This window comes from Cornus florida, unplaced genomic scaffold, assembly GCF_030987335.1.
Source record: "Cornus florida cultivar Cherokee Brave unplaced genomic scaffold, ASM3098733v1 CherokeeBrave_3.0.0_Hap2_Chr04, whole genome shotgun sequence".
NCBI classification, from domain to species: Eukaryota; Viridiplantae; Streptophyta; class Magnoliopsida; order Cornales; family Cornaceae; genus Cornus; species Cornus florida.
In genome coordinates this window covers 3,612,653-3,674,457 of record NW_026775574.1, presented here as the reverse complement: position 1 = coordinate 3,674,457, position 61,805 = coordinate 3,612,653, and the positions used below count along the sequence as shown (strand labels likewise).

Genomic DNA, 61,805 nt, shown 5'->3' with positions numbered 1-61,805 from the left:
CAAAGGTTTGGCCCAGAACTTCAAAATTTTCTTTGTTCTCCTTAGTTTCTCTTTTCTTTCTTTTTCAGAACAAGAAATAGAAAGAACTCTATTTTTATGTCTGTTCTTGTCAATTTTAGAGGTTTCATTTTTTCCGGTGGTTCTCTCTGTTTTGTTATTTTTTGAACCAAAAAGTAAACATCTCTACTAAATTGCTTAAACAATTAGGCAACTAAATTGTTTAGGCTATACTTTAATTCTTATCTGCTTGTCTGTTATGCCATACTTTTATATGGAGGAAAAAAAAAATTTGATTTCAAGTGGTTGTTACGAGTAGGGATGGCAAGTTATAACACGAGCACGACACGAGTTGAAAGGGTTTGAGTTTGGGTTTGGCATAAATGGGTTTGGGTCATAAAATAGTTGTGCACGATTAACTCGTTTACCTAACCGTATCGGGTTAGGGTTGAGGGGTTCAACCTGTGTAACCCGTTTATGATTTATTTAACTCAATATTTAACTCAATATGTTATAATCGTGGATATGACATATATAGTATATTATTAGTTTAAATTCAACTACGGTGGATAGTTGAGTCATTTTAACATCTATGTCTTATGATTTTTCTTTTTTATTTTGAATATTTGAGTTAATTATGACATTTTTTTTTCTTCTGATTAAATATTAAATATCTCATTTTAATAAACATATCATTAAACGGGTTAACATATTTATATGTTTAATAAACGGGTTGGATTAATATGGAGAATTCTTGACACGATTATTTAATGGGTTGAGTTTGTGTTTACCTATTTAGTATAATATCCTTACATCGATACGAATACGACCCATGAACACGAATTGCCACCACCCCTACTTATGGGTTTTAGTATTTTTTTAATATTTACTTAGTTTTGTTAGAATGTCTTATGTTTATATTGAAGATATTTGATTTGAAAAGTTGTTTCGAGTTATTTTTCTTATACCATGTGGTTTTAAAGAATCTTACTATCTTCGATTCCGATCCTACAATCCCGATCCATTTATAAGATCTTGATCAAATTATACAATCTAATCATACGATCCCGATCCAATATATGATTCCAATCGTGTGTACTCTTTATCGATCCTATATACAATCTGATTTTAACAACCTTGATAATAAATGGCCTTGCTAAAACTATATTTATTTTGGCCTCTAAAAGTTATTGGATTTGTTGCTAATTGGTATTACTACTCAGACAAGAAAATAGAGATGAATGCATTTGCACGGATCCCAACATTGGCTCCACATCGAGAGCATCCATACAAATTTGCTTGAACTCGGGAATATAGTTTTAACTTTGGCCTTAAAAGTTCCTCTCAAGCACACAATCACACCGCAAAAAGTTATATTAATCTTGCAACTGGTATGATATGGAGATTGTAGAGTAGTTACAATATTAAAGTTTAGTAAGACTACAGATTTAATGGGAATGGCCGTAAAGGGTGCTATATTAAAATACCGGCCTTGTCTAATACTAGGTTGTGTATACATAGGGTTTTATAGCTAACCTTCTCTATACTGTTTTTTTATTTTCTCAAAATATGCCATGTTTAGGAGCTTCAAATTAACTATTTTTTTCTTTCTAATTTCAAATTTCAAATTCAAAGAATCAATTCGGTGCTGCTATAAGCTCCGAAAAGCTCGTCAAACACTCACCAACACAAGCTCGTCGTTCCTCTTCCGGTTACTGTTGCCCTTCAGGGAGAGATATTTAGGGAAAGATTCAAGGTGGGAGAAAATTAGGGCGCGAGCCAAAATAAAAAATAAAAGGGGTTTGTATAAGAATATGAATGCTTTTGGATCTCTTGTACTACTGCTAAAGAAAAAATTAGCCTAAATCCAACTCGAGTCAAAAAGGGTACCCTATGTCAATTCCAAGAGACAATAGTGCAACCTGCAGCGCCACGATGGATCGTAGCGTGGTCAAGGTGATCAAATGTGTGCGCAACCAATGGATCCTAGCGTGGTCAAGGTGATCAAATGTGTGTGCAACGTACGTACTCAAGTGTACAATTTAGAGAAGGAAATAACAATGCGTACAAATAAAATAGCTTTATTGCCTAACTTAATACACAACATACATATTTTTACACAATTTCACCAACACATTCATTTCAATTTTGTACTGTTGCCTTCTTCTTTCCATGTTCACCATTACATGGACCCCACGCCAAACAGGAGTAATTTACAAAAATAAAAATTTGTATGTACGCATATAATTCGTGTATCGTTAACGAATTTACTAAATAAATGCAAAGAATACATTAGACATGTAGGTTTTCATGAAATTGAGAAGCTATACGACTTTGTGGCACTAAAAGCCTGATGTCGTAATCCAGTAATTGTTTGGTTAAGTATGAAATAAATGCAAAGCCAGAACTTCACAAATAAATATATAGTTACTTCAATAATCGAATACAACAGCATATCCAATTCCATTCAAAACATATAGGCTTAATAGTTGCCGACCCTATTAACACGGAACGGTCAAAGACTCATAGCACGCAACGAAACTAATGTGGCTCTTAATTAAGAAGAAAAAATGGCTATGTTATTAGAGAGAAGACATAGACTTTACAGTTTTTTTATAAGTTATTTTATAGGTTTCGTCAGATAGACTTGACCTGAACATCAATGTACATCTTTATCAAATACTGAATATATATATATATATATATATATATATATATATATGTTACCTAAAAAAAAAATTGTAAAATAATAAATGCAAAATTAGAAGTCCTGTCTTCAATTTCAAACCTTTTTAATTTCAATAAACATGCTTTTATCCCTACTAAAAAAACATATAAAATAAAATAAAACAAACCATATTTCCTTAATTGTACATCACAACATATCCAATTCAAGTCAAACATATATACATTTCACATTTGAGTCTCAATATGATCAACGAGCATTTAGAAACAATTAAATAATTGAGCAGATAAAGAAGGCACTAATTCTAAAAAAATGCATCAATAATTAAACTATATTAGCTGGCCAGCAATAGACTTGCAAAATGTATCAATAATAATGTAAGTCATAAGGAATGATAAATTACTTTGAATTCACAAATTTGAATGTGCTAAATTTACATTCACAAGTAAGAAATAGCTTTTTCCCTTATTGAAATGCATTTTTCAAAGTCCTTCAAATAAAATAAATTTTGGAATAAAAAAGCTCTTCCAAACAGACAGGTCCCAAATAATTAAGCTAGCAATAGACTTGAATAGTTGCAGACCCCATTATCGCAAAAACGGTCATAGCACGCAATGGAATTATTAATGTTGCTCTTAATTAAGTAGAAAAAATGGCCGTTCGTGACTTGACTCATAAGACTTCACAAGTCAATGTCAAATTGTTGCGAACCATCATCTTGTGAAACTGCATTTCTATGCTTGCTTGCAAGAAGCAATGGAAACACAAGTTAGATGTGTTGTTGTGATATTGTTCATATTTGCTCTTTTTTTCATAGCATTGGGAGTTGGTGTTGGGTTGCAAATCAGTGGAGATGATAATCAATCAAATGTAAGCTGCACAGAGGTTGAGCTTAAAGGTCTCCTCAAGTTGAGGGAATCTCTCATTGATCATTCAAATCGTTTGTCGTCGTGGGTTGGAGAATATTGTTGTACGTGGACGGGAGTGGGCTGCAGCAAGAGGACACGCAGAGTCGTCAAGCTTGATCTACACAATCCAATTCCGTACGATGAATATTTATACTACAGTGACAGCAATTATATGAAAAAATATGATGGAGCCAGTTTGCAAGGTGAGATAAGTCCTTCTATTCTCAATCTGAGGCATTTGCATTACATCGACTTGAGCTTTAATAATTTTTGGGGGCACATTTTGTCTGCTGATGGTAGCTTTAATGCTTATTCATTCCTAGGCTCCCTTAAGAACCTAAGATATCTTGACCTCTCTCATTCACATTTCGAGGGGCAAATTCCCCCTCAATTTGGAAACCTCTCCAACTTGCAACATCTCAATCTTGGCTTCAACAATTTACGAGGTCCAATTCCTGATACTCTTGGAAGCCTGTTATCTCTCACTTTTCTTGATCTCTCGTTGACTAGTTTTGACTCCCCAATTATGCGTAGTTGGTTCTGTAAAATGAGCAGCCTTGTTCATTTGAGACTCTCTGGTGTAAGTTACGGAGGTCCAATTCTTCCTTGCCTTTGGAACTTGACTTCTCTCACAGTCCTTGATCTCTCTAGTAATAGTTTTGAAGGTTCAGTCCCAAGTGGGATAGGCAATCTTACACAACTTACTGTCCTTGACCTCTCTCACAACAAGTTAGAAGGTGAAATACCAAACACCATAAGGAATCTCTGCAGCTTGAGCAGTTTCCATTTGTTTTATAATGAGTTCACCGGAGAGGTACCATTTTTTCAGGGAAATACATCTACTTGCCTCCAAAAAAGTTTAAAGGAGTTAGATCTTGAATTAAATAAGTTTAGTGGTTTTCTGCCAAATCAGTTGGGAGAGTTTAGGATGCTAGAGGTGTTTGTTATATCTGAGAATTTATTTAGTGGTCCAATCCCAGCATCAATTGGAATACTCTCATCATTAAAAGTTTTATATGCATCTGATAATCAGTTGAATGGGAGTATTCCTTCGAGTCTTGGACAACTTTCAAGGCTAGAGTCGTTAGATGTCTCTAACAATTCTTTGGATGGTATCGTTTCAGAACTTCACTTTGCCAAACTCACAAGGTTAGTATGGTTGGACATGTCCTCAAACTTGTTAATTATGAATGTGAGCATCCAATGGGTTCCTCCTTTTCAACTCCAATATATTCTTATGTCTTCCTGCAAATTGGGACCCCAATTTCCTACATGGCTTCAAACCCAGAAACATGTTGAATGGTTGCTAATTTCCAATGCATATATCTCAGATACCATCCCCGACTGGTTTGAGAATGTGTATTCTCGTATCAACCACTTAGATATATCTCACAACCAGATTTGTGGAAAGTTGCCCAAGTTTCAAGAATCTAATGCTACCCATGGGCGGTATCTATATTTGAATTCCAACAAGTTTGAGGGCCCCTTAACCCCATTTCTGTCAGATGTCATGTCATTAGATTTGTCCGACAACTTACTTTCAGGAAATTTTCCTCTCGTTGATGATAATATTCATATCACATTTAGAGTTCTTCGTGTCTCAAATAACAATTTGACTGGTGATATTCCAAAGTACATATGCAAGATGATGGCTCTGCTACTACTTGATCTCTCAACAAATAAAATATCAGGAACACTCCCTTGGTGCATGGGGGACTTGGATCAATTGGTAGTGCTTGATCTGAGAAATAACTATCTTGGTGGTCATATTCCAAATTCTTTGGGTTCTCTACAATATCTTTCTTCTTTACATTTGCGCAACAACATGTTTCACGGGAACATCCCTTTGACTTTGCAGAAATTGACATCTTTGAGAATTCTCGATCTAGGTGATAATGAATTAAATGATATTATCCCATCATGGATTGAAGAAATGTCTAATCTACGATTTCTCATTCTTCGATCGAATAGGTTCCACGGTTATATTTCTCCACAGCTCTGCCACATCTCTGCTCTTCAAGTGTTAGACCTGTCACATAACTATATAACTGGAAGTATTCCTCGCTGCTTTGCCAACTTCACTGCCATGGTCGCGAATCTCAATGCGACAGATATAGATGATGGGTTTTCACAATACACAGAGAGCATTTTAAATTACATTAAAGGAGTTGAACTTAAATACACTAGCACACTCCGATTTCTCACATCTATAGATGTTTCAAACAATCACATAGTTGGAGAGATTCCTGAAGAGTTGATGGATCTTATTGGGTTGCGGAGTTTCAACGCATCCAAAAATCATCTAAATGGAAGCATCCCAGAGAAGATTGGAAATATGAAAGCTTTGGAATCACTTGATTTGTCAAGAAACAAACTTTCTGGTTCCATTCCTCCAAGCTTGTCCGCTGTGAACTTTTTAAGCTACTTGAACTTGTCATTCAATAACTTGTCAGGGCGAATACCAACAGGAAATCAACTCCAAACACTCAATGATCCATCCATCTATATGGGTAACAATCAGCTTTGTGGACCGCAAATCTTCAAGAGCTGCCCTAGTGATACTTCGTCTGATGATCATCATCATGATCAACATGTTCCTGAGTCGGAAGAACGTCTGGCATTCTATACTGCCATTGGACCGGGTTTCTTGGTTGGCTTCTTGACAATTTGTGGCATTTTGCATTTCAAAAAGTCTTGGAGGTATGCGTGGTTTCAGTTTGTGGAGAATACTTGCGACAACCTACTGGTGGCAGTTGCAGTGAAGGCAACTTGGATGCGGAGAAAGTTCCACAAAGATGAAATGGGAGGATAATTTCCTCTCTAAAATGGTTAGTCTCTCTCTCTCTCTCTCTACAAACACATATACAGACACACACCCACACGCATACATGTCTATATATATATATATATATTTATCACATGAATACACCCATGCACATATCTAGTTTAAACAATGAACTATATATTTCAGCTCCTATAAATGACTACTTTGGGTATTTGATTTTTGCTTCTTTGGTTTTTGTCTATGTGAAACTTTTGAGATATTCTCTTATTGCAAATTGAAAATGGGAATTTACTATAGTAATATTCTTAAGCATAGTGCTTGACCTATGCATGGTTTTCTCAATTATAATCAGAGCATCGAGAATATATAACCAATTACCATTCATTCTTAGCATAATATGATAATAACGAATAATTTAATTATTTATTCTTTATGTCAGTTTTAATGTTTTTTATTTTTTATTTTTATTTTTAAATGAAGCTACCCAAGGAAGTAGTATATATGAACTAAAAGACATCAAATGTGTTTTCGTATGTCATAAAGAAGAATCATATAGATGACCTTAATTAAGTAATTTTATTGCATTTTAATGTACATAAAAAATCAATATTACATCTACTTACATTTTCTGCCATATAATTGTCCATAGTTCTCTTCATCATAGGGGCTCAAATTCATTTTTTTTCTCCTTTTCCTTTTTGCCACAAGGTTTTAAATTCAATTGAAGCAAATGAGATTCAGGTGGAAGCAGACAGAGTGAGCAGTGGGTTTTCGTAAATGGTCGATGGAAAAGGATCACTACTGCAATAAAGTTCAGAAAAATAAATTAGACAATGATATATATTATATATTTTTGGTAATTTGTAATAATGTTAGTGTGATAATTGTGTGCCTCTCCTAAAACATATATCGTCTTGATTCAATATCTATATATATATCTATATTCTGCGAATTATTAGACTCCTTGCAGGCTTGCACTTGTATATACATATACACATGTATATGTATGTATATTTATGTACAAGATAGCTATGGTACATGATAGATCCATGTCAGTTTCCAAGTCCATCCAGGATTATTATATTGTGGAAAGCCTGAGAATTTAGCAAAAGTCTCAAACCATGCATGGTGGATATATTTTATATTTGCTTAAATCAAGGCTTGAACTTAAAACCTCAACAATGAATTATTAGATGCCATTTTGGTTGTTTTTCTTTACCTTGACATCTACCTATTCTTTCACGAATTTAACTTTTCATTGAAGATTTTGTTATATAAGTTTTATACATGCTACCAAATATATACTATTTTGTATATCTTTATAAATCTAGTTTAATCGTTCTCATGTGATCATTTAGAAGAATTAATCTTATTATTTTCTGTTTACCCTATATCATTAGAAACTTTCCTCACATTATCTTTAAAAACGGAAAATATGCACTTTGTCGAAGTGGATTGTGTTGTTTGCTTCATTTAATAGATTTAAAGGACATCGCCTCTATTGTGCTTGTCTAAAATTCTTCATTTGAGTAAAAAAAGAATGGCAACAACAATAAAAGGATAGATACCCAAATTACTTGTAAGAGACGACATCGATGCAGTCGTAGTACTATAGGCACAAGCTATGAGAATGATGGGGAGTGAAGCTTCACCAAAGTTAAACATGTTGGCCAACTACGAGCACAGGCTCCTTTTTCAAATCACTTCATTTTCAAGCATAGAGCTTTATAAGCTTCCATCATTCGGAACCTTGAAGATGACACAACCTCAATGCCCAATGCATACGAATTCCTCAACTACAAAGCATTGATGTGCAGAGAATAATCATAAACAACAACAACTATAAATGAATAGGGCACAATCATGAGAACTATATGATCTTTATATGATTACAAGAATATTGACAAACCTGAACCAATGACAATCAAACTAGCTGCAGATTACAAATATAGACTGTAAAATGAGAGGCAACATAAGGGAATGCCAACAAGCTACCTATACAACAATACAACCACTGCTACTCCAATAAATTCTGCCAAAAAAAGGTTAGCTCAACTTTAAATATCCTCCATTTTCTTTCTTTGCTGATTGTAAGTAGAGGGATAAAGGACAGTCTAAGTCAGAAGCATGCCAATTCGTCCACAAGTTTTCCTTCCTCGACTTTTTTACTTTCTTGACAAACTCAGTGAAGAATATTCGGTCATCAGCATGCTAGTTACAATCTTATACTCAACCACAAAAGTGTAAAAGAAGGAATAGATGGGAGGAACAAAAAGAACCAAAGTATTCCAACAACTCAATCAGTCTAACCTATATGTAATTTTTAATTCACGACAACTCATTTGTCTTACGTGCATATTGTTAAAAAAGTACATTTTGATTTGCCTCCACATATTTTTCTCTCCATTTTTTTTAATGAATAACGGTTTTTTTTTTTTTTTTTTTTAATGTGGATTATTTTGCTAATTTCGCATAAAAGACAAAGGACGTGAAGGAAAAGGAAGTATGTGACCTATCTTTTTCTATATCATTATCATTATTTTTCAAAAAGTATTATATTTTAGAGCAAAAACAACTTTTGATTCCCAAATATGTCTTAAAAAATTATCATTTTAGAAAACTTTGTTGGCATAAAGGAATTGGAAGTTTTTGGTTTATATAATGATACATCTTCTGATAACATAAGAACAGTGTTGGATTTGTTGGGTCCATTAAATGATAAGCTAAATTATCATTTTTGCTAAATTATCTCAATTTAGCTAAAATGAACAGTGTTGGATAATATAACGATACGTCTTCTGGTAAATGAACACTGTCCATTAAATGAACAGTGTTGGATTTGTTGGGTCCATTAAAATGATAAGCTAAATTATCATTTTAGAAAACTTTGTATAGCATAAAGGAATTGGAAGTCTTTGGTTTATATAATGATACATCTTCTGGTAAAATAAGAACAGTTTTTGGTTTATATAATGATACATCTTCTGGTAAAATACACAGACCCCACATCGGCATTTACAACACTCTCCCTTGGGTCCATTAAATGGCCTTGCTAAAACCTTGAGAATAAATGGCATTGCTAAAACTATTTTAATTTTGGTCTTGCTAAAAGTTGTTGAATTTGTTGCTAATTTGCTATGACTCCTCAAACATAAATATTTATTTTGGGACAGAGTGAGTATTTAATACACAGACCCCACGTAAGCATTTACAACACTCTTCCTTGGGTCCATTTAAATGGCATTGCTAAAACTATTTTAATTTTGGCCTTGCTAAAAGTTGTTGGATTTGTTGCTAATTGCTATGACTCCTCAGACAAAAACATACAGATGAGTGCATTTGTGGGGATCTCGACATTGGCTCCACATCGAGAACATCCATACAAATTTGCTTGAACTCAGGAATATAGTTTATTTTGGCCTTGCATGTTGGTTCCACTCAAGCACACAATTACACTGCAAAAAGTTCTATTGATCGTGCAACTGGTCACATATCACAGATATGGAGATTGTAGAGTAGTCACAATATTAAAATTTACTCAGACGGGAATGACCCAGAAGGGTACTAAATTAAAATTCTGGCCCTATTTAATCTATCCGGGTAACACTCTGAGCTAAGATTCCATTTGGTATGCGTTTTGTTTCTACTATTTTTATTTTTGGGCTGCTACAGTGTCGATTTTGGTAACAAAAGTATATTTGATGTGGCCTTGTTTTATTTTATAGAGTGCTAAAACACTTCGTGAACAGTGGTTCAAAATCAAAACACTAAAAAATTGTTTTTTCTTGTTTGGACAACTGTTCATAGCTCAAAAATATAACAGTAGCACAACATCGGCCCAAACATTTCACAGCAAAACATCGTTTCCAAACGCGCTTCCGATTTTTTTCCAAAACACTCCTACAACAAAAATAATGTTTTTGTTTTAGCCAAAACCAAAACGCCTAAAATAAAGTGCATGCCAAACGGGCCCTAAGAGACTAAGTTGTGTATACACAGAGTTTTATAACTAACCAGATTCTTTATATGTTTTTCTATTTTATCAAAATATGTTATGTTTGGGAGTCCCGAATTGACCGTCTGAATTTGAAATTAGTTAAAACTTTCAACTAATTTTTATTTATTATTATTTTTTTAAATTTCAAATTCAGAGAATCAATTTGGTGTTGCCAAATGCAATTTGGAAATGTAAACGCTCAACGAGGAGTTACGGAATGCAATTGAGTGTATGATGAAAGGTGTTCGCTCTTTATTTTGTTCACATTTTATGGCGTAAATATCATTGCCCTATGGCCAAATGGGCACTTTTCGAAATGGGAAGGAAAAAAAAAAAACTCTTTGAAATTATCTTTGCTATTTAGATAGTAATGAGAAATGTACTTTATGAGCTCTAAACACGGAAAAACTAATTGAATTAAGGTGGTGAAACATTTACCAAACCATTCAGACAACTCAGTTAGTCTAACTTATATGTGATTTTTAATTCATGACAGATCATTTGTCTCACGTGCATATGATTAAATAAATACATTTTGATTAGCCTCTACAGAAATTTCGGATCTGCTTAATTTGTAATTATGAAAATAGTTACAAAACATTTAAAAACTAAAGAACAATTTTTAAAGAATTATAAAAGATTATTATCTGAATATAGACATTTTTATAAAAGTTTTCAAAAAACAGTTTTTAAAAAACTAAACCAAGCAATAATTTTTTTAATTCAGTTTTTACTCTTTTAAGAATAAAAAATTATTTTCATAATTACAAATCAAGTATGTCCTTCTTTTTATTTTTTTATTGTGTAAATGTTTTTTCCTCTCCATATTTTATGTGGAGTATTCTGATAATATGCATCAAAAGACAAAGGACAAGAAGGGAAAGGACGTATGGCCAGTCATTTTCTATTTCATTATCATTATTTTTCAAAAGTACTATATTTTAGAGGAAAAATAACTTTTGAGTCCTAAATATGTCTTAAATAATAATTTTTTAGAAAACTTCTTACGACATAAAGGACTTGGAAGTCTTTGGTGTATATAACGATACATCTTCTGGTAAAATAAGAAAAATGTGTGTGTGATTGTGGGCAAACAACACATAGGGAATGTAAGGAAAAAGAAGTCACCGGATAAATGAATGTTGATCCGTCAATGGTGAGTTCACCAAACCCTAAAGAGATGAAGAAAAGAAGAATCAATTTGTTAGTATTTTCGTGAAACATAATAGATCCTCAAGGTATAAGATGAAAGAAGTGTAGATATGTGTCACACCCCAAATTTTAACACAAAAACTACTTGTTCTGCATATAAAATTTAAAGTATAACTTCCACCCATTCTCAACATACATTCATTATAAAATAGAACTATAATGAATCTCCATCATCCAATTTGTAAACACGTGTGTCTGACAAACATATACAAATAATGAATAGAGGTAAAATTCCCTCTAACATAAAAAAAAATCCAACAACCACTCAGTCAACTAAATAAGGTTTCACAAATCACCAACTTTATTACAATGATCATAATAAAGGAAAACCAAGTAAAAATGAATAAATATGCAACGAGTTAAAATCCGTCCCCGTCATGTGTCTCCATCACGTTCCTACTCTACGAGCACCTGAAATGTGATAATAGGGTGAGCTCACAAGCTCAGCAGGAAATGCTAAACACAATCATCGTTCAGCAAGCTAACCTTACCTTGTATTCCCATATATATAAGCAACTCAATACATGCATTAGTTAACGATGCATAATCCAGTTAATTATAAACTCAATAAATAACCATCATTTATTTTTAATAAACATATGAGTCCTGACTCCCATCTAATAAAGTGGTGTGAATCGCATAGTCCCTGACTACCGAAAATACACGTGTGGATGGATTGTACGTCTACTCCCCAGATGATCCCTGATCACGTCCACACAATAAGGGCTCATTAGACCCATGACCATAATAAAAAGGTAATGCACTCCCAATTAGGCAGGTCCCTAACCATATCCATAAAGTTATCATAGGGTCAATCCCTGACTACCCCTCCTACTAATCCAACTTCTTCATTAAATAAATCTCTAAACATACAGAATTAATAAAGATCATTAATATTCAATAATTCCAACTGATAACCTCATACTTCAGACTAACCCTTAATCATTTAGTAATTAAACTAATTAAAAAGGCATGCAGTAATCAATTACTGAACTAATTAAAAGGAATGCAGCAATCGACCAATTAATGCAATCATAACTGAAAATCCCACTTTCCTTATGACATCTATCTAAGCTTACTGATGAAGGGTTCATAATTACAACACAGGAAAAATATATATATATAGATCACAAAGCTCATACATGGGTTAAGAGATTATACTACTGATACATAACTACCAACATATCCATCTCTTTAGTAAATCAATTATTTAATCCAAGCTAAGACATTTTTAATTTATGTTATTTAATATTAAAATATATGTGTGTGTGTGTATATATATATATATATATGAATTAAATATTTAATTCAAGTGCTTGCTGGTACATAAAAGGTTTTCAGGTCTTATATATACAAATAAAATTTTAAGAATTGAAATTGCATTAGTCCAATTCCATTTATTAAATACCTTAACCAATTAATTAAGCAAGAGTCCTTTAAATTAATACTACTCACCAAGCCAAAACTTATAATAAATGAATATATCTTGATGCATATAGCAACACATTTCCATCCAAGAAAACATGGATACCCGCACCTATATATATATATAGTCTGTATACAAGTGATCATAAGCTATTATAAATCAAGTCACAAATAATGGTTCCCATTATTCATTGGCAGTAATTTCATAATCCAGTACCAATTCAACACATGTAAATACTTACTATCAATATTTAATTAATCAGAATAATCTATACTAGACAACAAATATCTCAAGTGCTCAAATCCAATGCAGGGTTTACATTTATTAGAACCTACATGAACATATATATAGATACACCACAATTACATCTACAATTTCGTATTGCATTTTATTTATTTATTTATTATTATTATTTTAAATATCAAACAGTGAATTAACACTCACCTAATAATCTGCTCATCAATTTCACACACATCCACTGATCATAGATTTTAGTCAAATAATTGGCTAAAATTCGCTAGAACATGCTAGATTAATTCTTTAAGAAATTTTTTATAAATCAAGTTGTAAACATATATAAAAATATCCGACTACTGACTTTCTTCCCATAAACTGTAGGCAGGTATGCAACGTCAGATTTCACTTACTCGCATAACCCTCTTATCTTTTCTCTCTTTCGATTTAAAAAAAAAATATCGTAATTTGATATACCGAGTAAGATAAACTTATAAAGAGTAACAATAACCGGTAGGTAAAATAATTTAGGATCCTTTTTCAAAATTTCAAACTTTTTTTTAAAAGGAAACCCATTATTACTAATATTTCTCAAAAAGTCAACTAGATAATAAAAAAAATATATTCCTAATAAAAAAAAAAAAAATACGGGTATTACAATATGAGAGATTTTTTACTAATCGTGGTGGAACTTTGTTGGAAAAAAACGGTTCTATGTCCATGAATTTCAAGAGCTCATTGGATGAAACCTTCTCCTTTTCTCCAATGAGAAGATCCTATCGCCCCAAACCGATCAAGATGCAAAGGCGGATCCATGGGTTGGCTCAAATCCACAAAAAAAAAAAAAAAAAAAAAAAAAAAAAAAAAAAAAAAAATTCAATTACTATAATCAATTTTAGCCTAGTCAAAAAAGATTAAAAAAATAAATTATTATTAATATTAATACATCCAAATATTAAACTCACCCCCTTAACAATTCGTAGATAAATTTTCAAAGTTCCTCTTCCGGTTACTTTGCCCTTGGGAGAGAGATATTGAGAGAAAGAATCATGGTTGGAGAAAATTAGCCACTTTTATTTATTTATTTTATCAAAATCAATTCAAACATAAAGAAACAATCAATTTACCAACTTAACAAGGCACGTATGAGATAACACAATTTACAAGTCCACAATAACCGCGATCAAAATCAAATCATATTCACATAGATATAAAAAATAATCTCTGTATTTTTTAAATTATCTTTTGGTAAGTATATATATAGAATTAGATATTCATTGTCACCTATTCTATTTCAAATCTCAACTCACCACCGAACCGACCTTAGAGAATCAGTCATGGGGATTGTTGGAAATCTCAGCTCCGACCAACTCCAGTCCTTCAACTCTCAGGGTAACCCACATCAAAACCCTAGTTTTCTCAGTATATAAAGATTGTATCTTTCTTCAAAACCCTCTCTGTTTTATTTTTATTTATTTATTTATTATTATTATTTTTTTTCGTATTTGTGTATTCTTGTTCACATGAGAAGTTTAATGTCACAGGATATTTAGTTATTGAATCATTTTCGAGCTCAGAAGAAATCGACGCCATGAGGAAGAGAATGGACCAATTGCTTGATGGGTTTGATTGCTCATCCACCGCCTCAATTTTCTCTACTAAGAACCAGGTTTTTATCGTGTCTTGATTTCAAAACTAATGAAAAATTATGCTTAGAGTGGATTTAATTTCATTGACTTTTTTTTTAATCCATAGCAACAATCGACAGACAATTACTTCTATGAGAGTGCTGAGAAGATTTCATTTTTCTTTGAAGGTATTAATTTATAATCGTGTTGTCAATTCTGCATATCTGTATCCATCACTGTCTTTGGTTTGTTAGATTTTGTTGATAAAGTCTCTAATATTTGTTGATGCCTTTATTATCTATTGTTTGTTTCTAGGAAGAGGATGTGGTAGTGGTGATTCGGAATAAAGTTCCATTTTTTATTTTAGATTCACTTGAAAATTCTGAATTTACGGTGGTCTAGGAACTATAAAATCATGGCATTGTTTACTTTTTGATTCAACAGTGAAAGTTGAAAATTTTATAATAGAGGTTCAGCATGTTGAGGTTGGAGAGTCAAGTTTCCTTGGGTATTACAATGCGAAACCTTTTATATCTTGGCATCAGTGTTTAAGCCTCTCGGGTCATGGTTTTAAATTTAATGTTGTTAATTTTGATTCATTTATTTCTGGTGAATATTTTTGTATAGACTACTTTTAGACTCTGTCTGGATAGAATTTTTAAAGTACTTACTTTTATTTTAAAATTTTAAAATTACACTTACCTTTTGCTCCTGAAAGAAAAGTAAGTTCTTCCAAAATCCAATCAGACTTACAGTATAGTATAATACCTTAGAATTTGAAAAAAAAAAAAAAAAAAAAAAATCCCCAATTTTTACTTTCTTTTGATTTCTTGTTGCTTTTCTGAAGTTTGGAATTAGATCACTGTACTGATGTTTGGTGCTTTTGAACAGAGAAAGCATTTGGCGACGATGGTGCCTTAAAGCAAGCAAAGCAATTATCCATTAACAAAGTTGGACATGGTATGCTGAGTCTACCTTTTTGTTTTGATAGGATGAAGTATTTGATATGTTGTCGATTCTATCAGTCGTTCAGAAATTTGATTTATTTGATATGTTGTTAGATTCCAGTTGCTACACTGAAATTTATTAAGCTTTTCTGATTGAATTGTGTGGTCCTTTTGTGCAGCGCTGCATGAGATTGATCCAGTATTTAAAACTTTTACTTGCTCAGAGAAACTAACAGGTTTACTGTCGTCGTTACATTACAAGAGGCCTGTAATCATTCAGTCAATGTACATATTTAAGGTGCTTCTCAGTCTCATTGATGATTTTTGAGCTTTGTTTTTCTCATAATGTCATTATGCAATCTTTTTATGCTCATGGGGGATATTTTCACCGTAGTATCGAGTACCACAGTTGTCAGGCTTCTTCTGGAGCTTGCTTGGTTGTGTGGGTTTGAGCTATGGTATCACCAAATTAACCAAACCCTCTCTTTACTTATCAAAAAAAAAATGTTGGAAATTTTCACCTTAGCCATAGAAATGCACCACCTAGTTACAACTTTAGTGCAAAGCTTTGCATTGCATGGCTTGAGCATGTCCCCTTATCTGGTAAACGTAATTCCAAACTTGATGCTTATTGCTTTTACTTCTGACTTAAACTATTGCAGAAGATCTGTATATCCACCTTCAAAACAAAAAAAATGCACTGGGCAGATTTCTTTTCACTTCTGTGTTGTTTGTGAATTTGTAATTGGTATATATATATATATATATATAATTTCACTGGCAAGAAAATCACACACATTTGTCCCTACGGGGACTTGAACCCTCACCTCCCCTTTAGAAGGTAGAGGAGATACCACTAGGGATATATTAAACAGTGAGCTTATTATGTTATTTTTTTCGTAAGTCAACATTTTATTTAGCCAGCACAAGCAGCCAGCAAACAAGAGGAAAATTCCTCAGTAAGAGATTCAAGGAATTATACATCAGCCAAATGAACAACAAACAAGGCAAAACAATGAACCACTAACAAACAGCCAGTAAGAAGTAAACAAGTAACAGCAAATAATTCAGCAGTAAATACATGAAAGGAGTTAATTAACAAGCCTGTAACGCAAAGGTTTCTGAACCCCACAGAAGAGATCTGGATGTCAAAATTCCCTCTATATGTCCACCCAGTTCAGGTACAATGCAACCACATACCCATAAAGCCACAAAAACTTGAGTTTATGGCAATGGAACTTTTTTTTAAGTGTGTTAATAAATTTTGTGTTATACGGTGTGTTTTGAGCTATTTGAGGTGTATCTCGCTCTCCAAATTGTGTAATATACTATTGTCAGATAAACTACATGGACTTGGTTTTGAATTTGGGTCTGGGCTATGTGTTAGATGAACCAGCAGACTCAATAAATATAGAGGAAAACACAATTTATTATAAGAGTCTATTTAAGTCAGACCATTCAGCAAACCAGAAATGACAAAGGTAGAAGGTTGCCATTTAATCATCAGGTCAACAAGAATTGAATAATCACGTAATATATATATTAAGTAGTAGTTGTAGTAGTAGCAATACTAGTTCTGTTGATGCAATTTGACTTCAGATCTTCCTTTTATCGGACGGTGAAAGTAACAATAACTGCAATCTTCTGTTAAAGATCCTATTGTTTGATTACAGAATCATATATTTAATAGATAGAGATGGCCTTTAGTTGGTCTATTTGCTCTTCTATAGAAGTAAAAAATACTTTATGTGTCCCTACTGCAACTTTTCAGCAGACTATGGTTAGTCTATTTATTTATTTATTATTATTTTTTTCCCTGACCTGCAACATGTCCATGTGTTAAATTTGGACTTCTCATTAGTGTGCAACTAGAGCACAATTTTTTTAAAGGTGTAATTTGAAGGAACTGCATCCGTGTCGGATATGACACTTCTTGGCTCTCATAGAAATGGGCTTAACAACTATTTTTGAAATAATTTTTACGATTTGTGATACTGTGCCAAACGATTCGTGATGCTGGGCCAACACTTTTTGGACACTTCCCAACAAATGACAAATACTTTTTAACAGGAGCTGCATTTGACACACATGGAAAGCTACACCAAATTGTCGAAAAAAGAAAGTCAATTTGACTTTATTCACTTGGCTGCCATTGGTCAAGCATGCAGCAGATTGTTTTTAACATATAAAAGAAGAAAATTGCAAAGTAAAATAAGATTTTACTCCAACTATTAGCTTGTATCTCCTGTCACCCCAAAGAGGAGGTGCTAGACTCACTAACCAGTTGGGAAACAGGTGCATGTGTATTACTTATCAAATTTGATTTTTCAATCTGTACCATCGTTAAGAAATTTAGATGAAAATTTTGTATATGTCTTTATACTATTCATCAGTTTGGTTTGTGCATATGCAAGTCATATCCTGTTTGGTTTATACTATTCATCAGTTTTCAAAAGTACATAATACACACCCTTGCGTTTTACATTGTACAGATTCTGTGTATGAAGTAATTTATAAAGATTTCATTTCAGCAACCAGGTATTGGGGGTGAGGTAGTGCCGCACCAGGATAACTCGTTTCTTTATACTGAACCAACAACTTGCACCGGGTTGTGGCTTGCTTTAGAAGATGCAACAGTAATAAATGGTTGCATCTGGGCCATTCCTGGATCTCAAAAGGGTAACTCTCCTCCTTTTGTATGGTTTGTGTTTCTTTCCCGTCAAGCATCAAAAGGCCTATCTAATAATATACGCATGTAATTTCTTTGTATTTGTGTTCTCCTCAGATGGTCTTGTGAGAAGGTTCATTAGAGATGAGAATGGGGTTCACTTCGATAAGCCCTCCCCATCCTATGACCAAAAAGATTTTGTGCCTATTGAAGTGAAAGCTGGCTCGTTGGTTGTCATTCATGGTGATCTTATTCATCAGAGGTCAGTTAATTGAAGAACATTCCCTATTTTTAGTGTCTCAAAGTTCACTATTTTTTTATTTTAATTGAAAAACATTCCCTATTTTTCCTTTTCTATGCTTGGCCTTCAGTTATGAGAACCAGTCATCAAAATCAAGGCATGCCTACAGCTTGCATGTGGTGGATACTGATGGCTGCAAATGGGCTCAAGATAATTGGTGAGTAAATAAGGGATTTTCCATGTTTTATTTTTTTCTTGTTTATAGGTGTCTTTTCCAACTTCTATATTTTCCTTGACAGGCTGACTGCTAAGTAGAGTTGATATACTTCGTCTATAGCAAACTGATTCCTCCAAAAGCCCTGTTATATATGTATATGTAGATGTTTGGAAATGATTTCTTTTTTATATTATACACACACTACATGCTTCAATGGGCAATAAGTATAAGTATTTTCCCTCTTTTTCTCTCCCATTCCCCCCAATCCAAACAATGAAAAAAAGAAAAGGAAAATAAACTTATTACAACGCCTTGTATGCCCGGTTTCTGCTGGGAGTTGTTTCTTTGATATATTGCATTGTTTTTTCATGAAGAACATGGCATTTGTATTCAGGGATGATGAGGAATGATAATGCATTTTCTCTCTTTTATTTATTTATTATTTTATAATATATGCGATTTTACTATGGCTTAGCAAAGTAGTGGTATCCATTGCAAATTTTCCCCGTGGCTCATCTGTTTGTACTTCTATTGAGATGATCTTTCTTTCATATTAACTTGCAAGGGCAACTGTTAATGGCTTTCTTATAGCTTGATATTAGTTGGGGTAGATCTCAAATTGAGAACCAATTATTTTAACCTTTTGGTGGAACTTTCGGAAGTGGAAACTGTATTCAGGTTTCATATCATTCTAAAATGAAGGATTTAACATTAATGCTTTTCCCTTGAACTATCTGGAGCAAAACTTCATATGCTTTTGGCTGTCACCTGCACCAATGAACTTTAGTTATTCTATGCATTCATTATTCTTCTTGGGGGTGAGGAGAGATGTTGGGAGATTCTTAGCGAAAAATACTTGAATGATAACATAGATACAATTGAATGTTATTGCCTTAAATAATCAGAGTCATTTTTAGCATTCAGAATAGTGTTACAACTGACTTGTTATTTTCTATTAGGACTTGTCAAATAGTATCGTGTATGTTATGATTGTATTGTTTCTTTATTTCTTTTTTTGATGAGTAATATTCTTTAGAATGAAATAGTGAAATCATTCTGCTACACTACAATTGTTAGAAAAAGGAAAAGTAAACTGTTTGAGCGGAGCCAGTTGAACCTATCTGGCCAGGTTATTAAGATGGGATATATATGTATAATTGCAACAGGTTATTCAAGGTATTGACTATTGTTCTTTTGAATCTTCTTTCAGGATCAGAAGAAAAGTATCTCCTGAGCCCCTTTACGTTTCTTGATCTGCCAGATGATCCATTTATGGTCAACTACATGAAGCTCTGATGTATGCATCTGAAGCGAAAATCTCAACACGGTTGTATCCTTCCAGGGTACGTGTATCAAAGAATTTGTGCTTCCTACAAAATAAATAAAAGAACATGTGTATTTAGTTGGTTCAGGATTATGATGTTCTCTCAGTTCTGCCCTTATGGGTATTGTTAACTGCTTTTGCTTGTGTTTTATCCAGTATAACAATCCTGTAAATTTATATAATTAAAAACTATGTCATTTAACTTCTGTTATCACTTTTTTGCAGAATATTTTATTTCTATTCTGTTTAGCTATTATTTAGCATCAGGCTTGTAGAATAATCCTTTTTCCTTTTGAGCTTGGGAAGGACAAATACCCTTATATCTATGTAAAATACGCTTATATCCATGTAAGTTCTCTTAGTTCCTTAAGAGGGGTGGATCAGGTTGATAACTTCGATTCCAATGTAGGTTACGAGTTCATCAATGGTAGGGAATGCTGGTGGAGAGAACTCTACAGTTCATTCAGATGTTGGCCATTTGGGGTACTTATGGGATAAGTTTGCTTTAAATAAGAGAGATTCATTAACTCTCACTGTAAATTCCTTTTTTTTAGTTTATTATTATTATGTTCTAGAAATTCAATCGAGTTTGAGTCCATATATGGTCGGTGGTAAGTATGGTATAGATTAAAACTGGGGCTGTTCATTTTTTAGCTTCAAAAACTCAACATTATAGGCTAATAACGAAAATATTATTGATACATAGAGCCAAATAAGTTGTCATGCACACTCTCTCTTACTCATATACTTATTTTCTCTCCTCAATTATTTGTGTTTTTGGGTTGGAAAAAGTGACAGTAAAAACTTGAGGGTGGGTTGGTGGTAAATGAAGGATGGGTGTAAAAGAGGAATCGGTACAATGAAGGTATGGTTTTGAGGACGAAACCAGCTGGGATTGAATCATTATTGGTTGAGTTGCAAGTATAAGGAAGGGTGGTTATCATCTTATTGGGGCAAAGCAGGGGAGTGAGGAAGGACAGAGTCAGGCAACCTCTTTTAGGCTAAAATTGAAGGCACTGAACTGGAGGAAGGCTGCTTGAGATTCTCTCTAAGATCACCCGGTCGGTTCCTCGGCAATATGCGCTTCTCTCTCTCTCTCTCTATATATATATATATCTATATATGTATATATATAGATATATATATAGAGCATGCTTTTTGGTCTATACTGCACACCAGATCCAGTGTTGAAAGCCCGCGAGAAAAAAGTTTCAGTTGCAAATAATAGGCAATCCTCTCTCTCTCTCTCTCTCTCTCTTTCACACACTATTTCTTACACTCTCTCTTTCACACACACATACACGCACATATACATTAGAATAGGCGGTTCCCATGCACGACTTTTCTGCAATGTTGAGATATGGTTTCTACTTTGAGGTCAAGGTGAAAACAAAAAAGCAACTGAAAAAGAGGGAGCTGCTTTTTAATTACTGCTATCTTTCTGAATGTTAATTGTTTGGTTGGAAAGTAGAATTCAATTTTCAAGGTAGTAGCAGTGCAAAGCGGTAAAACATAGTAAAATGGAGAAAAGCATTTTGAGGTAAAATGACAACTTCAAGAAATGGTGAATTGTGTATAGGGTTGTGTTCTTTTAGCTGCTCTATAAAAGTTTGTAACCTCCTTTTCGGGTAAGTTGTTTGTGTGTATTATATTTGATTGGAGAACATGTACATGACTCATTTTGGCATTACTGTAGCTTGAAATAAACACTTTATTTTATGTCCCTGTCAAAAAAAGTGAGAAATTATTTATTGCAATTGTGGTGCGCTACAAACACTCCACCAAAGTATATATACCGGCCTTTTGATTTTATTGTATATCCATTTTGCTTTGGTCAACGTCATCGTTGTAACTGTTGCAATGAATATTTCTCCAAAAAAATATTGTCTAGAATATCAACTATTATAAATATTATTTTTTCATGGATAGACTTTTTCTATGAATTCTAACTTTCACTTGTAAAAAGCTCCACATTTGTGTTTTTACTAAAAACTCTTTAACAGACCAAAATCTCTACAACTAAAAAGAAACTTTTTGTTTTGCTACCAAACATAATTAAAAGCTTGTTTCAAAATTAAATTTGCTGTTACTTCTACCAACTACCATGCTAATCAGAGTCCAATTAAATGCTTGGAAGAATTGAATGTAATTTAATGAGGGGTTTGTGGATCATATTCATCAAAATTCCAAAAATCTCTTCCTCACTTCTACATCACTAAAAATGCAAATCAGAGGGCACTTCGCATTGTCCTCTCTGATGCACCAATTGGTAATTGATGATATATTAGTTGAAGAAATCACAGTTCCTATTTCTGCAGCTAACAGAGTTTGCATGCTGACAAGTCCTATTGTTTTGAAGCTGATGATATTACTGATGAGACTCACTCTGCTCACATTAAAACAATTAGAGTTGTCTAACTGGGACTCACTCTTCTCACATCAAAACAATCAGAGTTGTCTAACTATCAGTCACTCTTCTCACATCAAAACAATCAGAATTGTCTAACCGTCAGATACTCCAATCATGACTCTTCTAACAATGTTACTGATGTAACTCACTATGCTCACATCGTAACAATCAAAATTAAAAAAGCAAAGTCAGAGGGCACTTCACATTGTCCTCTATGATGCACCAATTGGTAATTGACGATATTTTAATTGAAGAAATCACAGTTCTTATTTCTGGAGCTATGTTCAATTTGCACGCTAACAAGTCCAATTGTTTTGACGTTGATGATGTTACTGATGAGACTCTGCTCTGCTCACATCAAAACAATTAGAATTATCTACCTGATCTCTAACAATGTTACTGATAGGACTCACTTTGCTCACATCAAAACAATCAAAATTATCCATCTGTCAAATACTCCGATCATGACTCTGGTTGTAATTTAATGCAACATTCTCCCACCATCACACACAACTACATGTCATTAGCCTATTGTAGCACCATGCATGCTATAAGCAGTAAAAACACGAACTCTTCGAATTTCCAACAAGAGTTTCACATGAAATTAACCCCCAACTTCTTTATAAACCCCAAACACAGACAATTTTTTTTCTTCAATTTTTCAGAGGAAGGAACTCGAAATACTGATTCGGAATGATGTCGGCATTAATGGTTGCAATGGGCACTTCATGAGTAGTGTCGTTGCCCACATTAAGGAGATCAGAATTGTCACTACTCCTCATAGGAAAGAGCTCAAGTGTACTTTGAGATTCTCTCCTAATATTGTTGTTCTGAGTCAACACAGTGCTGAATTCTTGAGTAGTGTTGAAGAGCTTAGGAGGAGGGTCTATTGACCCTAAAGCTTCTGGTAGAGTAGTTTTTGTTGTGGTTATGGTGTTTAAGAGGTAGGTGGGAGAGAGCTCCATCATCTGCCACCTTTCATTCTTTGCTACTGTGCTGCTGCTGCTTTGGCTGATCTGCTGTAATTCTCTCTCCTCAAATAGAGTCCACCCATTTGCCCTACTCTCTGCTCCTACTGCTCTACTGTGCATTGATACACATTCCTAAACGATAAAAAAGGTGATTGCAGAGTTCATTAATTTACAATATATATTGTATTAAAAAAGTTCACAACTTTCATAACAACAGCCCCAACAGAATGTAAGTAATGCAACTTTTTTAAGCTTCTCTTTTTCCATCATGCAATAACTTCTTTTGCTCTTTGTATGTATGTGTGTACATATACATACATACATACATATATATATATATATATATACATATATTTCTATCTGAATTGGAAAATGACATAGGACCAAAAGAAAATAAAAAATTCGAAGCCTACATATATTCCGACAGTCAGACTAACTCCATTGTTTTATATAAGTGGAGGCTGATATCATGATGACATCATTAGGAGTGGTGTAGTTCCGCTCATATGAATACAGTCGGACTAACTTCAGTGTTTTATACAAGTGGAGGGTAATATCACGATGACATCATTGGGAGTGGTGTAATTCCGCTCACATGAAAACAGTCGAACTAACTTCACTGTTTTATATAAGTAGAGGATGACATCATGATGACATTATTGGGAGTGGTGTAACTCCGCTCACATGAAAACAGTTGAGTTGTTTGTTGACATTTAGCTTACAAAATTTAGCTCATAATATATATTTTATTATGTTATAGATATCTTTTGTAAACTAATTAAGTTGAAGTTAATTATCCAAAAAGTAATAAAAAATAAAAAATATAAGTTGAAGTTGCAAGCTGAAGAAGGAAAACATAAAGGCAGCATGCATACAGATACAGACCTCTGTTGCAGTGTAGTTTGGAGGGGTTGCCCAATTCTTTGTCTGTCCAAATTCAGAAACTGTCCTACTCAACTCTGAAGACACATAAAGGAAAACATAAAGTATATATCAAGCAGATTAATTTCTCTCTAATTATTCTAATACTCTTTTAATGTCATAAATCAACATTAATTAGAATTGTGTTGTGATAATAACATGTGGTGTATGTTGTTATCTATGTACCTGATTCTTTTCCATCTAGGCTTTCAAGGCCATATATGAATTGTTGTTGAGGCCCTGTAGACTCTATTATACGACGACGTTTCTGTCGTTCTCTTGCTTTGTGATTCTGAAACCAGTAAAACACATTCTTGCCTTCAATCTTACCGAAGAAGCGAAGCTTTGCAGCAATTTGCTGGATCTGTTCAGGGGTCGGTGTTCGTATTCCCCATCGATACATTTCGTCGAGGGCATGTAGCTGCTCTGGAGTTGGATTCCAACGTGAACTCACTAAGGAATCTGTCATGTTAATATTATTGTCTATCTTACTTTGATCATGACTTGTAGAAGCTACAGCAACAACAAACTTATCAGAAAAAGGAAAAAAATAAAATAAAAAAGGATATATAGAACAGAAAATAGAAGAAATTAATACAGTTGAAATAGGAGAATAAGAGAGAAAAAAATAAAATATACCCAGTTGAAGATTTAATGCAAAGAGATTGGCTCTGTAGATGCAACTGCAATAAGGGTTTGATATTGCAGATTGTGTAGTAGTTTCTTTGGGACTGGCATTAGAAGGCGGCTTTGGAATTAGAGGCCGAAGTTTCCGAGTCTTGAGTGAATCAGACATGTTGTTGAACTCACTATAACCTACCATGCATATAATATATATATATATATATATCCTAATATCCACAATGTAGACTACTAGCAACAATAGTGAGCACTGTGAATGAAAGTTGAATTTCTAAAATGAGAGAAGAAGAAAAGGTTTTACTTTGCAAAGTTGAACCGAGCTTGATAAGCTAGTGCTTGAGTTTTAGAGATGGAGAAAGATGCAACCTAAGAGAGAGAGAGAGAGAGAGAGAGAGAGAGGTTGTTCTGGTTTGAAATAGAAGAAACCAAAAGGAATAAGGAAGACAGTAGGTTGACCAAGCTATAAAATTTTTTGGGATACAGAGAGAGAGAGAGAGAGAGAGAGAGGACATGACAAAACGAAGCTAAGGAGAGGTGGGGAACGTGGAATTATGGGAGGTGAAATAAAAGCGACTTGACGATGGTATATTGAGTAGAAGAGAAACTCATAAAGTTTCATACAATGCCCACCACCCCCCACCCACACACACGCGCGCGCGGACACAACAACTGTTTATATCCTATTGATACAAGAATCCAAGACTCGGACACGTTTAACTAAATTTATGTGAATAAGGAATAATCCCCACTCACATAAATCAATAATTAAGCTCTTTCACTACAATTTACATCGATCATTAAGCTCTTTCACTATTATTTACAATACGCTTTTCTGCCAAAATTAGAACAGAACCAAAGGAAGCACAATTCACAAATTGTACTTACAGCTCAAACTCTGGATTATTTTTCAAGCCATCATCGACTTGTGCCAAGCTTGTTGGATGATATGTTTTTAATTCAAGTTTATCACCACTGGGTGTTGTACAAAGTGGCTAATAATTTGTTCATACAGAATCCAAGACAACAAACGTTGTCACTAATTTATAGCACATATTCCATCTCCTCCACCAAATTGCACCACCACCACTACCAACAACTGTGACAAACTTATAAACATCACCCCATTTGAAGTAGAAGAGACTGAAGAATAAAAGGAAAAAAAAGAAAAAAAGAAAAAAAGAAAAAAAAGGGAGAAACCCAATATGGGTTCAACCATTGAAGTGGCAGAAGCAGATCCAAGATGACATCCCTCCTTTTCTTCTTTACACTTGGTCCGGTTACAGGAAAAGAAGGATGATAATTACTCCCATGTTGGTCTTCTGGGCTGGAGGATCTTTGGTTGTATTTGTATTTAAAGAATAAATCTGGAATGCTAAACTACTCGAGAAGCTTGTTACAGGTACCAACACCAACTGCTGCGGCAAGATGCCAACCAGCATGAAGGAATGGAGTTTGGGGGTACATATCATCGGCAATGAAAAGTATACCCCCTAATAGTGATGAAATCTTGTGCACATTGTGGGCTATCCTCAGTTCTGGATCTTGTAATGCTCTTTTTGCGAAGGCTACCTGGAAGGAAACAATAGAATCAGAAATCAATCCAGTTTATGAATAGCATGAATCCAATAAATGAAACTGGCATCACCGTCTCAATTGATATATCAGGACTGGAGAATGGTTAACCAGGAACTACAACTCAATCAGATATAAATGATATAGGTAAATGGTAAAATGGAGACCACATGTCCTACGTGGTTGGCATTATATATCATCGAATGAAGGTTCTGCTGACAAAATGGAGGCTGCATGCCCATCCTCATTGAATGTCGTCAATAGTCATGCTTTCGTTGGTAATGTAAAGGCATGCCCATATATACAGTGTGTTGCCGGTTATATTTATCTCTATGTATTTGTCTTTTTGACCATGTATTGTAAGTCATGCTTCATCAGTACACCTCAATCACAGCAAACTTGGACATTTCAATCATATGGGTAGTGAGGCTCACAGCACCTGCATAATTAGGCCCTAGGCAAGTTATGTGCACTTGGCTTAATAGCATAGTCATTGTTAAGGAGTTGATTTTGTGTCAAATGCCATCTCTATAGGTCTAAAAACTGCATTAAACAGGCTGAGAAGTGGGCAGCTCAAAGGAGTGCTAAGAAAATATACCACCAAAGACCTAGCTTAGTAGTATTTCCTCCCCCCGCATGGGAAGTTGATGGGTCAAGTTGCCATTGGGAAAATAGTGTGTCTGCGAGTGTGTTGGGTGTGTGCTCTTATCTATCAAAGAGTAAAGGGGGTTAAAAAAATATGCAGGCCAAGGTAGCAAGCAACTGCAAGAAATTATATTCAAGGAAGTTGCAGGAATTAGTGCTCCAAGGTAGGCATCACTCAAATTTCACAGGATTCAAATGAAATGGGCCACTGGATAAAGAAAAACGACTGAAAGAACATCACCGCATGCATACCAGTGTGCAGGAGTACCAGTTCAAACAAAGGACAAATGGCTATGAAGCCAGCCAGATGTTGAAAAATACAGCAAGTATAAATGAAAAGAACAATTCAATGATTGAGATCTAATACAGAAACTTTAGTGCTGCATGTTGCTTCTACCATGTGAAAGAAATACCTACTGTCGTTTTCCAAAGCTCCCCGGTTATTTATTTAATTTTTTTCCCCAACAATAAAGCTATTTTAGTTCAGATCATAAAGAACACATGGGAAGACCATGATAGTTATTGTAGGTATCAAATAATCAGAAAAGCACACAATGCTGGAAAAGGATAAGCAAGCATAAAAATGTCACAAAACCTTTAAGCAACAGATGAATAATAAACAGTCAAGAAATTTAATTCTTCATGAATTCAATGTCAAGGGCAGTAAATGTGCCCACCAAAATGGACTTATAATTGAAAGAGTTTTAGATGATCAACACAGAAATAAATTTCATAGAAATCATTAGTGAGTATAAGTTCCAAATGGAGCTGCCATGACAGCAGTAAAAAGATGCCTGAACGTATTTAGACATTTTACAATTGTTATGTGTGAAAACTTTGTGTATTGGTAGCAATAAGCTGACATTGCACCAGAGTTTCATGTGTGGTCGTATTTAAAGTTTTAAACATAATTGGAGGATGGACAGCTAGAAATTAATAGAGAAATCTTTACATAGAAATAATCACTTCTTTTTTTTTTTAGGCAAATACTCACACACACACACCCTCATAGGTAAAGATGCAGATGTCTACCTCCATTATCCCAGTGTGAACAGCTGAAACCATCAGAGGCTGGACAGGTAGAAACAAAGCAGACGCTGCCATTAGCAATTTTGGATTCTCATCCCTGAGTGCCCTTGAGAGACACTGCAAAAACAAAATCATTTATATATTTCACTGGGCTAACAAAAAACCACTGGACCAACCAACAGGCCAGTGGCCTAGCGGTACCAGATCCCTACTTTCCAAAGGGAGGTCAGAGGCTCGAGTCTCAGTGAAAACATTTGTGTGTGAGTACCCAACTAAGAAAGAAAGAAAGAAAGAAAGAAAAGAAAAAAAAAAAAAAAAAACTGGACCAAATGTAACTAGTACCACAAATCATTCAATATCAAAGAAGGAATACCCACAGAATAATAAAATATATAGAGATATTTTCAAAGCATGATACTTCAAAATTGTTAAAACAGTCACCACAAACAAAGTCATTATTTCCAAATTTCGAGCAACTTATTGTCTACGATATACATAGTTATGAAAAAGTCATTGTCCAAGTGATATGAAGGTTTCAGGTTATGGTTATGATACTTGGGTGTGTGTTGGGCTCTAGATAGAAGAGCCAATCTTTATAACTTGAAATATTCCCTGTCATGCTTCTACATGGATAGTAATAATTAGGTACCTCAAATGGCCTCACCCCCCTAATGATTTGAAATACATCATACGCATGAAGACTAATATTTCAGTAACAAGTTAAGAATATCATTGGAGAAGTCACCCTAAATCCCATGAAGGGAGCTAATGATAATCAGTATATTGGACCCACACCCCCAAGCTATTCTTCTAAGATACAACACAAAGGCAACAATTGTCCTTTTAATATTAGAATTAGTGAAAGAAAGGTAGTATCATCTATCAACAAATTGAAGCTAGATTTCAGAATTGCAAGAGAATTGAATGCTAGAGTATTAACTTTAACAACAGAATAAGTAGTACAGACATCTCATCCAGGAAGCCATATCCATGTTTGTAACCAGTACTACTTAGACACTCCTAGACTCGTATACAACAAATCTTAAAATGTCCACATGCCCTGCATTCCTCAGACATTCCCTGAAATGGGTTTGGCATGCTTCACATTAGGATATATTGAAAAAACCAACATGATGCACCCCCCAAGAAAATAAATGTTTACATTACAACTGTAAAAAGAGTGAACCATTATAATGAATAGAGAAGAGGGAGATGATCAAGAAAGGGAAGGGAAGGAGGAAAAGATGATCACTGTATGCACATACTTGCACATGGATTTGCATGCACACATGTACATTCCACATTCTCTGCACCCTACATTTTAATAATTTACCATGTAGTAGGTACTTGTATTGTGTCAGTTTTTTGTCTCTTCTCCAAGTCTATGCAACATACAAGAGAGTAATCATTCAGAAATACTTTACGTGGTTTATTACGCACTACTGAATTTGTTCTGATAAAATTACTGAATCAATTGATAAATTCATTACAGTAATATATTTATCTGCATTTTATTAACTATTAAATGTTTGAATATACCACTGTTGCTGTAGCTATTGCTGTATAGTCAGCCCATCTCAAATATTTCCTCAGGTTTCCTCTAGAAGAATGATACAAACTGGAGGCAATTCCTACTCCAATTAATGAATTAGCATAGATCTTACAGTTCAGATTCTTCCTGCACCATGAGCAAAGCAAAAAATCAGACATATTGAAGAGCAAGATAATTTTGGTGGTTCTCATGCTAACTATTGAGGATATCTTGCCTTGGGGCCTGGACTCCGAGAGCAATAAAAGGAAGTGAAGTAAGCACATTAGCAACTGTTTCTGCAATATTCTTATCACCTAACCAGAAGGGTATGAAAAATTATTAGCAAATATCTACCAGGTGGACATAGCAAATCAGACAAACCTAAGAAGTCCTCGTCATAATACCATGCAGACAACATTGGATGGGCCTCAGACATGTAGGTCTTTGCTGCCATACTCTCCTGAGGAAACATGTAAAGACAGTGTTAGTGTGAATGTACATCTCAATTGAAGATTTTTTTACTAGAAGCGAAGCTTCAGAATTTCAAGATAAAGTCACAGGGCTCTGACTCTTCTGAGTATATGAACCAATCATCCGAAAAGAACAAGCCTGCATTTTTTAACAGAATATTTCCTCATCACTTACTGCACTGTTAGATGCCGATCAGCTCCAACAGCTGAATTTTCACAAGTTGCCTGATGGAAGTCCCCGTGTTGATTTATCTTTTCCGTCGCAAATGGTGAATGAGGAACAAGTTGTACCCCATGCACACCCTCTAGGGCTCTACTAGGGTTCAAAGCACTCTGGGGACTCATAAGCTAAGTGGCAATCAGTTGAATTCAACTGATTGCCAGACCTTGTAGAGGTAGCAAGCGAACTTAGTGTTCAATCACTGCACCAATAAGAAACATCAAATGTTCATCTTTTCTTTCTGAAGAATGGTAAAATATAATAAGTCTATACAGACAAAGGTAAAACAAGGGGAATATAGACAAAAGCTTCACTATACTATAATCTGAAAAACAAATAATAATAAAAAAATAATATTTATCAAAAAAAAAAATAATAATAATAAAATATAGTTAAGTTGTCTAAATATTTGTAATGTTTAATACCATTGTTCTGTGATTAAGAGTTTCCTTCAAACCCTTTGGATATAATCAGACTACTCCAATACCTAAGGGTACACAATCTCAAACTCAGCCGAAGGCAATTACTCGAAAATTTATGAATTCAAATTTCATGATACTCAGAATCAATTGGGGAAGTTCCCAAACTCCTAGCATTACAATTACAACTTTCAATCAAACAATGAAAAAAAAAAAAAGGTTCTGCAATGCTGGTTAGGGTATTAGTGTCAAACACCTTATCGGCATAACCAAATTTGATGACTGCGACCAAATTTATAAAAAAAAGTTAACTCTTTTTACATGATCTGTTATTCAAATTCTTCATAATTCCCAATGAATACACAATGCAACAGATAAATCTAAAGTGGGTCTTGAGTCACGAGCAAAAACAACAACATTATGTAAATATAATCAAAATAAACAGAATCAAATTATCAAGAATGGGTTTTTCTGGACATTAATATCTTGCTTGAAGGAAGAAAGAGAGAGAGAGAGAGAACCTGAGAATGGAATGAAGAGATCTCTACCTCAGCTCGGTGGAGTCGTATGAGAAGTGGTAATATATATATAGTTGTAGTATATATGAACTATGAAGGTTGTTTGAGTCGTCCAAAATCCAAATAATGCAATACTCGAACCCAAAAAAAAAAGGAAAGAAAAAGACAGAGAGAGAAAGAGAGACAGGAAGAGGAGAGATGCGAATTAGTCCACGAATCTTCCCTGAGTAAGTATCCGCATATTCGCGCTGTCACATTGGCACACGCTGGTAAAAGAGTGGAAAATTAAACGCCGTAGACAATACAAACTCGTGGACTGCCTAGCTTGGATCTTTATTTTCTTTTTTCACTTGAGAAGTGTTAATTACTGTCGTGGAAGCGTCTTTCCTTTTGCATACGGGTTACTTTTAAATGCATTAAATTTTTTAAATAAATATATTTTTTAAATAAATATATTTTTTATCTTCTCTTTTAATCAAAATACCTTTTTAAATTATTTAATCTTTCTTTTTATCTTCTCTTTTAATTAATTCATATATATATATATATATAATAACTAATATTCCGTGAATGGATTCTAAAAAAAGAAAGAAAAAAAAAATTAGGTAGGATAATTCATCCACAAGAGATGGAGTCTAAAAAAAAAAAAAAAAAAAAAAAACGCAAGAAAAGAAAAATACAAAATTTGTTATATATATATATTTTGTTTTACAACTATACTCGGTGAATGAATCATTTCCTTCTCTTTTCTTTATTTCTTTCTTTTTTAAAAAAAAAAAAAATCCATTTATGGTACAAGAATAGTTGTAAAAATAAAAAATAAAAACAAAAAGAAAAACACACATACATATATATATATATATATATATATGAAAAAACAAAAAAGGAAAGAAAAAACAAAAAGAAAAAAATTCATTCAGTGAAGGATAATTGTAAGAAGAAATATATAATATGTATGGATTTTTTTCTCACTCTTTCTTTTTACCTTTCTTTTCATTATTTTTGGATTGTAACGACCCTCAAATGATAACAACTATATAAAAAAAAAATTCGGCATGGCCTATACTAAAAAGGATCCTACGACAACATGCTTAAACACATAAAAATGCAATGGCCTCACTTGGACCTTCAAAATTTATCTAACCTGTCCCAACACATAATGCAAATAATATAAAACATTCCAACAACAACATCAACAAATTCCTCAAAATAGCCCATCATCATCATTCCATTCATCCAGAACAAAGGAGTATCTGTTTTATACATAGTTCCATGCTCACATACTAGAATACAAGGTAAAGAAGTGGCGAATGACGTTCCACCACAGGCCTAGTGTGATACCCCTCGGATCCGAGACACAGGTTGATCAGGCCTAGGGCCAAACCCGAGGGATATCAAACAATTAATATGTTATAATGAACACAGATTACTAAATGAAATAAGAATTAAAAATTTTAATAGCTGAAAGAAAACTAAAAGACAATCCTTAAAAGTTAAATACTTAAAATTTGAATAAACCAATTCCAAAACCTCCAATGGTACAACTCAGGAATCCATCTTTAGTAGACCCCTAATAATAATCCAAACAGTAATAAAAATAACTGATAAGACATCCAGAAGTAAGCTACGAAGAGAAATCCTACATCGTCGATGGAGTGAATAGAAACCTCTGCTCAGTACGAACACGCCTAAGTCTGGAACTGACGTGTACCTGAAAAATAGAAATGGGTCAGTCCCACGCGCAACTACAACCCAAACAGAGGCGCGATACGCATGTACATCCTAACCAGTCCAACAATAACTAAATAGTGCGCAGATATATATATATATATATATATATATATATATATATATATATATAATCACACTAAAGAACTCTCACTGGCCTACAGGCCGGTCTCAACCTGAGTAGAGGTAACATGCCTGACCTAAACAGGGTACACCTCCAACCATCGTATCCAACTATGCATCCCCATGTATATACGCTCCCTAACCAACGACTCTGAGACTCAGGCTCACATCGTGGCACCATAAAATATATAATTAAATTCCATTCCAAAATCCATAGTAGTGTCGTTCAACTATATGTTGCCTTGACATTACAAATAAAATAGGATTAACTTTTAGTTAATCCATTCCTTAATCCAGAGTAGGTAGGACTTAGCATTTTTTTTTTTTGAGCTAATCCCCCTAGTATGACACCGTCCCATACCGGTGCATACAATCCATCCATCCAGTGTTGATAATGTATAAGACAGTAAACATTTTAATATCAACTAATCAACCAATCCATAACAAGTATACACCATCCATCCAATTATTGGTAATATCATTGACATTAACACATATAAATATCAACCTATCCAAACATAGGCATAACAAGATTCTATAATTTGCATGCTTGTTTCAGTTCAGCCAGTATTTAATTCTCTAACAAATCTAAATATCCGAGAATATTTGAACCATTTTGTAATTTACAATAAGCATAGTAATAATTAGAACAGAATTAACATGCTTACTAATAACCACCCCGCAACATCCCATAAGTTGATATAAATAATTCTTTGAAAAATATCAACTAGTTTAACCTTAAGCATTAACCGAATTTATATTAATTAACATGCTTAATCTCAGATCATTGTTACATGATTTAAAACATAAAAATTCTAAGTTAAAACTGCTAATTCAAAGCTAAGCAATTCTGATCATCCCCATCAAAATAAACCTGAAACCTTCCTTAATAAGTTTCAGACTGTATTCCTGTTTCAGCTTCTTATGATAATTTATGAATTTTCATACCTTTTGTAAATTTACCAAGAGTTTAAACATCACTAATTTCCCTTAGAACCACTTCCACTACATTCTGGAAACTTCAAACATCCATGTACAGTAGTCTAGGTTCGCAAAAAACAAAATAAAATAATAATAAAAAAAATTGAAAAATCTGGAGGAGCCGGCTCCACACAAAGTGGAGCCACCTCCAAATAATGGTGGAGCCGCCTCCACTAAATCCTAGAGCTGCCTCGACTTTATGTGGAGCCTGCTCTGCGTTTTGGTGACCCAGTTCCTCCTCTGTGCGTCGTCTCCTTGCATTCCGGCAGTATTTGACCACTTTGTTCCTCTAAACCAACTGCACAACTGATTAAAACTAAGCTCCAATGTGCTCTAAAGTTATTTAAATTCATTCTTTGTTAATCAAAATTCATCCAAAACAAGAACAAGCAAAACAGTTTACAGACGGAAGAAAAAAAAACACAGGCATGAAAATATACTGTTTTGAAACAACTAATAGTGCAACCATATTAATTTAACATTATTACTTCCTGGAACTAAATTAGTGATGCAAAGAACACGAAACCTAAGTGATTGAGTTAGATATAAAACTTGCCTTACACCGACGGTTCTTCCCAAGCTCTCCGGTGAACCTCTGTGTGTTTTCTCTCCCTCTCTGTTCCTCTATGCCTCCATAGAAAACCTACGGTTTTTTTTTTTATTTTATTTCTCCTTCAACCCTAAACCACCGTATAAGCCTATTTATAACCTTAACTTTAAACCCTAATCCATGTATAATACGGTCCATAGACAAACCTAAGTTATACACTGTCGGCTGCCTATGAAAACTATAAACCCCACAAACTATAGTCACGTTATAACCTACTGAAACTAATTAAATATAATTTAACGAATCCAATTAAATTTAATTTCACTTAAAACAATCCTAAAATAAAACAATTAATTAAACAAAACAATTAAACAAATTAACTCAATTAAATTCAAGTAAATTAAACAAGTAACCAAATAAATTTAAAACAATTACAATAATTTAAAACAAATAAGTAAACAAATGCAGCTTAAAATATTTAAAATAAGTAAATCAAACCAAAGGAAAAACAATAGCAATTTTAAACAATAATTAAATACCAGGACTATCATTTTAAAATTAGGGTTATTACACCTAGTATGGATTAGATGACCATTTTGTTATTTTTGTATCTAAGTCCCACTATTTTTTGTAAAACTTAGCATATTGTTTTCTGCACTGAGACTTATGAACTTTTGTTATTGTAATTTTGTTTCATGGACTGTAAGTTGATGTAATTGGGTGAGCATAAAGCTCAGTAGGTGGTGCCTAAGATACACCTCTTCTGAGCCCATGGATCCAAACATTGAATAGAAATATAAAAAATGGGATCATGCTATACCGGGAGAAAAATAATCACAATATCACATTTATAAACCAAGTTATGAATGGATATGCCGTATAATGGGTGCAATATCATGCGATGTCACTCCCCATTTTCCAAAACCATTTCCATCATCATTTCCAAACCGTTAGTGAAACCCGTCCCACGGTGACCCTCTAGCTACACGAGACGAGGATTGGCTACTGTCCCTGACTCATGGTAACCCCGTGACGTTATTTGGGGCCTAGATAGCTCAACCACACTAAAGAGAATTTTTCTAGTCCCCTCTAGGCTTCATTAACACCACGACCCTTTTGTAACCCCTAGGCGACCAGGTTTTTCATAAAACCATATTAAAAAACTTCTTCCCGAAAACCCCATTTCATTTTTTTTCTCAAAACATTATTCCCATTTCTTCCCAATGAGGTGCATGAATGCATCATGCCAACATTTATCATTTTACACAAGTTCAAAATTATACCATATAGTATGTTTTACAAATAATTCTAATAAAACATGACATACCTTCATTCAACCATAATTTAACATGTTAAGCATATAAAACATGGAATTAATTTCATGTTAAGCATGCATCATCATAATTCATTAATTAACTTCTATTTTCACAATCTCACGTACAACAATTAAACAACTTTTACAAGAGTTTCCACAAAATAGGTATGCTAGAGTACAACACATACTAGAAAATTCACAAAAGAACAAGGATGCATGAATTAAACACCCCTACCTTTTAATTGAAGCAAAGCCCCAAAATTTCCAAAATAAAGCCCTAATTTCGAAATCCAAAGGTTAAGCTAAATGGCGTTTGGCTCCTATCAAATCGATGACCTCGACGAGCTCTTTGACTTTGCTTCACAAGATTCTAACAAATTCCAAAGGAATAAGGCTAGATCAAGCTTAAAATGTGGAGGAAAAGAAAAAAAAAAACTAAATTGCTGAGAGAGAGATATATATTCTATAAAGAGAAGAGAGAGAAGCAGAAAATGGGTCTGCAATCTCATTAACCACATAATGCTTTAAAGTAAAGTGGGCCCCACAGCTAAAGTAAAAAAAAAATCTTTTAATATATATATATATATATATATATATATAACATATCATAAATATTTACAGTCTCCCCAACTTTAAAAGATTTCGTCCCCGAAATCAAGCCATACCTGAGGGAGAAAACAACTCTGGATACTTGGAGCGAACCTCCTGTTCGAGCTCCTAAGTAGCCTCTTTCACGCTGTGATGCTTCCATAGAACCTTTACCAATGATATCATCTTGTTCCTCAACACCTTGTTCTGTGTGTCAAAGATCTGAACTGGTCCCTCCTCGTAGGAAACATCCTCATCAATGTCCACATCAACCCAACTCAAAATGTGAGATAGATCCGGCTCATACTTCCGTAGCATCGACACATGGAAAACTTTGTGGAACCTGTCTAACTGTGGTGGTAAAGCAAACCTGTAGGTAACTTCTCCTACCCTGTCCAAGATCTCAAAAGGTACAATGAATAGTGGCAATAACTTACCACTTTTTCCGAACCTCATCAACCCTTTTCGTGGAGAAACCCGTAGAAAAACGTGGTCTCCCACCTCAAAGGATAACGGTCGTCGCCATCTATCCGCATAGCTCTTCTGTCGACTCTGAGCTGTAAGCAATATCTGCCTGATTAACTTAATCTTCTCGGTAGTCTCAAGTACTATGTCGGGTCCTAAGGTGGCTGTCTGGCCCACCTCAGTCCGACAAATAGGAGACCTACATGGCCTACCATATAACGCCTCAAATGGAACCATCTAAATACTCGCCTGATAACTATTGTTATAGGCAAACTCAATAAGCGGTAGATGATCCTCCCAACTACTTCCCAAATCAAGTACACATGCCCGAAGCATATCCTCCAAGATCTAGATGGCTCCGACTGGCCGTCCATCTGTGGATGAAATACCGTACTAAGGTGCAACGATGAACCAAACACTGCCTGAAGTCCTTCCTAGAACCTCGAAGTAAACTTAGCATCACTATCTGAAACAATAGCCACTGGAACTCTATACAACCTTACAATCTCTTTCACATAAAGAACACCAAGTGCCTCTGCATCATCTGTTGCCTTAATAGGCAAAAAGTGAGTTGTCCTGGTCAATCTATCAATAGTGACCCATACGGCTTCATTTCCCTTCCTTGATTTAGGAAGACCTGTTACAAAATCCATAGCAATCTGCTCCCATTTCCACTACGCTACAGGTAATGGTTACAACAAATCGGCTGGTCTCTGATACTCGGCCTTCACCTGTTAACAGGTAAGGCATATAGCCATAAATTGTGCAACATCTTTCTTCATTTCATTCCACCAATACTGACGTCTTAAATTGTGATACATCTTAGTATTACCCGGATGAATAACAAAGCGGGAAATGTGAAACTCCTGTAGAACATCCTCCCGACAAACTATGGAAAAAACCAACAAGCCTTTGTACCGTAGACCTCCATCTGCATGTAAAGTCCAATCTTTCATTTTCTCACCACCAGAAATAAGAGTTTGAATAACATCTAAATCCAGATCTTGCCTCTATGACTCAATCACTCGTCCGACAAGAATGGGCTGAGCCACGAGACTAAACAAGAATGCTGCCTCACTGTCAACATCATCATCAAAGCAAGACAATCCGATCTCTGCTAAGTCTTCAAGCATCTTCCACTTTCGAATGGCTAAACCAGCTAAAGTCCCTCAAGATTTTAGGCTTAAGGCATTAGCTACAACATTTGCCTTGCCCAGATGATACTGCAAGTTAAAGTTGTAATCTTCCAAGAACTCAACCCATCGCCTCTGTCTGTTGTTCAAGTCCTTTTGGGAGAAAATGGTACTTGAGACTTTTATGATCCGAAAACACCTCAAATCTCTCACCATACAAGTAATGTCTTCAACACTTCAAAGCAAATACGACTGCCGCTAACTCTAAATCATGAGTAGGGTAGTTAAGCTCATGAGTCTTCAACTGTCGAGACCCATAAGCCACTACTCTACAATCCTGCATTAACACACAACTCAAACCATTACGTGAAACATCATAATAAATCACATAACCCAAGTCACGCTCGGGTATCACCAACACTGGAGCTGTAGTTAATCTTGTCTTCAACTCCTGAAAGGAAGATTCACAGGCTTCATTCCATGTAAATTTGATCCCTTTCCGGGTCAAGCGAGTCATAGGCGCTGCCAAGCGAGAAAAATCCTTCACAAATCTTCAGTAGTAACCTGCTAAACTAAGAAAACTACGGATCTCAAACATATTCTTGGGTTGCTCCCAATTCAGAGCTGCCTTTTATCTTTGATGGATCAATCGATACTCCACCTTCCGAAACAACATGCCTTAAAAACTTCACTTCTTGTAGCCAAAACTCACATTTCTCATATTTGGCATACAATTGGTGCTCTCGCAAAATCTACAATACAATACTCAAATGGATCTTATGCTCTTCCCAAGTCCGTGAATACACAAGAATGTCATCCACGAAAACTACCTCAAACTGGTTCAAGTAATCGTGAAACACGCAGTTCATCAATTCTATGAATGCCGCTGGCGCATTAGTCAAGCCAAATGGCATAACAAGGAACTCATAATGTCCACACCGTGTATGAAATGCTGTCTTTGGGATATCTTCATCACTAACCCGCAACTGATAGTAGCTTGACCTCAAGTCAATCTTCAAAAAACAACTGGCTCCTCTTAACTGATCAAACAAATCATCTATCCTTAGCAAATGATACTTATTCTTGATGCTGGCATGATTTAACTTCCGGTAATCAATGCACAACCTCAAAGAACCATTTTTTTTTCTTAGCAAATAAGACAAGTGTGCCCCACGGTGACACATTCGGTCGGATGAAACCTTTCATCCTCAAATCATCGAGCTGCCTCTTCAATTCTTCCAACTTTATTGGTGCCATACGATACGGTGTCATAGAAATCAGCGCGATACCGGGCATCAAATCAATAGTAAACTCCACTTCTCGATGTGGAGGCAACTCTGTCAAGTCCTCTGGAAAAACATCCAAGAAATCACGAACAACTGCCGGATAAATCCTCTTCCACAACATCGTCTTTTTCGGCTAAAAGACTAGCCAAGAAGTAATCACCACAACTCCGTCCATGAATTCCATACAATGATAAAGGTTGGGAATCACTTCGATCTCCCATGAAAAATAAGCAATCTCTCTCGGAAGTGCAAACTGTAACTCTTCCTCTGAAACAATCGATCGTAATACGAAATGAAACTAACTAATCCATCCCGAGAATAACATCAAAGTTAGTCATTTCCAGTAGGATAAGGTCAAACACAAAAATCCGCCCGGCTATCACGAATGAGCAATCCCTTATAATTCTACTCAAAGACACAGAAACCCCAACTGGCGTATCAACACATAACGCCCGATCCATGAAACTAATCTCTAACCCTGATGCAAGTACAAATGATGATAATATGAAGGAATGAGATGCACTAGAGTCAAACAAAATACGGGCCTAAGAACCAAATACTGAAAGATACATCAGAGAACTGATGGTCCAGAATATGCATCAGCCTGTGCAAGTGCAAAGACACGTCCCTGTGGTGTCTGTGCCTGATAACTGCCAACCTGAACACCTGACTGCTGCACTGACATAGTAGGAGTATCCCTCCTAGCTGGTCGTGAACCCTGAGAAGACATGGTAGGCTATGGTGGTAGCGGTGGTCTGAAACCTGACTGAACTGTAGCCTACTGTGACTGCCTCTGCTGTGACCCTCTGCCACTACCGGCACCTGCTCCCTAATTCGGACAATCCCAAATCATATAGCCTTGCTGGCCACACCCATAACAAGCTTTAGACGAGTTCATAGGACATTTGGACTTGTAATGTCCAGACTGCTGACACTGATAACAAATAACCCCCCTCTTATCTGACCCAACTGGCATAGGAGTAGTAAGATTGGATTGTGCAGACTGCTGCCCTTGAAACTGAGACGAACTACCCTTGTTCTTCTTCCATGACTGCCCTTCTGAAGATGGTCCTGCATTTCTCTTTTGCTTCCACTGTTCCTTTCCTGCATTTCTATCTTTAGCTTCCACCTCTAGCATCAATGCTCTTTCCACTGCCTCCGAATAAACGTTGATGTATTGTGCCGTTATCAATGGCCACATTTTGTAATCAAGATCGGAAACAAACTTTCGAGTCTTATCAACCTCATTTCTTACTAACTTAGGAGCAAAGCGAGAAAGAAAAGTGAACTTGTTCTCATATTCCGTCACTGACATATTGCCTTGGATAAGGCTATTAAACTGTTCCCTTAGCTCCCACCTCTTGGTAACTGGAAAATACTTCTCAGAAAACAGTTCTTTGAACATCCCCCAATTTATTTCTTCTATCTTGTCCTGATTAGTGACTGACTTCCACTAAAACTTAGCATCCTTTGAAAACTTGTAAGTGGTTAGGATGATTTTCAAGTGATTATCCGTCACATCCATAGAAGTCAAATGGGTTTTTATTTGATCCATGTAGTCGTCCGCTGCCATTAGATCTGCACCCCTCTCAAACATTACTGGCATCAACTTAGAAAACCTTGTAATAATCTTGAGACGTTTCTGTGCTGGCGTCTCCTCTACCTTAACTACCAGTTGTGGTACCGGTTTCGGAAGAGTAGTAATTGCAGCCCTCAAGGTACTCTGTAACAAACACTTCAGTGCTAGCTCAGCTGAGCCTTCACCCGTTTCAATAGGTGCTTCAACATTGTCCCTTAGTGTGGAGACACCTCTAGGGAAAATCAAGTCCCTAAGAAGTGTATCATCTTCAACCTGCTCCGCTGGATTGGAGCTAGAACTTTCACAACATTGCCCCTTGTTGGCCTAGGGCCAATTCCCCTTGGTTCCTTTCCCAGTGGCATCATGCTATAAAACAAGATTACGGTTCAATAACGATAACACTAAGGTCCAACTGTGAGTAACTCAACACAAAAAGAATACTGCACAAACACTTAGCATGCAAGACTATGCAATGAACACATTAATATAAACATATAAGTACATAAGTAAGTAAACAATTAAGTATTCTTTTTCACATAGCAAAACACTTTAACAAATAGTCACATAGCAATGTAAACGACTCCCCAAACAATCCTGGGTAGGCCTCTCTCCGTTGTCCTAATGGTTTTTGAATCACTGCTCTGATACCAAATTTGTAACAAACCCAAAATGATAACAACTATATATAAAAAAAAAATTCGGCATGACCTCTGCTAAAAAGGGTCCTACGACAACCTGCTTAAATGCATAAAAATACAATGGCCTCACTTGGACCTTCAAAATTTATCTAACCTGTCCCAATACACAATGCAAATAAAATAAAACATTCACACAACAACATCAACAACCTCCTCAATATAACCCATCATCATCATCCCATCCATCCAGAACAAAGGAGTACCTGTCTTATACATAGTTCCATGCTCAAAACTAGAATTTTACTCCAATTACATCAACTTACAATCTATGAAGCAAAATTATAATAACAAGAGTTCATAAGTCTCAGTACAGAATACAATATGCTAAGTTTTACAAAAAATAGTGGGACTAAGATACAAAAATAACAAAATGGTCATCTAATCCATACTAGGCCTGTAGTGGAACGTCATCCGCCACTTCTTTTTCGTGTGCTAAAAAAAAATATTAAATAATAGGGTGAGCATAAAGCTCGGAAGGTGGTGCTTAAGACACACCTCTTCTGACCCTGTGAATCCAAACATTGAATAGAAATATAGAAAACGAGATAATACTATGCCGGGAGAAAAATAACCACAATATCACATTTATAAACCAAGTCATGAATGGATATACCGTACAATGGATGCAATGTCATACGATATCGTTCCCCATTTTTCAAAACCATTTCCATCATCATTTTCAAACTGTTAGTGAAACTCGTCCCACGGTGACCTCCTGGCGACACGAGAGGAGGATTTGCTACTGTCCTTGACCCATGGTAATCCCGTGGGGTCATTTTGGGCCCAAATAGCTCAACCGCACTAAGGAAAATTTTCCTAGTCTCCTCTAGGCCTCACTAACACCACGGCCCTTCGGTAACCCCTAGACGACCGGGTTTGTCATAAAACTATATTCGAAAACTTCTTCCCGAAAACCCCGTTTCATTTTTTTTCTTAAAATATCATTCTCATTTCTTCCCAATGAGGTGCATGAATGCATCATGCCAACATTTATCATTTTACACAAGTTCAAAATTATATTACATAGCATGATTTACAAATAATTCCAATAAAACATGACATGCCTTCATTCAACCATAATTTAACATGTTAAGCATATAAAACATGAAATTAATTTCATGTTAAGCATGCATCATTATAATTCATCAATTAACTTCTACTTTCACAATCTCACATACGACACTTAAAACAATTTTTACAAGAGTTTTCACAAAATAGGCATGCTAGAGTACAACACATACTATAAAATTCACAAAAGTACAAGGATGCATGAATTAAACACCTCTACCTCTTAATTGAAGCAAGGTCCCAAAATTCTCAAAATCAAGCCCTAATTTCGAAATCCAAAGGTTGGGCTAAATGGCGCTTGGCTCCTATCAAATCGACGGTCTCGACGAGTTCTTCGACTTTGCTTCACAAGGCTCTAACAAATTCTAAAGGAATAAGGCTAGATCAAGCCTAAAATGTGGAGGAAAAGAAAAAAACTAAATTACCTAGAAAGAGATATATATTCTATAGAGAGAAGCAGAAAATGGGTCTGCAATCCCATTAACCACATAATGCCTTAAAGTTCAGTGGGCCCCACAGCTAAAGTAAAAAAAAAAAATCTTTTAATATATATATATATATACATGAATTTTTTTCTAACTTTTTCTTTCTTCTTCTCCTTCTTTTTTTTTGTTTTAATCATCCATCTCTTGTGAATGGATTATCCTATCTATATATATATATTTTCCCTTTTTCAAAATCCATTCATATGACACTAGTATTTTAGTATACAATAGTTATTTTAGTATATATATAAAATATATATATTAAAAGAGGAGAGAAGAAGAAAAGTTAGATAATTTAAAAGGGTGTTTTTGTCTAAAAAATTAATATTTGTAGAGTCTCATGAAAATGGAAACTCAAGTAATTAATCCATTTAAAACTAATCAAACCTAACAACAACAGTCATTTCACATTGACTTGCCTGCGATTAGCACTCCTCTTTTCATTTTACTGTTAGAAAAGGTGTCTAAAATTATTACCAGACATGTCCTTTTTGATTTTAATTGGATTGCTTTAGGTCTCTATTTGTTTCTAAAATTATCTTCTTTTTCTGCTTCCTTTTTTTTTTTTTTTTTTTTTTCTTTTCTCTGTTACTCCTTAAATTCCCATTAACTTCCTTAAAAAAAAAAAAAAATTTCATTCTTTAATAAATTTTATTTATTTATTTTTCAAAATTATCATTTTTATTCCCTTTTTTTTCCCACTTCTTAAAAAAATTTCTTTTTTTTTTTTTTTTCCTTAAAATTCTTCTTTTTTCACATACGTAAAATATATGTAGTATGTAATATATATATATATTTTTCTCTTCTTCTTACTGAAATTTATTAGGGTGTTGCATGGAATTGGTGAAATTTAAAAAAAAATCTGATTTGATTTTCTTAGTTGTTATTTATTTATTTATTTATCAAATTTTACCAATTTCAAAGATCCAAGAACATGCCACTAAACACACCCAGTGTAATTTATGAAGTCAGTTCTTTCAAAATACAATAGCCTATAATTATATTCTTTTGTAATATTTTAATTTTTATATTGGTCAAGTATTTATATTTAATTAGAGTATTTATTGATTTAGCATATTATTTTACAATGATATATATATTTTTTACATTGTCCCTGAATTCAATTCTTGGCTCTGCCCGTGGCTACCCGAACAATATTTATTTGCAAGTCAAAATTTTGCTTTTTTTAGTTGGTTGCAAAAGGTTAACATAGGAAAGACAAAATTTTGACTTGCAAATAAATATTATTCGAGTAGCCAAGGGAGCCGAGAATTGAATTCAGGGACAGTGTAAAAATATATATATATCATTGTAAAATAATATGCTAAATCAATGAATACTCTACTTAAATATAAATACTTGACCAATAATATATTAACCTATATTAATTTTATTTATATTTAAATAGAGTATTCATTGATTTAGCATATTATTTTACAATGATATATATATTTTTTACACTGTCCCTGAATTCAATTCTTGGCTCTGCTCTTGGCTACCCGAACAATATTTATTTGCAAGTTAAAATTTTGTTTGTCCTATATTACCCTTTTGCAACCAACTAAAAAAAAGGTTTAGCTTGCACAATCACAAATGCACGTTGGGCCAAACGGAAATTTGGGCTGAGCCCGTGATAGTTCTATGTCAACACAAACTTTAATGTGTGCCTAAGCTTTTGTCCCAGTTTACTTGGACCAAATGATTTATAAGCCCAGTCCAGAAGGTATCAAGCTAGGCTTTTGTCCCAGTTTACTTGGACCAAATGATTAATAATCCCAGTCCAGAAGGTATCAAGCGAGAATGACTTTGCTTTGGTCTACTTCAGTCCAACCATTTATATAATCTTCCAATGCATAATATGAGAGGTTTCAAATATTGTGTATTAGTTTTTGGGCCTTCTACGTTTGGTCATTTGGGCTTGGCAATGGTCATTTGGGCTTGGCAATGACGTAAAAGAGAAAAAATTAAAAAAATGAGAGAATTTTAAAAGGAAAAGATTAGAACTAGATGGAGGAAGAAAATTTTGACTTTTTCTCTTAAAGAAATTAAGACTCTATTTGGTTAGATGAAAATAAGTTAGAAAAAAAAAGAAATAGAAAGTGAATTAAAAGAAAATAGATTTACTTAACATGGAAATTTATCCAAGAAAATTATAGAAAAATATTAGTTTGTTAGTTTGGATAGCATGAAAGTGAAAAGAAAGTGATTATGCATACCAAAACTATCCCTGTGAAGTAAAAGATGGATTATGAAATTCAAATATATAATTATTTATATTTAGAATAAGGCTTCATAATATTTCCTTAGGTAAAACTAATTATTAGTTTAAGATAAATAAATTTAAAAAAAAATTAGAGATGAAGAAGGAATACTACTATTTGGGAGAAAAATCAAATATTTCACCATATAAAAAAATATATATCCATAGGGATTATGAATGGCTAGAATTGTAACATATAACACACCATAAAAAAAAATAAAAAAATTTGATTTAGAAGCATGATCTATTTTGAGCAACTTTACCCAAATTATCATTGATATTCTATATATATATTGTATAATTTGCCTTGCAAACTTACCTCAGAATATAAATTATTTGGACGATTTTTTTTTTTTTGGATTCCAAATATATACATTGTATCTTACACACACACATACACACACACACCTCTATTATATGTAGAGAGAATAATATATATTTTGCTCTTTTTGTGTTATCTGGTTAACAGTTCATGAGTCCAAATTTATTTTTAAGCTTCCTTATTTCTCTTAAATAAATAGTTAGTTTTACTTATGCGGTTCTACCTATGAAGCCTTGAAGTATTGTTTTAATTTAAACAATATAAATGAATATAAATAATTATATTATTAAATTTAATAATTCATCGGTTTATTAAAACTTTGATAAAAATAGACATCATCAAACATAAATTTATTTATCTTTTTAGTATTTGACATCATAAGGGTAATTTTGGTATGCACACTTACTTTCTTTTCATTTTTATGCTATCCAAACTAACAAACTAATATTTTCATACAATTTTCCTAAATAAATTTTCATGCTAACCAAATGCTTTGACAGAAAATAACTTTTCTTTTCATTCACTAAACTTTTATTTCATTTTCCATCTCTTTTCTTTTCTTCCTTATTTCTATTGAACCAAACGGAACCTAAAGGAATTAAAAAAGTAAAAGAGAAAATAAAAAAACAGTTAAAAAAGATAATTTTATAAACGAAAAATTTTAGGGAGCACTGTCTAATTTTTTCATATACATATATATATATATATACATGGCATGTATCATAGTGGGCGGCAGTCGCATGTGCTCCTAGATGGCTTCGTTCCTGCTTGCTTGTCATCATATATCGACTCCATCGTACATTGGCTCCATCCGTGTTTGCACACAACTCTAAACATTTATAAATTACCCTTTGTGATAGATGGTCTCACAAGCTCTATGTGAGTCCTACTAGTAAGCGTGGTAAAGTCCGAATTGGGACTCCATTTTCTGATAGCCCATAGGCTTCCCCATTGTGCCACACTGGAAATGTCAATGTAGTCAAATCGCTAGAGAGGTACGAGTACTATTGGATGCTGAATGATCGAACAAGTCAAACTGTGATCAATGGCCGAGTACGTACAGACTGAGACTCACAGAGATGGAAGCAAAAAACAATGAGGGCAATTCAGTCTCTACGAGAAGAAAAAGTATACTGAGAAGAGAAGTCCCTGAACTGAAACCAGATACGCATATCACTACTATTAAATAAGTAAACCCCACAAAGTTTTATATGTGATGGTAAAAATACAAACTGGTAGTACAAGTTGTACAACCTCTATTCATTTTTAATTTCCAGAAGAAAAAAAAAAAAAAAAAAAAAAAAAAAAAAGTTTACCAATGCCCTCCATTTCCAAATATGATTTGAATATTCCGTAGACAACGGCTATTAATACTGGACAGTCCCACTCCCCCACCCTTCTCAGCATAATATAATATATATATATATAGACACACACACATATATATATTATAAGATATTTGTATTGTTGTTATACAATAGTTACTATTCAAAATGACATGATATACAATCAAGTCTACATCTAGTACAACTGTGCATAACAGCACTTTGTTTGACAGTAGCAAATGCTACTTGGCAATAGCAGCAGCCTTAAACAGAATGCCAAAAAGACTAAAAAATCATCGAACTGTGGTGTTTAGGTGCAAGTAAAAGGTCCAAAGTTCGAAGATTCAGAAAGATAAATAAGATATATATAAGAAGGTTCCAGGAATCAAGGGTCAAGATCATGTGACTTAGACCCATAAGACAAGGAGGACAAACCCTCTCTCTCTCTCTCTCTCTCTCTCATTCTCTCTCTCTCTCTCTCTCTATAGGGTTAGAAATTCCTTAGCAATACAAAAATACCACAATCATTTTCTTTAGACTACATAGTGATCAAGTCAGAGAGATCTCACTTAGCCCCCTCAATGGTCTTCTCTTGCCTGCAGGTCTAAATTAAGCAGAGCAGTTGGTGCAAATGACAGTTCCTACACAAGGTCAAAGTGTGAGAGCTACAAGAAGGAGGAGACATGTTAGAGCCAAAATTGCAGTTTTTTTCTTCTGGGTGATCTTGATTCTCACTCAGTTATGTTTATCTTCCGCCAAACATGATGACATTGGTCAGCCGAGCCCCTCGCCGGCAACAAAAGCCCGGTTTTTCGACACTAGTAGTGTTGCTTCACTTCATGCAGCTGCTTCAAGCCCACCAGATGATCAGTTTGTGTCCGACGACAACGAATCCGATGCCTTATATGGTGTAGATAAGAGATTAGTTCACACAGGTCCAAACCCTCTCCACAACTAGTAAATTAAATTAAGTACGTATTATATCTTGATCATGTGGGCTTTGCTATTGTTGATTCTAATGGTCAGTGATTGAATGAATTCGATCAATTAAAGGGACTGTGTAAGTTCTTTCTGTTATCAGCCTTTTTCTTCACTCTGACTTAGAATCAATGGTAGCATTGCTTTTAGCCTTTTCAGTCATTGTTTAATGAGGTGTTATGGGCAGTCTTAGCAGTGGTGAGAAAAAAAAGGAAGATGTTATGAGGTTGCTAGGGTTTCAATGCACTTATTGTTTCTTTTGCACTGTTTCTCCTTCTGTACCTTCTGTTAAAAAATTATTGTGTTTGTATTAATTGCAATTGGTGCAGTTACTGATGTTCATCTACTGCTGTTACTTTTGAATTTTTTTCTTTCTTTTGCCACTTGTTTGTTCAATTGGGCGCCTATGCTATACTGATAATTGACACATTAGTCCTTGTATATATGGCCTATTGGCTCATACAATAAGGAATAATTCAGAATTTTCACCACCCTACCCTAACCGCAGGGCGCCCCAAGTTCATGTCTTTTGAAATGGCATATCCGCTCTCTGCATGACTGCCAAATTTTTCATTGGGTTCGTACCCAAAGAGGAAAACAGAATTAAAGAACAGTATACTAATTTTGAAGTGGTGTACATGGAGATTAGGGTTTCAATTTAACTTTTGTTTTTTGTTTTTTAAAAATAAATACTCCCATAAGATGTGTATTGTATTTCATTTTTTTCGTTTTCTATTCTCTCTTAGAACAGATATATCTATATTCCACCCTACCCTTTATAGTTGGCCATATTTTATCTTGAAATGTATAATGCATCTCCATGTTTATATTGATTGTTCATTTTAACCTATAAAAGTCCAGACCTTTACAATTAACTCTAACATCAGCCCATCTAGTATAATTTCTCCCCAATAGTATAATCTCTTCTTCTTTCCATAACTATATATATATATATATATATATATATGAAGACTTCTAATCTCATCCCTTAATTCCTTTTTAGACTCCATGTTAGAATTTTAATACTAGTAAGTATAGTATATACCTAGGATCCTTTTTATAGAATAGGTATTCACCTCACCTCTGCATAGCAATTAATTTGCGGGAAACATTGGTTGAATGAATGATTAATGGCGATAGTGTAACACGTTTACGGTTTGAAAAGTATTCTGTGTAATTAATAGCTCTGAAACTTTTAAATATTGGACGTTTGTGGGGTGTCTTGATTGATTATTCCTAGAAGTCTCATCTGTTTTTGACTTAAATACCTCCATTTTTCTCAAAGGGGATGCCTGTCTTGCCGGGCCTTGCTACACGCTTTCTCAAGCCTTAGGACATTGCAACCTACCCTATATATTAAATTCACAAATATTATATATAAAGGAGTGTGTGTATCTGTGTGTATATATATATATATATATATGTCTGATTGGTTGTGTTAAATGATACTGGCGTTGTGCTCCCTACTTAATTTTGATGCGTTGGACACCCATTCTGATGAAAGTTGAAACTGAAAGGACAATATAGGCCGTCTCTACCATTCTTTAATTAACCATATTTAGCTGTGAATGGGCATGCAGTCCACTCTCCTTGTAGAGAAATTATTAAAGGGTCTCAAGATTGTTGGTCCTGACCAATAAGGTGCTAACACATAAGAAATAAAGTCGACATATTTACTCATGTGTGAACGCATTAACCAATCTCTAGTCCGTCTAATAGAGAAGGTGCACCTATTATGTTCAATGGAAGGTAGACCTAAAACACTAGCGCTTTTGGTCTTTTACTTAATTGCCTTTGCCCCTCTCTCCACATTTTTTTAATATTTGTTATGCCATGATTGTCACCTTTTAACATGACAAAGTCCATGGTCTCAAGGTGAGAATCCTGTTAAAAAAAAAAGGGCTATAGAAACTTCCTTGGAATGAGTTTTTTCAACTAAACCCTTTAAAAAATCCCTAGAAATGGCTGGAGATCGAAGTGGGAACCATTTCTTGAAACACAAGTTTTGAATTGTTCAAAAGATTCTATATACAAGAGATGTTTGAGAGTAGATGAGAAGAGGCTCTTAGTTTTGTGCATAAAGATATATCTATTCCCCATGAAATGAATGTTTGCTCTCCATCCATTATAGAGTACATAAATGTGAGTTAAAGAGGCCGGGTTGTAGTAATGAAAATATGCAACTACCCTCATCTCTCTCTCTCTCTCGATCTATGTGTATGTGTGTGTGTGTGTGTGCGTGTGTGTGTCAACGTCCATAAAGTTATTCTTTATTGATTGCAATTGCACCCAGGCAAGTCATTGCCATCTTTGCTGGCTATTAGCTTGCTGTACATTCTTGGGTATCTTTCTTATCTTCATTGCATTGCCATTAACATTGTTATCAGCAATTGGGAAGCTATGAGTAATGAAAAGGACCCACACTAGTTCACAGGCTGGTTGGATGGCTAATGTTATCATTGATATCAACCACCCTAACACGTTGTACTAATGCGTTCGTGAATGTACGCCGATGGCATTCATACAACTTGGCCACATACTAGACGATGGTGGTTGGCTTTTATAATGGTTAATTGGATTCAAAACAATCAAACGTGCATTGAATTGCCTTTTTCCTCGATCTTCAAAAAATTTAACTTCAATGGCATGTCAATTGTCGTGTTGTCATTGTGCAGTACTTGGTAGCTAGCACACGAAAAATCATTTTCCTAGTGGTAATAGAAGCTAGGCATCCATATTAGTCATGAATCATGATCCTAACCTAATTGATAATGTTCAATTGGAACCATGCTTTCTAATAATTCAAATTAAGCAGAAGATGTGAAACCACAAAACTCAATCCTAAAGAGAGTGCATGTGAAGATTATTTCATTGAGGATCTATTGAGCTTAATTTATAAAACAGTGGCCCTAAACAGAGTGTTTGTCACTAAAATACTATTCATGTCCTCAGACTTAATTGAAAATATAATAGGAATCAACCCATTAATTGTAATTCAGTTTTAAGTGATTCTCATTCATCTACAAGTGGTATTTAGATCAGAATCTAGAGAAATAGAACATAAAGGACACTGAAGAAAGAACCTGTTTAAGCCAAGAATAATTTCCTAGCTACTTGGGATTTCATCAACATTGAAGGTTCTCTTGAATCAGGGTTTAGTGGCTTATGCACATTCTGTTGCATATGCATGCTGCAATCAAAAGCATTGCAAACCATCAAATCCTTATCAATTATACTCTGCTGAATCCAATTCAGCAAACTTCACACATATATTATAGGGTAGAAGGCAAAAAAAACCCCCTCAAACTATACTCTCTCTCCCAAAAAACCCCCTTCAACTTTTATTTTTAAAGTTAACCCCCTAAACTATTTTGTTTTTTTGCAAAAAAACCCCGACCATAACTGTTCCGACCATATAGTAACAGTACGTTGCCACGTGAACAACCCATTTATTCAAAAAGACATGATTGCCCTTTAGATATACACAATGGTCACGTCATCAGTTTATTTCAGCAAAACAATCATCTCGTCTCTACCTGGGCATCTTTCAAATCAACATCTCTGTATCTTGACTCTCTTCTCAAAATTCTAGTAAATTCCATCCCTCTTGCTTCCAATTTTTCTTTCTCAACCCTGATTGCTGGTTTCTACCACGTAGAGTATAAGGGAGAGGAGCCCAATCCCTAAGTCTTCTCATCTAGTCACAACCATGGAAGAAGAAGAAGAAGTCTCAAACCTTAATCAAATCCCAATCAAAACTTCATTTCCTGATGGCCATACCCAAGTTATGAAGTTCGATAGCATAAATAGCTACCTCATTCCCAGATTTACACACTAAGGTACACTCCAATTATCAATAATAAGAAAATGGGTTTATGAAATTACTCCCCAAAATCCTATAATTTTATGATTTTCAGCCTCTTAAAGGGGTTTGTCATACCCAAGTTGATGAGTTCATTCATCCAACAAAAAACCATCAAAATTCAACCAATTCTCTCATCTGGGTCTCTCAATTGCTCTAAAATCTTTAATTTTTTGTGAGTTTTTTGTATAGCTTTAATTGGTGATCCATACTATTACAATGGACGATCCAAATGATGCATTGGTGAGTCAACTAGGAGATAGCATCAGGGACATTTACGGGCTACCCGAGTGCCGACACACCTTGAAGAAGATGTACGATAATTTGGTTCAGAGGGTGAAGCTATTAAATTACCGAAAACAAAAAGAGTGAAGCTATTGAGCCCTCTGTTTGAGGATTGAACAACGGCGACGAAGAGCTTGGCAATGATAAAGTTCGAGATGACGGTGACGAAGAGCTTGGCGATGATGAGGTACGAGGACTCGAATCATTAAGGGTTGCTTTGAATTCATCTAAAGAGCTTATTTGATCAAACCAACCCATCAAAGAAAATAAACCCATACCACACCAACCTATCATCACCTCCAATTGTCCAAACAAAACGTTTTTGCCCAATTCTTCAAACCCAACAACTTATGACCGCTCAATCATGATGGTGTAGGATTCCGAAGATTCATATAGAAACAATAGCCATGGATGCTTGGAGAGGACAAGCAGCAATGACAATGGCAAAATCCAGAGCTTCGCTCCATCAATGATTTAATTGAGGTTGATTTCGTAACTAATTTAGTTTGATTTGATCAATCAGGTGCGGAGAATGGCAGTTGTCGTCGGTCGTGGGCTAGTCGGTGAAGTCGGCTGCCGGAGGTTACTATTGGTCGGCGCTTTCATCGGTTGCCGGAGAACAACATTGTACAGAATACAGAGTGTAAAGAGAGAGGAAGTTCTGTACATATGGCGCTAAAATAAGGGATTGTTTGTTAGGTGGCAATTGTGATAAGGTGATGTGTCGCACTGCTGTTGGGGGTTGAGATTGCATTTAACACATCATGAAAAACAGCTACTAAAGCATTAAAATTGGGATAAATTTGTAATTTAATATTTGTGGTAACCTCCGGTAGGACAAAATTTTATTTTGTCCTCAAAACTACACTTTTTTTTAAAGTTTAGGGGGGTGATATTTAGTTGAGGGGGGTTTTATATTTTTACCCAATAGTTTGAGGGGTTATTTGTTCTTTACCCTATATTATATGATAGAACCATCAATTTGATCAGTCCCCCATAGCAATAAACTCCAACCCATAATTGAAAACCTTGGCGTGCACTGTCAGACCAGTCTATAACTCAGCCAATTCAGCACATCTCTTCACAACAAATGGATATGCGACGAACATTCGTAAGGTGCATTCATGCATATATGCTTAAGAAGCTGAGGTTGTGTAGGGGAAGTTCAGTTTTCTTGTACCCTTTAATAAGGGTGTTTCATATAGAGGAAGTTCATGTTTGGGACTATTTATAGAAAAGATCGAGAAAAATAAATTGTGTAATTGCTAGGCTCAAATTGAGCGCAGGCACTTGCATTTATGTTAATCAACTAGGGTTACAATAAAGGAATAAAATAAATTAAAATCTCTAATTAACCATGATCTACTAATTACGGGAATAAAATAAATCGTGAATTCCAACATATACCAACCCTAATCAGATTTTAGGGTGTGATTGGTGAGAGACATTGTGCGCAAAAGTGAGCAAAGTTTTTATGAGAGACAATTGAAGGACAATTGTGTGAGAATTGTGAGTGATTTTGCGTGTTTTTGGGCAACACATGCATGTAACAGTCCTTAGCTCACTAAATAGGAAAGAGAACATGCCTCTCTAAGACTGTAATAGAGGTCAGCAATTTGGGATAAGGCTGTTATCTTATGTAGAGGCCTACTGTGAGGAGGGTACTGTGCATGATTGCTTAAGCCAGAGTAAGGAATGGAGAAGGGAATGAAATGACATCTTATTGGATTCTGTTTCTGGCAACATGGTTTGTTTCTGCATCAGTTTCTTTTGGACTTGGTTTAATTTTCACCAGTTATGCATATATGTAATGTGTTTGCACCCTTATTAATTAAAGTCTGAAAGCCTTGTATTTCAATCTTTCTCTACTTTCAACTCTCCTACGATAATGCTTTGGAGCTGAGCTTGTATATATAGAACAGTGTTGAACACTTGAACTGCTCCCATACACGAAATTAAATTAAGCCCTACCGTATCTAATTGGACTAGTCCTGTCTTTGCTTTTATTTAGGTTTCTTTTTTTTGTTTGGTAAGTAAAATATCAAAAATAGGATGCGTATGAGGTGAGGGGTTAAAAGATATACAGTAGTGTTCAATTGCTCACTGGTGAGTAGAGAGCAATATATTCACTTTTACTCATATCCTTAGGATTTAATCCAACTGTTAATTGAAACAATAGTCATTTTAGGTAATTTTCTTTCTTTTAATTAGGCATTAATTATGAAATGACTATATTGGATATTTTTTTTAATTTTTTAAAAAAAATATCTAATTTTTTTTTTTAATCTGATTAAACTTTAATTATGCCCCTTTCCACCACTGTTGGTACGTCACCACCACCCACCTCCTCCCCCACTGCCAAGATCACCTCCCCCAACCACATCACAACACTGCCACCTCCATCACCACCATGATGCCACCCACCACCACCACATACTGCCACCTCCATCACCACCATACTGCCACCCATCACTGGGTGGAGGTGGTGTGGTGTAGGTGGTGGTGGTGGTTGTGTAGCAGTGGTGGTGGCGATGTGTGGTGGTGGAGGTGGTGTGGTGGGGAAGGTGGTGGTGGGGTAGAGGTGACAGTGGCGGTGGGGTGATGGTAGTTCATGTTTTTTTTTTTTTTTTTTTAAGGATGTATTTCATAATTAATAGTTAATTAAAATAATGTTAATTTCCTAAAATAATTATTTTTCCCAGTAGCTATTAGATTAGATCCTAAGGATATGAGTAAAAGTAAGTACCAGAGAGCAATTGAACACTACTAAAAAGATATATATATATATATATATATATATATATATATATATATATATTAATTCTTTCAATAACCATTAAATACAATTTAGTTGAAAGAACAATTGTGAATTTCTTAAAAGAAAAAAATGAAAGAAACCACAATTGATTGGAAGCCATAGAAGTTGTGCTTAGTATTATGTTATATAAATAAATAGAATTGTGTTTGAGATAAGTTGTGAAAAATATTAATGTTTCAATTCAACCAAAACATTTCATTAATATTTTAAAATGATGGGTTATTAGTTTAAAAAAAAAAATTAAAATCAAATTGGCTGGTTTATTTCTTTAATAAAGGTAATTGAAAAATGGGATAATTACATTTACCTCCCATGAAGAATGTCCAAATAACATGAACATCTCATCTAGTTTAAAAAATAATACTGATTTCTCATTTGGTTTAGGTTTGAATAACATTGACCTCTTCTATCATAAAATCTGACACTTTTGTCTGCTGATGTCATGCTCATTATTTCCTTAAAACCCAAAATGCCCCTAGAAAGTTTGAAAATTTTATTTTGTCTATATATTGTTATTAATGCTAAAAGTACAATGAGTACAATAGTCATTTACCACTTTTGAGTCAAAGTCAGCACTGACAAGGGAGGTCAGTGTTATTTGTGAAATCCTAGGGGAGGTCCTGGTTATTTGGGCACTATTCATGAGGGGAGATAAGTGTATTTTCCCTTGAAAAAATCAACAATTTGACGAACCACGTAAATCTCATTTTGTTTGTGTATGCTTTTATCGGTCTATTTGCCAATTGTGCGTGTGAAATCCTAACAACTGGTATCAGAGCCATGGCGGCAACTATTCCAAATGGAAAGTATATGGTTGCAAAGTTTGATGGAAAAAGAAACTTCAATTTTTGGTAAGTTCGGATACGGGGTTTACTGATTCATTATGGTCTAAGAGAGGTGATGAGCACTGAATATTGCATATTTGAGCCCCTAAATATACGTATATTAAGACCTTAAGTAATACTTCTATCCAGTTTTATTTCGTGTTTTTAGGTACTTTCCATAAGAAATGGTTAAAACCGAGTTTTTATGATAAAAAGATTAACATTAAAGATTAAAGAGTCGTTGTCGGTCATTCGAAACAAGCCAAGAATCTAAAAAGGTGATTTTGGAGAAGTTCAAATATCAAGGCTCGAGCCCAAAACCAACTAAAGCAAAAATTCCAACCAAGGCAAATAAAGCTCGAGCCTAGGATCTTAAGACTTGATCCCAAACTCAAGGTGCTTGAGCTTTTGCAAGAGTGATTGAACCCAAATTACGTCGGAATATGAGAAGACACTTTGAAGAACTCTAGGTTGCCAAAGCTCGAGCCTTTGTTCTCAAGGCTCAAGCTCAACCTCCAAGGCTCGAGCCCCAAGTCAAGGTGATCGAGCAACATGAAGAAGAAGTCCCAAAATGGCTACGTGTTGAATAAAAAGACGTTTCGGACAAATTTTGCTCCCAGAGCTCAAGCCTTTGTCAAAAAGCTCAAGTACAGCCTTTGGAGCTTGAGCAGTGATGAAAATTCTGGACCTACTTTAGTATTTTGGACATAACCTTTCACTCGAAACTTCAAATTGGGCAAACTTAGCTGATCTAGAAAGAAGACTCGAAGCCTGATGTTTTTGTCTCTAATAGAAATCTCGAGATTCGTACTCTAAATGTGTCAAAATCGTGTTACAACTTCAGAATAATGTGTTGATAGATTAGGCTCGAGCCCAAAGTCTTGGGATCGGGCCCAAACATCCTGGAGGTTAAAAATACACGTGGGAATTGTGTAAAATCAACACTCTTTATTTGCTTATGATCCCAATTGTTCCCAAAAGCTGCAAAACCAATTCAATGGGGATTATGACTTGTTCTCCACTATAAAAGAAGAGGAGAAAACACATTAAGATGGTCAATCTATCTATCTCTTTCTCTCTTGTAAATAATTCTAGATTTAAGTGGCGGATTTTAGGGTTTTGAAGACAAAGATCTAAAGGACTTTTTGGTGTTTCTTCTCCATGAGTAGCTAAACTCCATCTTAGGGCATTGATGTAACCCGAATCCGAATACTATGGTTTGATTGTTCTATACTTTGGGAATTTAATTTATTATGTATTTTGATTGCATAGTTATGTACAATTGATTACGGATCAATTGATGTTTTAATGAAACAATGGTTTTTGAATAATTAATACCTTATCTTAAATTTAATTGTTCTCAACCTATTATTACTGGACGGTATTGGTGGATGTTTATCGGACATAAGAATGGAGATTATGCAATGGTGTTCAAACGTTTTTCATGAATGAATGTTTTCATAATCTATGCCTAGGGAATATGAGTTATACTGCAACATTAGATTAGAAGTAAGTAGGTAAATAATTCGTACCAACCGAAGATAGGTTATAATTAGTTGAAGTTCATGAAATATCTTTCTTTAAATATGAATTAAATGAATGTTATTGAGTTTAATTCCATATAATGCATAATTGTTGAAATCCCAAGGTTGAATGGTTGACCATAGTATAAGGTTCGTGGTGAAGTCAATCCCTAAGTATTTCTTTTCTTTACCTCAATCTATTTTTTTATTTTTTATTTATTTATTTATTCTATTCATGTTATTACACTACAACAAATCAAATCCTCTTCCTTCTTAATTAAAATAGCAATTAATTGAAAACTTGATAAACCACCATAGTCCTTGAGGTTCAACACCCTCAATATAGCACTATCCTACAAGGATTCGTTTTATTGCGAGTAGTATTTTATTATTGGTAAATAAAAACACACATTAAGAGGCTATGTGTAAGAAACCTAAAAAGATGGAAGATACAAATTAGGCGAAGATTAATTTGAAAGCAATGAGTGCGATTCGATTAACGTTAGTAAATGATATTGTGTATGATGTGATAAAAGAAGATTCAACAACGGACATGTGGAAAAAGTTGAAAAATCTGTATATGGGAAAGAATCTCACTAACCGGTTAGTATTAAATAGGGGTGGCAAAAGTTGACATGACCCGCCAACACGACTCAAATACGACACGAATTAAACGGGTTTGGGTTGATCTTAAATAGGTTCAGGTTATAAACGGGTCGACACGATTAACCTGTTTAATTAATCGTGTCGTATTTTGTTGAGGAGTTCAACCCGTATAACCCATTTATACACGTTTAAATATATATGTCGTAAATAAATTTCTATTCAAATTCTAAAATTACTATATAAACTTGTATCTAATAATTTAATCTTTTGTAAACTAGAAATTATTTAGTAATTTGATTGATTAAAACATATATATATATATATATATATATATATATATATATATATATTAGTATTTATTATTTTATTGAGTATTATTAATAATTTAAATAATAATAATTTTTTATTTTATTATTATTATTATTATTATTATTATTTTTTGTAAATAGGTCATTAAATGGGTTACAAATGTAACCCATTTAATAAACAGGTGAGTTAGTATTGAGAGTTCCTGACATGATTATTAAATGGGTTGTGTTCGAGTTGAGCTATTGAATATAATATCCTTAAGTTGATACGACACAATTACGACCTACGAACACGAATTGTCACCACTAGTATTAAAGCAAGAGTTGTATTCCTTAAGGAGAAAAGAGTGTGCAAGCCTACAATAATATCTTGGTGAGTTCAACAAAATTATTTGTGATTTGTCTAATATTGATGTCAAGTTAAGTGATGATGTTAAAGTAATTATTTTGTTAACATTGGTACGCTCCACTTATAAAAATTTATTCTATACTTTGCTTTATGGGAGAGATACCATCTTGGTGGAATAAGTTAAAAATGTTTTGTTCAAAAAGTTGAATGATGAAGAGAGTCGTAATTCTCAAGCTCAAGTCCTTGTTACTCTAGAGAAGAAGAGATTTGGAACTTCAAGAAACCTTATTCCATAAACATTTATTCAATAATTTGCTTTATGATAGAGATACTATCTCGGTAGAACAAGTTAAAAGTGTGTTGTTCTCTAATGAAAAGTTGAATGATGAAGAGAATCGTGATACTCAGGCTTAAGTTCCTATCGCTCAAGAGAAAAAGAGATTTAGAGCTTTAATAAACTTTGTGCCATTGTTAGAGAAAAGATGCTACAAGTGTGGAAGAAAGGTGTATATTCAGTGGTAGAAAAAATAAGAGTGTTTTGGCTGTTATTATTGTGTCTAAAGATACGAAAGAAGATAGTGATAATGTTGAAACATTATCAATCATTGATAATAAGAGAGAAGCTAAGGAATGAATACTTGATCCTACTTATTCCTTTCACGTGTGTCCTCATAAAGAATGGTTTGCTACCTACAAACCTGTAGATGGTAAGGTATTTATGGAATAATACTTCTTGCGATATTATGTAAATTGGAACAATCAAAATCAAGATAATAAATGGTTTGGTAAGAACTCTAACGAATGTATGTCTGTGATACCCCTCGATTCTAGAGTCACGGGTGATCAAGTCCGAGTATAAATCCAAGAGATACTATACAATTAAGTATATAAACAATCATAGATTACAAGAAAAATTTAAAGAAATAAAATTAAACAAGCTGAAAGAATTCTAAATAATAAATCCTTAAAGTAATAATAATTACAACTCAGGAATCCATCTAGTGGACCCCTAATACTATCCCAGCTAGAAAATAAATAACTGAACTAAAACGGAAAACCAAAACTAAAACATAAATAATAGTCCTACGTAGTCGGAGGAGTGAGTGACTGTCTCTGTTCAGCATGAACAAGCTCTAAGCCTAGAACTGTCGAACACCTGAAAAATAATAGTGGGTCAGGCCTACGAACAAGTTTTACTCTACTACAATCCAAACAGAGACTCGATACGCAGATACATCCTAGACAACTCAACAATAACTAATTAGTCCATAAATATATATATCCACACTAAGGGACTCCCATTAAACTAAGAGGCGGTCTCAACCAGACTAGTAAGCAACATGCAAAACGCACCTAAAGTGAACATGAGTACTTAGACCTAACATGGTACTCCACTAACCATCATAGTCAGCTATGCATCCCAATGCATATGCTCTCCCTAACCATCGATTCTGAGGCTCAAGCTCATATTGTGGTACCATAATGATATATATAAAAAATCCATCCAAAACCAAAGTAATGTCATTCAACTATTTGTTGACCTGACATGAATATAAGTAGGACTTAATTTTTATAGTTAATCCGTTTCCTAATTCCAGAATAGGTAGGACTTAGTATTTTGAACTAATTCGTCCTTAGTATACCACCGTTCCATACCGGTGCATACAATCCACAAAATTCATATAATTGACAGAATAGAAATAAATAGTTCATTAATTAAAATCCAGAAAATGATATAATGGAAATCAGATAAATAACTGAGCGCATTATATTGAAATATACAAGAGTATAACTATGTTAATCCATTTAATTTGCTAGTACAACAACAAGTAATTAAATCTTCCACTTCCATTGACAGCATGCAAATAAGTATTTAAATTTCATGATGTCCAATGTTCCTCCCTTTGTGGAGTCAACTCTCCCCCATGAGGAGCCGGCTCTACTCTTTGTGGAGCCGGCTGTGATACCCCGCGATTCTAGAGCCACGGGTGATCAAGTCCGAGCACAGAATCAAGGGATACCAAACAATTAATATATAAACAAGTAGGAATAAAAACTGAATTAAGAATAAAACAATAATGCGCTGAAAGAAATCTAAAATAAAAATCCTCAAACTTTAAATAATAAATTAATATTGTTTAAATCCTTCAAATCCGTACAACTCGGGAATCCATTCAGTGGACCCCTAATAATTTCAACTGATAAATAAATTTACAGAATAAATAACCAAAACTAAAATAAGAAAAGAAATCCTATGTAGTCGGAAGAGTGAGTGACTGTATCTGCATCACCATGATCAAGCTTTAAGCTTGGTATTCATGAACACCTGAAAAATAAAGGTGGGTCAGGCCCACATACAAGTTCCATCCTACTACAATCCGTACATAAACCCTATACGCAGATACATCCTAGATAGCTCGACAATATCTACAATAGTCCATATATATATATATATACACATATTATATGATGCTCATTAGCCTATAACATAGTTCAGCCTGGGTAGAAGGTGACATATAAAACACTATTTTCAGCGGCCAAGTACCTAGACCTACCAGGGAACATCAGCTATATCTAGCTACCCAACCTTTGCGATATACGCACCCTAACCATGATCAGGAGACTCAAGCTCGTATCACGGTACCATAAGTATATATATAAATTTCTTCATAATACAGAAAAGTAAAGCAAACATCCGTTATATCGTTCAACCGTTTTAGTTGACAGG

At 34.5% G+C, this 61,805-nt stretch overlaps 4 protein-coding genes across 6 annotated transcripts; 2 read left to right on the top strand and 2 right to left on the bottom strand.

Annotated features, from left to right (window-relative positions):
- Positions 1-3,408: 3,408 nt before the first annotated feature.
- Positions 3,409-7,454, top strand: LOC132302522 (receptor-like protein EIX2). Its single transcript, XM_059799407.1, has 2 exons — positions 3,409-6,419; positions 7,085-7,454. The coding sequence occupies exon 1, from the start codon at positions 3,440-3,442 to the stop codon at positions 6,401-6,403; it is 2,964 nt and encodes a 987-aa protein (XP_059655390.1). The 5' UTR covers positions 3,409-3,439; the 3' UTR covers positions 6,404-6,419; positions 7,085-7,454.
- Positions 7,455-14,485: 7,031 nt separating this feature from the next.
- LOC132302521 (phytanoyl-CoA dioxygenase) lies at positions 14,486-20,481 on the top strand. Its single transcript, XM_059799406.1, has 9 exons — positions 14,486-14,637; positions 14,790-14,914; positions 15,001-15,061; positions 15,765-15,833; positions 16,000-16,118; positions 18,352-18,499; positions 18,606-18,750; positions 18,860-18,946; positions 20,157-20,481. Exons 1-9 carry the CDS (start codon positions 14,583-14,585, stop codon positions 20,197-20,199), a joined length of 852 nt encoding a protein of 283 aa, XP_059655389.1. The 5' UTR covers positions 14,486-14,582; the 3' UTR covers positions 20,200-20,481.
- Positions 20,482-23,233: 2,752 nt separating this feature from the next.
- Positions 23,234-25,957, bottom strand: LOC132302519 (WUSCHEL-related homeobox 6-like). 2 transcript variants are annotated; one of them, XM_059799402.1, is made up of 4 exons: positions 25,212-25,957; positions 24,759-25,085; positions 24,537-24,610; positions 23,234-23,783 (listed from the first exon to the last, which is right to left on the bottom strand). In XM_059799402.1, the coding sequence occupies exons 1-4, from the start codon at positions 25,393-25,395 to the stop codon at positions 23,334-23,336; spliced, it is 1,035 nt and encodes a 344-aa protein (XP_059655385.1). In that variant the 5' UTR covers positions 25,396-25,957; the 3' UTR covers positions 23,234-23,333. The 2 variants fall into 2 exon arrangements, with proteins under 2 accessions (XP_059655385.1, XP_059655384.1); XM_059799401.1 differs by having other exon boundaries at positions 24,759-25,957.
- A 191-nt stretch (positions 25,958-26,148) lies between these two features.
- On the bottom strand, positions 26,149-31,824 carry LOC132302520 (uncharacterized). Of its 2 annotated transcripts, none has more exons than XM_059799405.1 (7): positions 31,649-31,824; positions 30,637-30,883; positions 30,396-30,451; positions 30,227-30,305; positions 30,000-30,138; positions 28,464-28,577; positions 26,149-26,783 (listed from the first exon to the last, which is right to left on the bottom strand). In XM_059799405.1, exons 2-7 carry the CDS (start codon positions 30,804-30,806, stop codon positions 26,592-26,594), a joined length of 750 nt encoding a protein of 249 aa, XP_059655388.1. In that variant the 5' UTR covers positions 30,807-30,883; positions 31,649-31,824; the 3' UTR covers positions 26,149-26,591. The 2 variants fall into 2 exon arrangements, with proteins under 2 accessions (XP_059655388.1, XP_059655386.1); XM_059799403.1 differs by having other exon boundaries at positions 31,622-31,823.
- Positions 31,825-61,805: the final 29,981 nt, after the last annotated feature.

What these genes read in the sequence shown, in the direction of transcription:
- LOC132302522 (XM_059799407.1), top strand. Translation starts at nt 3,440, where the DNA reads ATGGAAACACAAGTTAGATGTGTTGTTGTGATATTGTTCATATTTGCT.
- LOC132302521 (XM_059799406.1), top strand. Translation starts at nt 14,583, where the DNA reads ATGGGGATTGTTGGAAATCTCAGCTCCGACCAACTCCAGTCCTTCAAC. An exon ending in CCAGTCCTTCAACTCTCAGG is followed by an intron (nt 14,638 to 14,789) that starts GTAACCCACATC and finishes TTAATGTCACAG; the next exon opens with GATATTTAGTTATTGAATCA. An exon ending in TTTTCTCTACTAAGAACCAG is followed by an intron (nt 14,915 to 15,000) that starts GTTTTTATCGTG and finishes TTTAATCCATAG; the next exon opens with CAACAATCGACAGACAATTA.
- LOC132302519 (XM_059799401.1), bottom strand. Translation starts at nt 25,395, where the DNA reads ATGGTAGGTTATAGTGAGTTCAACAACATGTCTGATTCACTCAAGACT. An exon ending in CCTAGATGGAAAAGAATCAG is followed by an intron (nt 24,611 to 24,758) that starts GTACATAGATAA and finishes ATGTGTCTTCAG; the next exon opens with AGTTGAGTAGGACAGTTTCT. An exon ending in CAAACTACACTGCAACAGAG is followed by an intron (nt 23,784 to 24,536) that starts GTCTGTATCTGT and finishes TTTATCGTTTAG; the next exon opens with GAATGTGTATCAATGCACAG.
- LOC132302520 (XM_059799405.1), bottom strand. Translation starts at nt 30,806, where the DNA reads ATGAGTCCCCAGAGTGCTTTGAACCCTAGTAGAGCCCTAGAGGGTGTG. An exon ending in CATCCAATGTTGTCTGCATG is followed by an intron (nt 30,306 to 30,395) that starts GTATTATGACGA and finishes CCTTCTGGTTAG; the next exon opens with GTGATAAGAATATTGCAGAA. An exon ending in TTCACACTGGGATAATGGAG is followed by an intron (nt 26,784 to 28,463) that starts GTAGACATCTGC and finishes GTTTCCTTCCAG; the next exon opens with GTAGCCTTCGCAAAAAGAGC.